This window comes from Mustela lutreola, chromosome 12 (genome assembly GCF_030435805.1).
Source record: "Mustela lutreola isolate mMusLut2 chromosome 12, mMusLut2.pri, whole genome shotgun sequence".
In the NCBI taxonomy this organism is placed as follows: domain Eukaryota; kingdom Metazoa; phylum Chordata; class Mammalia; order Carnivora; family Mustelidae; genus Mustela; species Mustela lutreola.
The window spans coordinates 32,068,751-32,140,265 of NC_081301.1; the positions used below are offsets into that span (position 1 = coordinate 32,068,751).

Consider the following 71,515-nt stretch of genomic DNA (forward strand, 5'->3'; position numbering starts at 1 on the left):
AAAATAAGAACTGACAGAAAGGATTTTTACATATTTCTAAAAAAAAGCCCCAGCGTGCCCATTATGTATTTGTCAATGCCGACCAACCCGGGAAGAAACTGGTGCTCTGGCGGGGGAAACGTCTTTGCATGAGGGCGCCGTGAGCAGTGAAGGACTGGGACAGGTTATGTGGTGTAACTTGGCATTTCGATTTAAAACTGCCCAAATACTAGGAGGAAGAAAAGGAAATTACGGCTGGACAGCTGCTTATATGGACAAGATCTGGGGGTCTGAGGTGAACCCCAGCTCAGTGTATCTGCTGTTATATGTCTGTCCCCAGAGCTACCTTCATTGAGGCTAAGGTCCAGAACGAATGGGTGAGTGGTCCTCCTTCCCTGAGCTGGCCGAACTGTACCTGGAATGCTGCGTTCTGGAGGCCAGGCCTTAACGGGAACACTGAGTAACGGAAAGATGTCTGGGGACTAGACGGGCTGGGAAAGGTCTGGACACCCTGTCCTGTGAAGAATGAATCGTAGCTGAATACCGTGGAGAAGGGCAAAATCTGGGGGAAGTAATTCCTTATTTTCTCACCTCTGTCACAGTGAGGACCAAGTGATCTCTTCTGGGTGGCCCTGAGGAGGACAGGGACCACTGGGAGAAAGTCACCGGGAGGCAAAGCACATGCAAAGAAAAGGAGGTAAAGAGAATGGAACAGTGACGCAGGTGTGGCTCTGGTGTGGCACGTGTGGCTGGTGTGGCTGGTGTGGCCACTAGTGAGGCCTCACTGTCAGAGGGCTCTCAACCAGGCATGGAGGATTCTTTTAAGGCAGAAGTTTCTACCTGGAAGCTCCAGAGGGCAGATGCAGTCAGATGTGTATATGTGCAGGGCACACATATGTGCTTGCCTATGGACAGGGGCCACAGCTTCCTTGAGATTCTCTAGTCTGTGACCCAAGCAAGATTCAGTGGGCTGGACCACAGGGCATCTCTAAGATGCCCCACCCCAGTGTAGGTGCAGTGAGGAGGGATAGAGAAGAATTCAGTGGCAGAAGGAAATAGGGGGTCTCCAGGACTGAAGATGGCACCATGAGTTCCCCTCTTCCCTGCCAGGAGATGCCGTGAAATCCAACTATACAAGTCTCTCCTTGGCAAACTTGGAGAAGACGTTCCTCCCCTTTCTGAGGCTGGAGTGTCCCAGGACCCCAACTGCAAGGGGTCCAGGGATCCTACCGTTGTCACACACAAGGTGCAGGGACTGACGCAGGATCAGCCACATCATTTGTGGGACTCAATGACAGAAGAAAATTGAAGCCCCGTCTTTCAAAAAGTATTGAGAATTTCATGATGGTAACGGTACAGCATTAAACCAAGGGGGTCCCTTTTATGTGTAGTACCTAGGAAACAGGTCAAATACCCTGACTCATCAGAGATGGTCCCACAGCGAGTTGAAAGGTCATTCAGTCTAAATCTCAGGCCTCCTGAGCCCGACCCCATCCCCAGCCCCCTTTCTCTATCACATCCCACCCCCTCACCCTTGCCCTCAGCCTGGCTGGTTTTGGAGATCTGGCTACAGCCTGGTGGTGGGGTTCCAGGGGCAGTGGGGAAGGCTGGGGAGGGCCTTGTGGTTCCTCACACCTCAAGGTCTCTGGTTCCATAGTGCTAGGCAAGAGAGGCCTGACCTGACCTTTCCCAGGCCTGAAAGTTCCTCTGGTTCTGTGGGCCTGGCCCAGCGGCAGTTCTGGACCATGCTCAGCTGATGGTGCAGGGTTGGGAGACAGCGCCAAGAAGGGGGAAGGAGGCCCTGAAGAAACACTCTGGCAACCTCACGATTTCACACCCACTCTGCCCAGAGCCATCGGCAGCGGTCAGAGCCAGGGCATTCTTTATGTGACCCAGCAGAGCCTGGGGCGTGGTTGAACACTGCCCCGGTCAGATCTGCTTTTAGAAAGGCCACACTGCCAAGTGGGGAGAAGGAGAAATTGAGATGGGAAGTCTGAAAGGGAGGCTGCTTGATGGGCGATGCTGTGGGTCAGGGAAGAGAGAATATGGGTTTGAGCTCAGACAACAGAAATGGGGAGGGCAGGGAGGAGACTGGCCTGGAAGATGGCCGGAAGGACTGAGGGCCTTTCAGTACTCCTGAGGCACGGGGAGTGAGTCTGGAGGTGACTCCAGTTCTGGCTTAAGTGGCTGAGTAAATGGTACTGCCATTCAGGGAGACACGTGTAGCAGAACACTTGGTTACCACTGGCTGACCTTGGTGACAAACTGACCTGTGTGAAAAGGAACAGGGGAGTGTGCTGGCTCATATGATGGAACGGTGTGAGGGTGAATTTCTCTCACCTTAGTCACACCTGGATCCAGGGCCCAATCCATATCATCAGTATATGTTCTCCCCTTCTCTTGTCTCAGATACTCTGTGCAGACTGTTCCTAGTGGCTCTTCTTGCATTACCACAGGATGACCACCAGCCTCATGGTCACAAGATGGCTGCCAATGCCTCTCTGAGCTATATCCTTCTAGGTTTAAATCAAAAAGAAATCAAACGCGTTGGTGGTATAGTGGTGAGCATAGCTGCCTTCCAAAAAGAAATCAAACATGGGCTGGTGTCTCAGCATCTCCGTGAAAGTGCTGAGATTCACTCTGGTTGGACCAGCTTATATCACATGCTCACCCCTGAACCAGTCACTGTGATTGTGCTCATGGGCTTGGACTTGATCCAAGAGCTCTGCTGGAGCCATGTGGACCACAAACTAAGAGGGAAAGGGGTAGATCCCAAAGAAACACTGTGGCCAGAGTGAAGGGAAACAGATGACAAGGAGACAAACCGCATCTTCCGGCTTTGCGGACAGCACAGACAGAAGAGCAGGCTGGGGAAGACAAGTCTCGAGTCCAGGCTTGGATGGGTTGTGTAAAAACAGGGGCACAACTAGAGGGAAATGTTCAGCCGGCAGCAGGGTGGGGGAAGCCCTGGGCAGAGAACTGCACATTGCCAGTGTGCAAGGGATGAAGGAAAAGCTTAAGAGGCAGATAATCCTGCGGACTCTGGAGTCATCCTGGACTCCCTGCCTAGGGAACAGCAAGTCCAGCTGTATGAGAGCCTCTTCCTTCCTTTGGATGCCAGGATTGGGCAGCCGAGCAGCCCCTGCCCTCCTGTGCTGGGCAACACCCCAGCGCCATCTTCCAACACTAGATTGCTTTGCACCTTCCTCTCCCTTAGTTGTTACTAGGACGTGAGTCTATCTAACAGCAACATGAGCCCCGAGGCCGCAAAGACGCGAGATCCCTGCCAGGCCTTGGTGCCAGGCCATGACGTGACAGAGCCCGTGACCCTCCAAGCTGACGAGTGCGTGCTGGGAATCCCAGGCCGACATCTCACTGAGAGTCAGAGCGACACATAACTCCAAAGGCGGACCATGGTGGTGATTTCTCTTGCCTCTCTCCAGCCAGCAGGCCTTTCGCTCTTGCCTTTTCTCCTCCTCCTTGAATGAAGATGAACAGAATGCTTATGGGGGCCGTGGGGACAGCCATCTCGTAATCAATGTGACGAGAGTGTATGGAAGGACAAATGAGCCTCCCTCCCTCCCTCCCTCGGGGCACCGTGAAGCTGTCATAGCAGTCCTAAAATGCCTAACTCTGGACATCTTCCTACATGAGATGAATAAGGCCTTGAATTTTATTAAGTCACTGTTTCTCAGCTTGCGGCTGAATAGAAGTCCTAACTCATAGACGCAAGGAACTGTGGCATTAAAGGCACGCCCATGTTTGAGGTCTCCCAGGGGGGAACAGGAAGGGTCGCAAGAGGGCCCCACAGGGTCCTGAGAAATGTGGCTCAAGAATGTGGAGAGGAAAGCCATAAGAAAGTCATAGAAGTGACCGGGATGAGTCTGGGGTGCGTGGCGAGCTAAGAAACACGGCGGGGTGGCCAGAACCACTGAGGAGAGAATTCCAACAGGGGACAGGGCTAGAGCAGGCCAAATGCAGTGCTGGGACACAGGGACATGCGGAAGTCACTTTTCAAAGGATTTTGTATATGAGAGGCCCTTGACCTTGGCAGAAGAGGTTCAGTGCCGGGTTGGGAAAGACGCCAAACCGCACAGTGTGATAGACTCCCAGCCCTCGGCAGCTCACTCGTGGGGGATGGTGCTTGGAGGATGATGCAATGTGGGGAAGTAGTTCCTCAGCCATCCTGTCCCCTCCTGTCCTGCTGCAAAGACCATTTCCCCTCCTTGCCTCCAGGATGGAGTCTTAAGTCTTCAGCTCAGCATCTGAGCCCACAGAGATAGGGACCCACCCAGGACTTGGCGCGCCCTCACAGCCTCCCTTCCCCACATTCCGGCAACACCACCAGCCGCCCTTCCTGGCCCTGCCACCTTCCCCTTGGACCACCTTCTCCTGCCAATCCATGGCCTACTCAGCCTTCCAAGATGGCACAGATGTCACCCTTCCATGATGACAACAAGATCAATCCCTTTTATTTTATTATTATTATTTTTTTAGGCTCTTCCCATCTCCCTCTGTCCACCTTGAATCATAATTGCTGGGGTCTGAATAGGCTTTGCTCCCTGGGGTGGGGATGGGGTCTGGTTGTCTGGCACCTGTGGGGGTCAGGAGCCTTGCTGAGTGGTCCTGGGCCAGTGACAGGTTGCCTTCCATGGAGTTCCCAGGTTCAAGGGGAATATGTAGGCATTCTCAGGTCCACATCTGTCCCTTCCACTCCAAAGTCAGCTTGACAACACCAAGCTGACTTTGGAGAGCTCAGGAAGGAAGCAGGAGCATTCAGCAGAGATACACACGGGCCTTCTTCCCTTCTCCTCTCTGGAGATTTCCCAGAGGGCAGCTGCATCCTCTCTCATTTTAGAACAAAAAGATGTGATTGTGACCAAATTTAGAAAATAACCAAAAATTAAAATAAAATACAACCCATATTTTAAAATCCATTCTGACAGCTCCACCCCACTCAAAGGAGTGTCTCTTCAGAGCCACGTGCATGAGGGACCAGCCTCAGAAACAGCAGGGAGGCGGGCTGGGATGTCACAGGCTTGGAGGCTGCCGGGGAGTGGAGGGTCTTCCCACCAAAGACACATAGGCCTGCCCCACCAGCACACGCCTGGGATGGAGAGACCTCCAGGGAAGGTGGGGCTGGGTATGGGGCAGAAGCACCCCTACTCAAGGAAGCATCTTCTTGGCTTCTTATTTCTGCCAGTCGCTGGGGAGGAAGGATGCTTCTGGAAGCCACCTCAGAGACCAACCACAGTGGGCCCCTCCTTAGCAAAATGCTACTTTTAGCACATTTTTCTGCTGTGTTTTATGGGGAACAGAGGGGGAAACCCAGGGAACCAAACAAATAGTATCACCCACCTCATATAATAATCATAGCAACCAGGCACTCGGTGAGTACTGTGTGCTAGGAGCTGAGCTAGGAGCTTGATTGGTGGTTTTTTGTTTTTAAACACTGTTGCCAGGAATTCTACATGTTATGTTGCCTCAGCATGACTGCTATAAGGAAAACAAGGTCTTTGTGAGACAGAATAAAGGAGATGGATTTGTCAGGGACGACCATAAAGGCTTGCTTTGCATGTACAGCATTCAATAAGCAGCTTTAGTAAGGTTGCCAGGAAAGGTACTGTGTCCTCTGGATATATTAATAAAGATAAAGAGGCCAGATGAAGGGAGGTGATAATCTTCTGAACTCAGTTCCCATCAGCCCAAATGAGATCCGTAATCTCTGAGCCACAGTTTCTTCCCCTATAAATTGGAGCTAGAAGATATCTCCTTAGAAAGGTGGTTGTAAATATTAAACGAAGGAATGTATGAAAAACAGCTAGTGCAATACCTTGCAAGCAGTGCACACTTAATAAATGGCGATCCTACTTGTAATGACAAACCCCGGCATTTAAAAGTGGAGTTTAGGTTTTCTCCCCGAGGTGGGAAGAATCTGTGGATACATATTGTCTTCACACATCTGAGTCCTGGTATGGGCCAAAGAAGGATACTAATTTTGCATTTCCCCGAAGGACAGGACCATGTTCACTTGGCAAAAGCTAACACACTGAGCCAGTTCCAAACTAGTAAAAGGGATGGTGGTAACAAAAAAAGAACTGGAAGGAAATCATTCCAAATGGTGCTGTCTCTGGGTAGTGAGAATTTAAGTGATTTCTTTAGATTCTTGCATAGTTTCTAAATATCCAGCTAAGCATGTATCTTTCTAATAATCTGGAAAAAAAGGGAAGTGCTGGGGGGAAGAGACAGTATGTGTCAGGTACAGGAGAGCAGAGAAGGGAGTCTTGAATTCATTTGAGATTCTACCAAATACGAATCTCATCCCCAGGCCCAAAACCCTGAAGTCCTTTCCCAGCAGAGGCCGTGCAGCAGGGGAGGGCCCTCCTTGCACTGGACACGCCCGCCCTTCCCTCAGAGACTGAGAGCAGAGAGCAGAGGAAGTACCACTGAGCCCAGCTCCGGCTCTGGGAGCTCAGGGACCAAAGGCTCTAAGAGAAGGTCTCAAAGGTCCGTGAGTTGGGGAGGGAGCTCTGCACCCCAGCCTTAGGGGTCTCCCTCTCAGTGTAAATCACCATCAGACAGGCAGGGTAGAGCCTTTCCTCCACTTGCAATTCAGAAAACAGCCTGAGTTGGAGCTAAAAGGCAGGTGAGCAAGTGCTGCCGATGGGACAGACATCAGAACTGACAGTAACAGATGTGAGTTTTGGCCCTAGTCTCATCTCCCCTCACTGTATGATGCAGGCTAAGCCCCTCCCCTCCCTGGACCTTGGGGCCCCTACCTACAGCTTCAAGAGGCTGGACACAACGGGTTCTAAGGTGCTTTCCAGCTCAGGATTGGCAGCTGGAAGCTACAAGCTCTTGGCCATACTTTCTCGAAGTCTCCACGGTCCACTGGACCTCAGAAAGTCTTTCAATCCCACTGTTCTATCCCTGCCTTTAATAAAGCCACATCTGGAATGTATCTCCTCTGATCCCTGTTTTGTACAGTTCTTCACAGCTGGATCCCCATAAATCAATTTGTTCTGCAGACCAGTTCCCAGAACTCTCCAGAACTTACCCAGAGAGGGCAGTTTTATTTCCCTTCAGCTTCTGGCTCCAAAAGGAGTTTGCGGAGCCCATTCCATGTCCCGGCAGGCTCCCCAGGTCTCCCCAGTCCCATGGCCGGCTGGGGTTTTGCAGAGTGGCCCAGGCTCATACTCCCATCCCCCTCCCTACCTGTGGGCACAGAGGATGAACTGACCTGGGAGCCCCCCTTCCCAGCCCCTCCTAGGTAGGAAGCGGTGTTCTCACTGGACGGCGAAAAGACTGGACTAAAATGACCACGCCCCACCTCCAAGTCCCCTGCGGTTCTTGAGTTCAAAGTTTTCCCACAGATGAATAATTACAAGAAGAGACAAGTTGAAAAGTTAACTTCTCTACAAATGGAGAGGGAAGGAAGCTGGTGGGGGGGGCGGGGCTCCAAGGACTTTTGCTCATTTGTTCAGCCACAAGGCAGAAAACAACACAGAAACTGACTTTTATGAAGAGCAACTGTTCCATGGGCAGAGGTCCCAGATACTCCTTGTTTCTGATGGCCGCCCTGGCACCCAGGAGATCTCTGGATGCAAGCAACTCCGAATATTTGGCCAGTAAGTGGTCCCTGAGTACCTGTTCTGCTGGGTGCCTAGGCTCCCAGCTTTGCCCACCTCATCTCACGGAATGTTCACGACCCCCTAAGAGTGATGTCCCAGCACTGCCTCTATCTTACAAATGAGGACTTGTGGTTCAGAGGCGTCGGGTCACTTGCCCAATGTCACACAGCTGGCGAATGACCCATCAGAATTTATATCCAGATCTGTCCTTTCGCAAATTCCAACATCTTTTAAATCTGGCCTGCTAAATAAAGCCAAATCTAGGTCCCTAATTATTTCCCTACGAACAAGAGCTTGGACTGAGACTCCAATTGGGAAATTTTTTAAAGATAATTTTTACCAAATGTACTCAGTTAGCTTGAGCACATGTACTTTGTTGAAAAAGCCTCATAGTCCTCCAGGTTTATAATAAAATCAGCCGTCCCTTGCTCCACCCGTCCCCACCCCATCTAGATCTGGATCCCAAGAGAGCCTCTATGCAACGTTTCAAGCTATTTTTTCTTTCAAGCTATTTGCCCCTGTATTTCAGATAATATATCAGCCCTGCTTTCCTCCTGAGTTTTCTGTTTTAGATCATTATTACTGACTTCCCGTTATGGAAAAGGAAGGTTCACTTACACCATCTCTCCCAGTCTTGCTGCCCCCCCCACACGCATACAGACACACACGGACCATACGTGCACGTACACACACACACTGTCCCTTCCTACCCACAGGCTCCCTCGTGTCCTTCTATTGCCCTCAGGACATCTGGGGCAGCCTAAGCTAGCTTAAGCTAGCCTACAGTAATGGAGAATGGACACTCGACTTTTGGTTAAATGTAGCGGATTTAAAGCAAACATCTCTCTGCTCTGCTCTCAGAACTCCAGTGAAAACCACATCCCAGAATGGTTTGAAGAAATGAGGCTGGCTGGCCTGGAGCAGAGAAGACTCAGACGCATCTTCTCTCTCCCCCAATCTCTGAGGGGCAAAGAGAGCAGACACGCTGGGTGGCCTCCTAGGGGATCCAGAGCAATATGGGAAACTTCAGGGAAACGGATTTCGGCTTCAAGAGCCATTCGAGAACAGAAAAGACCGCCTGGAAAGGGAGGAGCCTCCCTCCCAGCAGCAGTGGACAAGCTAGGGTCTCTGACCACAGACTGGGGACCAGGAGGGAGTCCTGCATCGTGAGTGAGTTGAACCTATGACTTCTAAAGTCCCTTCAAATCCCATAACCCAGTAGTTCACCTCCGTTTCTGACAGTTGCCAATGAGACTCCAGTGCTGTTGTGCAATCACTCTTGAGTTAATAACCAGAGCTGCCCAATAGACACACCCCTCTGGCAATTTCTTTTTGAGATACTAAAATAACCATCTTAATTCTAATGAGCAATCAGTTCCATTGACCCTTGCCTCATAAAAGAAGATTCAAGATGATTCACAGAGGAATAACGACACAGCAGATGGGACAAAACTCTCCATCCCACGGGTCTGAAACTCTCTGAGGGCAGATTGGTGCTGGACCGAGTCATCACAGTTGACCTGGCCATGGACTGCTCGGGTCTCCCTGCTCCGCAGTGAGAAGCTCAAGGGAGAAGCTTCAGAGATACCTCCCAAATCCTAGCTTCCCATTCCTGCCTCATCTGGAGAAGAGAGAGAGCAGGCTTTGGGTGTGGGCAAGAGGGGATGGTCCCTGGACAGCTGCCCATGAAAGAGCAGGCCGGAACCCTTGGCCACTCTCTACTTGGTTCTGCTCCCAGACGTGGTGCTTTCGAAAGAAATGAGTTTGCCCAGAGACAGGCATCCACTGTGACCTCCTGAGCTCTCCAAGCGGGACAGACTCAGTCATCCTCAGGCCATAAGTGGCAGTGTGGCGTAACCAGATCAAGAGTGAAGGGGCATGACGGGGGAGGGGGGGGGTAGTATGGGCTGCAGATTTGGGCTGGTCGTCCCCCACCCTCCAGGAGACACCCTCCAGGACAGAGCCTTTATCGCTGAGATCTGGCCTAAGACCATCTGCATTCAGATGCCAGAACCGCCATCCACTAGCTGTGTGACCTTAGACAAGTTCCCTCCTCTCTGTGAGGCTCAGTGTTCCCACCTGAGGTTGGGGGGGTGAGGGGTGGGGAGGGAAGGACTAACACCTTCCTCACTGGCTGTTTTGAGAATTAAATTAGATCATGTACAGGAATGCCTAGAGCACTGCCCAACTCATGGAATAATCATAATCATAATTATTATTATTAGCGGCAACAGCTGTAGCAACAGGAGATAGCCACACTCATCCGGTTGACTTCATAAGATCAAACAAAATAAAACCCTTGAAAACAAAACTCTGAAGTTGTGTAGAAGTGTGAGAGATGTAGTGTGTAGCGCACTAACGCTCATAGACATCAGGAGACTGAGGAGGCCAGTATTTCCAGCCCCACTTGTTAAATAAATATTGTGACGAGCCATGTGGCAAGGTCTTCAGAACTTTCTATGAAGATTAGTAACTCATCTTATTTTATAATTTAACAGAATATGGCAAGGCCAGTTTTTGAAGATATAATGTTTTTTTTTTTTAAAAAAGAGTCCCAGCTGAACACTTCAAGGAAAACACACCCAAAACAAATTTAGAATACGGGTGGCCAGATGGAATGACAGGGATTGACAAAGAAAATGCTGTCCCTAACTTGCAGTGTGACCTCAGCCAAACCCCTTTCCTCCCCGGCCTCAGTTCCCCCATCAGCGACGTTGGGCAGGGGGTGATCTCTGGGTGTCTTCCAGCTCTGCCTCCTAAGGACCCAGGATGTGGAGGATGGTTTAGACCAATAGACTGGGCCTCAGAGAAAGTCCTGTTACGTTTCCTGAGCTGACAACACCATCTGGTGTGTGTGTGAGGGTAAGACACTGGTAGCTAGCCAACCTGGAGCTTTCTTCTCTCCTTTTTCTCAGTTGGATATCCGGCTACTCAAAATATGGCCCACAGACCAGCAGCGCTGGCATCATCTGGGAACTCGGAGAAATGCAGACTCTCAAGGCCCATCCCAGGCCTAGTAAACATGCATCAGGCTCTTAGCTAGATGCCAAGTGACCCTGTGCACATTCGAGTGTGAGAAGCGTTGCTTTCATAGGAGGGAAAAAGGAAGCTAGTTGGTGCAAGCAATTTAAGTTTAACACATACTCAGCCTGTAAGGAAATTCAAAATTGATGCCTATAAATAAAACAAGCCCTTCCCAGCTGATATCTAAGAAGCTCTTCACGTGATGAAGGTTTAGTTTCTGGGGAATTTTTAGAAGTTTTCAAAAAGGAAACTTTCTTTATTTGAGATAGAGCAAGAGTACAAGCTGGGGGAGGGGCAGAGGGAGAGAAAGAAGCAGGTTCCCCGTTGAGCAGGGAGCCCAACGTAAGCCTGGATCCCAGGACCTTGGGATCACACCTCAGCTGAAGGCAGATGCTTAAACGACTGAGCCACGCAGGTTCCCCAGAAAGGAGCTTTCTTGAATGGTAAGTAGGCCTCTGATCACAAGAATGGCATCCCTGAAATTGATTTTTCAGATGTACGTGCATTATCTACATTGTCATTGGGATACTAATCCCACTGAGGAGCATGCTTCTAGAAATTTAACATGAACTCTGCCCCTCTGAGTTCCCAGAGTCTTAATCCTCAGCTCCTTGGTCTCAGTCCTAGCCGCCTGGCCCCATCACGACAGGGTGGCTGACTTCTTCAGAGGCTGCCGGAAAATCTCTCAGCAAACGACCTCTAGGGGCTGAGGATCTCAGTCCTGTGATCACAAAGACCCAAATTCTGCCCCTAAAGAGTGGGCTTAGAAGAAGACCCCAGGCCTCGGGAGAGACAGCAACCCCCCCCCCCCCCCGACAGCTTGATTTGAGCCCACGAGCTCAGAACAGAGAAGCCAGCCAAGTGACAACCAGGCTAATGACCCACAGGTAAATAAGGGCTATCATAAGCCACTAAGTCTCTGGCGATGTGTTACACAACAATAGGAAACTAACACGGATTTTGGTACCTGGAAGTGAGATGCCATTGTAACAAATACCTTGCATGGGGCCCAGCTTTGGCAACGAAAGAGCAGGAGAACGTTGGAGGGAATTTGCAGAAAGCGATAGGAAAGGCTCAATTTCCTTGAGCAGTCTGTAGAAATACGGATGTTCAGGACACTGTTGGTGAAGCATTAGGATTGATCAGAAGAGAGTGAGGACAACGGAAACAGGAGTGAGGGGACCCTTGTTATATGTGGCAGAAAGCTTAGCAAAACTACCCACAGGTATGCAGAATTGCTAAGGGATGAGCCTGTTACGTAGCGAAGATTTCCAGGCAGTTCTGAAGGTGCTGCCTGCTCTCTTCCTGCTGCTCAGAGTAGAATCCAAGAGAAAAAAGAGAAATAGAGTGACACAAGAATGAAGTAGGATTAAAATTCTCAGTCTCTTCAGATGGCAAAAGATGCTAAAACTCAGTAGGGCTGCAGAACATGTGGCCCAGAGAGAAGGCTGAGTGTGTGACTGTACCACCTTTTGCTAGAACCTCAAAGCGATTGAAAGGTCAGGACGTTCAGCCCCGCCAAAGGCCCTTTCAAGAGATTACGGGTTTGGGCACCTCAAAGGTCTTCTCAGTTGAGCCAGGGGTTCCTAGAAAGCTTGCAGAGAAAAACAGAGATCTGTGCATGTGGCTTCTGTCTAGCCGTGTGAAAAGCAATGAACTCATACAAGATGCCCAAAGTTCTGAGAAAATTATTTCAGCAGAAATCCTGCCAGCTTGGACTAAAAAGGGACAGTGAGAGTACAAAATGAGACTCTTGGACCCCCCAGAATTCCACAGGGGGGAGCACTTTGGTAAAACTCCTCCATTGCAACCATGTTACCTTTCATTAAAAAGGGAGGAAGGCAAGAGTTGGGGAGCTGTGTGCCCAGAAGAAAGAGGCAAGAGTTCCAGAGGATTCTCCCCAGGTCTTGAAACTGAATCCAGAGAAGCAAAACATTTACCTAGCTCAATTTTTAAAAATTATTTTTATTAGCATATAATGTATTATTTGCCCCAGGGGTACAGGTCTGTGAATTATCAGGCCTACACATTTCACAGCACTCACCATAGCACATACCCTCCCCAATGCCCATAACCCAACCACCCTCTTCCTACCCCCCACGCCCCTAGCAACCCTCCATTTGTTTGTGAGATTGAGTCGCTCATGGTTTGTCTCCCTCCTGATCCCATCTTGTTTCATTTTTTTTCCTTCCCTGGCCCCCAAACCCCCCACCCTGTCTCTCCAATTCCTCATATCAGAGAGATCATATGATAATTATCTTTCTCTGATCGACTTATTTTGCTCAGCATAGTACCCTCTAGTTCCATCCACGTCGTTGCAAATGGCAAGATTGCATTTCTTTTGATGGCTGCATAGTATTCCAGTGTGTGTATGTCTGCACACATGCCAGATCTTCTTTATCCATTCATCTGTTGATGGACATCTAGGTTCTTCTCATAGTTTGGCTATTGTGGACATTGCTGCTATGAACATTTGGGTGCACGTGCCCCTTCAGATCACTACATTGTTGGGTCGTGTGGTAGCTCTGTTTTCAAATTTTTGAAGAACCTCCATACTGTTTTCCAGAGTGCCTGCACCAGCTTGCATGCCCACCAACAGTGTAGGAGTGTTCCTCTTTCTCTGCATCCTCACCAACATCTGTCATTTCCTGACTTGTTCATTTTAGCTATTTTGACTGGTGTAAGGGGGGATCTCACTGTGGTTGTGATTTGTATTTCCCTGATGCCAAGTTATGTTGAACACTTTTTCATGTGTCTGTTGGCCATTTGGATGTCTTCTTTTCCTTTTTTTAAGATTTTATTTATTTTATTTATTTATATGACAGACAGAGATCACAAGTAGGCAAAGAGGCAGGCAGAGAGAGAGAGAGGAGGAAGCAGGCTTCCTGTGGAGCAGAGTCTGATGCGGGGCTTGATCCCAGGACCCTGAGATCATGACCTGAGCCAAAGGCAGAGGCTTTAACCCACCCAGGCACCCCTTCTGCCCATTTCTTGATTGGTATCTGTTCTTTGGGTGTTGAGTTTGATAAGTTTATAGATTTTGGACACTAGCCCTTTATCTGATAGGTCTTTTGTGAATATCTTCTCCCATTCTGTCAGTTGTCTTTAGAATTTGTTGACTGTTTGCTTTGCTATGCAAAAGATTTTGATCTTGATGAAGTCCCAAAGGTTTATTTTTGCCCTTGCTTCCCTTGCCTTAGGCGATGTTCCTAGGAAGAAGTTGTGGCTGAGGTTGAAGTGGTTGCTGCCTGTGTTCTCCTCAAGGATTTTGACGGATTCCTCTGACATATGGAGGTCTTTCATCCATTTTGAGTGTATTTTTGTGTCTGGTATAAGGAAATGGTCCAGTTTCATTTTTCTGCATATGGCTGTCCAATTTTCCCAACACTATTTGCTGAAGAGACTGTCTTTTTTCCGTTGGACATTCTTTCCTGCTTTGTTGAAGATTAGATGACCATAGAGTTGAGGGTCCATTTCTGGGCTCTCTATTCTGTTCCATTGATCTATGTGTCTGTTTTTGTGCCAGTACCATACTATCTTGATGATTAAAGCTTTGTAATAGAGCTTAATGTCTGGAATTGTGATGCCACCAACTTTGGCTTTCTTTCTCAACACTCCTCTGGCTATTCGGGGTCTTTTCTGGCTCCATATAAATTTTAGGATTATTTGTTCCATTTCTTCAAAAAAAAATTGATGGTATTTTTATAGGGATTGCACTAAATGTGTAGATTGCTTTAGGTAGCATAGACATTGTCACAGTATTTGTTCTTCCAATCCATGAGCATGGAACGTTTTTCCATTTCTTTGTGTCTTCCTCAATTTCTTTCATGAGTATTCTATAGTTTTCTGAGTAAAGATTCTTTGCCTCTTTGGTTAAATTTATTCCTAGGTATTTTATGGGTTTGGGAGCAATTTGTAAATGGGATTGACTCTAATTTCTCTTTCTTTTGTCTTATTGTTGGTGTATAGATATGCAACAGATTTCTGTGCATTGATTTTATATCCTGACACTTTATTGAATTCCTGTATGAGTTCTAGGAGTTTTGGGGTGGGGTCTTTTGGGTTTTCCACATAAAGTATCATATTATCTGCAAAAGAGTGAGAGTTTGACTTCTTCGCTGATTCGGATGCCTTTTATTTCTTTTTGTTGTCTGATTGCTGAGGCTAGGACTTCTAGTACTATGTTGAATAGCAGCGATGATAGTGGACATCCCTGCCATGTACCTGACCTTAGGGGGAAAACTCTCAGTTTTTCCCCATTGAGAATGATATTCGCTGTGGGTTTTTCATAGATGGCTTTGATGATATTGAGGTACGTACCCTTTATCCCTACACTGTGAAGAGTTTTGATCAAGAAAGGATGCTGTACTTTGTCATATGCTTTTTTAGCATCTATTGAGAGTTATCATAAGGCGCTTGTTCTTTCTTTTATTAATGTATTATATCACAGTGATTGATTTGTGGATGTTGAACCAACCTTGCAGCCCAGGAATAAAACCCACTTGGTCATGGTGAATAATCCTTTTAAGGTACTCTTGGATCCTACTGGCTAGTATTTGGGTGAGAATTTTCACATTACCTAGCTCAATTTTAAAAGTCTTATGGACCCATGGCTCCTTCTAACCTTCATTTCCCCCTGAGATATAATGTCTGTAACCATTATCCGCAGCTTCCCACTTCCGTGTGCTGGCCACGGCAGGGCTAAGAACCTGTCCCCTTGGCTTATCAGGCCCGCGGCTGGAGGGGAACTGTGTCATGGCTGCCGCACCTGTCGGGGGACACCCAGAAGCCTCATCTGGACCAGGACCTGACTTAGGTTTTGAACTTTCAGCTGATGAGTTTTAGATTCAGATGATGCAATTTGGGGCTCTGAACTCATACTGTAGTGAGATGAGACTCGGGAACCCGGGGAAGGAGTGAATGTATATTTCACATGGAAGGGGCAAAAACTACTTGGGGGCCAGAGGGCGGGCTACGGTAGACAGAATTTTAGATGAGCTCTGAGTTTCCTGCCTCCTGGTGAACATGCTCTGGACAGTCTTCTCCCCTCTCCTGGAGTGGGGGCAAGACTTGGGAATGTGATGGGATACTGCTGCCCTGAAGAATTTCATGTCGAGTCAGATGACTTTTGAGTAAGGAGATTATCCTGGGTCAACGGGACCTAATCAAGTGAGCCCTAAAAAGAGCCAAGAATCAGCAACAGACACTCTCCCACTGGCCCTCGAGAAGCAAACTATCACATTGTGGAGAGAGCCAGATGGCAGGGAGCAGACAGTGACCTTTTAGAGCTGAGATCCTCTGTTCTGTGGCCCCAGGGAATTGAATACCACCAACAGCCAGGGGGCTTGGAGGAGGACCCTGAGTCTCAGAAGAGATCACAGCCCAGGTGGACCCCTTGCTGCAGCCTTGGTAGCCCCTGACAGAGACGCTAGTGAAGCCATGCCCCAGATCGGACCTACAGAGACTGTAAGGTGATGTCTTTAATGTTTTAAACTGCTATGGTACAAAGGCTTCAAAGCAGTTATTACAAATATATTCAAAGAATTTTTAAAAACTATATTCAAACAACTAAATGAAAATGTGCTTGTAATGATGAATCTAATTTCAAACAGAGATGGGTACTACGAAAAAGAACCAAATAGTATTCAGCAGTGAGAAGTCTCATAACCGAAGTAAAGTGACTATAAATAAGCCCAGCAGCAGGTTTGAGATGATAGAAGAAGACAGATGAACTTAAAGAAGGCAAATAGTCGTTATCCAACTTGAAGGACCAAGGGGCAGGAAAAATAATGAAGAAATAACGGCTGTAGACCTTTCCAAACTTATTTTAAAAACATTAACATTTTCCAAAGCTCAACATACCCTAAGTATGATAAACACAGACCACATCTAGACATATGTTAAACTGCTGAAAGCCAGAGACAGATTGAAGAGAAAGAGAATTTAAGGTCTAAGAGAAAAATCTCAAAGGCAGCAAGAGAAAAACCGCTCACCACATATAGGTAACCCAATGGTTATCAGATAAGCTCTCACTCAAAACAAAGGTGACACTAAGGGGGTGTGATCTCAGATTCACAGAGATGAAGGTGGCAGGGGCGGGGGTGTGTGTGTCCCTATCAATTAGCATTTTCTATTCAACCAGGCTATCTTCCAAAAAACTGAAGGTAGAATAGAAACATTCCCAAATAAATAAAAACTGAGATTGTGTTGCTAACAGATCCATCCTAGATGAAATGCCAGAAACTCTTTACACTGAAAGAGGATGACACCAGAGGGGACTCCGAGTCACAGGATACACGGAACAGCGTGGAAATGATGCAGACGTGGGTAAATATAACAGACTGTGTGTTTGTCACACACACATATATATACACACCTATATATGCTTTTTCTCTGCTGTTACTCTTTAAATAATTAAAATGATTTAAAGTAATAATTTATACCATTCAATTGAGTTTATAACATACACGTACACCCACAATAGCCCAGAGGAGGGGGTAGGAAGGAGAGCTACACTAATACAAACTTCCCAGATTTTACTGGAATTCACTCGATACTCTGCTGAAAAACAGTGTGATAAATTCAGGAAGCATACTGTAATCCTTAGGGTAATGAAAAAATGCAGTTAAGAAATCAACAATCTGAAGGACATTCTTATCCCCGTGACGCAGATGAGGAAATGAGTCCTGGAAGGTGGGATGACATACCATGGCTTAGCTAAGGCCGGCCGACGGGCTCCTGGCTCCACGTCCTGGGGCTGGCGGCCAACTCACACCTTCCAGTGGGCCAGGGGGAGACACCCAGGCTCAGATTCCCCAACCCTCGGAGAAGGGGAGTGTTCATCAAAATGTAAATTGCCTCCCAGTCCATAAAAATATTTCCCTTGACACCCTAAAAAATGTCTTATTAGTTCTCTACCCTAAAAATGACCACGTGTCAGTTGATTGCAGGAGTAAGAGGATGACTCACAGGCCAAACAGATTAGTGGCAGTGGCCTGTGAACGCGCACAAACGCCTCCTCGCACTCCCTATGGACTTGGTCAGCATCCGTTTTACATCTGCCTGAACTGCCTCCCATGCCCCGGGGGGTAGGGGAAGGGGGCTGACACCCCTTCATCCAGCTCAGAGAGACACACAGAAAGGGGAAAAGATGGAGAACATAAAAGTTCTCGCTTGAACCATTTACAAGAGAACTGAGCTGTGCTGGAAGGAGTTCATACCATAGTCCCGCCTCCCGATGGGCTATTTAATCCCATAAAGATAAAATAACCAGATTACTTAGTATTTATTTTTGGATGAACACCCACTGATGAATTTATTGTGCTTCACATATTATAACATGTTATTTATGAAACTAGAAATTTAATGAGCCCGTACATGCCCGGGACTGAACTAACCCCATATCTGCTCTGTTACTTCATTCTTGTGACTCCCCTCCATGCTTGGTTTCATTATTCTCATTCTACAGAAGAAGAAACCGAAGTTCAGAGTGGCATCAAATTGATGGTTGCCAGGACAGCTGGAGTTGTTCTGGGTGATCATCAACACAACAATCCTAGTGTTCATCTGTCTACACTGAGAAAAACTAACCCAATGTCTGAGGTGTTGTCAGTTTACATAGAGCACGCTGCATGAGTCTGATTTCCACCCATGCAAACATCTTAATGGCTGGTAATCCCTGCAAACACCAAAAATAGAACCTTCACCTTTTTGCTAGGGATTGTCGTAGAAAGGCATGACAGTAGAACACACATCTTGATAGAAAAATACTTAAAGGTTTTAATTCTCTGAATATCAAGAGTTAACAATTTATGACTACCCTTTGGAAATAGGGTATATGGGAGCAATTTTGAGGTTTTCAAAATCAGTACAAAGCTTATTAAATCCAACATCACCTGCACAGGTTGTAAAGTGACTTCCTTATCAAAGGACAGCAGCTGGCTTGGGGGCGGATCTGTCACTGGATATAGCTCAGTCTCTGTCGGGCACAGTCCAGGGCCTTCCTGCTCCTTCCATGAGCTCCTCGTACAGTGACCATTTATCCCATGTGTTCCTTGAAGAGCCATTTCTGATGTTCTGAGTCGGTGCAGTCCCGCAAGAGGGGTACGAAACTGTCACTGAACGGCTTCCTCTCAGCCTGAACGCACTTATTGGACTGTGTGTGGAATAAAGAACCATCCTACAAGAGATGATAAACTACGGATATTTAAGAGAAACCCAAATAATTCCCCAGAAAGTATCTTTTTCCTTACAATGTATTCTTCAGAGCTCAGGGGACTTTTTATCATTTCAGAAGCAGTTACTGAGCATGGAGTGTCTACCCTGTGCTAAGGCAACGGGGGACTGTGTGCGCATAGGAAGGGCCAGGTGTGGACAGGTGTGGATCCCCTGTCCCCGGAAGCTTGGCACCAGGGTCCACAACTCCACCGTCAGGGCTGGTGGTGCCACCTGCTGGCCGCTCTAGGGATCTATCAGACTCTGCCTCCTTCCCTACCGCTCGCTATTCTTTTCTTTCAGGGAAATTAGGATCAAAGATCCCTTATTAACCTCTTTCACGTCTCTCAGGTCAACTAATTCCATCCCTGGCGACCTCTTTCTCTCAGGTTTTTAAAGGCAGACTCAGGAACCTTGGCTGTAATCCCAGCTCAGCCAAAGAACAGCAGGATGAGAGGGTAAGTCACCTGCGAAGACATCGGTTCTACGGGACCATGACCATTTCCCCAGCCCCCAAAATCACGGTCCTCTTTAATGCTTCCCCCCTTCTCTTCTTTTTCCCAACTGTTGCTGAGTTAGCTCAGCAACCCTCTCCTCTGGCCCCGGAGTTTGTTTTTTCCCTCCACCTCTCTCCGTCATAAGCTGTACAGCCCAAGGAACCATCATCGTGTCTGAGGACCAGAAGGGCAGAACAAGTGGTGCATCCGTTCTAGGGAAAGACCAACCTTGGAAACGGAATTATATGAAGAAGAATCGCAAAAAATATTCACCTTTAAAACCCTTAAGAGAGCTCCCAAGTTGCCCTCAGAGCACCAGGAAAGGAAATGATTAAATATAGCCACGCTCCTCCCACCCTTCTAAGGAAACTTATTTTTTCCTTAAATGGTCACTGAAATTTAAGATAAAACTGTCATGACATTTCAAACCAATTTTATGATTTCTCGCTTGCATGACTCTTCCTCGAGGGCTTATAAACAGGTTTCAGTGAGAAGAGAGAAGAGGGACCCCTGGGTGGCTCAGTTGGTTGGACGACTGCCTTCAGCTCAGGTCATGATCCCGGAGTCCCGGGATCAAGTCCCGCATTGGGCTCTCAGCAACATGGGGAGTCTGCTTCTTCCTCTGACTTTCTCCTTGCTCATGCTCTCTCTCACTGTCTCTCTCTCAAATAAATAAATAAAATCTTTTTAAAAAAAAAGAAGAGAGAAGAGAAGGAGGCAGGGGCAGGCGCTGTAGAGAACCACAGACCGGGGGTGTCTTCTGTCTTATTTTTTGTATCAGATGCATAGTGCCACAGCGCAGGGCTTGTCTAGGGAGCCTGCGGGTTTCACTGCTAATCACAACATTGTCATGGGAAAATGGATGCCACCTTCTAATCATACCTAGAATTAACCCATTTATAAGCTACAGAGACCAATCTTTCCATCCCTGGGGTCAGGCGGAGAAAGAAAGCCTCCCGTGGAGATAAAAGAGAACTGATTTTTTTCTTTTGAATTATTTGCTTTGGATTTATTCCCTCAAGTGCTTTTTCGAGACTCAAAGGATTTGACTGATTCACGGGTCCCGTTGTGGCTGTGCAGTGTGGCTGGAGCCTTTCAGTCCTGAAATAATACCCAGTTCCCAGCCCCCAGTAACTATTCCGAAGGAGCACCAACTCCCCCCGAGGAGTGTTTTCTTATCCTGTGTTTCTTGATGTTCATTCTTATCCTACAAGTAACAGCTGATCTCTGTAGAACTTCATGGTTTCCAAGGACTATTTCTGCCACACATCTGGTCCAGTGTTATGGTTCCCATTCTACAGCTGGGGAAAATGAGGCTTAAAGACATGGAGTAGCTTCGACCTGGGTCTAACCTAACCTCACACCCTTACACTTTGGCTATTTGCTCCACTCATTTAAACGCCCTTTCATCTTCAACTGTGTTTGCACAGCTCCTCTTTGCATGGCCATGGCCACAGGTTGGAGGAGGGCAGGACGACTGGAGGGGAGCCATAATGCTACCGATGCTGGGTGCTGACGCTGAATGCCAGACCCCCACCACACTGCCAGCAGTTTGAGGGAAGCCCCCAGTCTCCGGTATGTGGCTGCCACCCTGAGGCCCGCGAGGACTAGGCCCGAGAACTCTCCCTCTACTCCCCCCATTGGCAGCCCCCGGACCGATAGCAAGGAAGGCAGGAGACAACTCGCTTACCTCCTGCAAGATGAACTTCTGATTCTCCGGGACAGTGTCCTGGCAGAGATGCATGGTGAGAATGTCCGTTCCTGCCTCCACGGCGATGCAGGCCTCTGGCTGGTGGGTGTTATAGCGTATTTCCTTCTGGGACGTGTACTCGAAGAACTAAAAACGGAGGAGCCAACATGCACAAGTTATTGTCTGATGTGGAAGGAGGGAAATCGCTGGGCAAGAACCTGGGGGGACTCCAGGTTGGAAGAAATTCTAATCCCACCACTTCGTCTCCAGATGTCTGACACCTCGTCTCCTCCCTCCTCCACAGGACCCGCCCTGCTGGTGTATCTGCCTGCTTGGGCTGGGATCCTGGTCCAGGCCACACACCTTCCTGGTCTCCACCTGCCCACCCTGAAACTCAGACATCACCCAGACAGCCCTGCCCAGGCCCCTGGTAGTTACTCTAAACACTCCTTTGTGTGGCACTGTGCATCAAAACGTGTAATTCCATTTAAGCATTAATTCTAAGGAACTCATCCAAAATGCAGATCTGTTGGGTTTTTTTTTTTTTTTTCCTTTTTTTTTTTCTGACAAGAAGTTAGTGGCAGAAGCACTTACAACCACAAAGACAGGCAGGCAGGGACTCAGATATAACTAAATAGTAATCTACCTGTGTGAAGGGTTATCAAGAGGCCCTTGGGAATGATATTCTCAAAGGATGTCTAGTAACACAAGAAAAGTATGATAAAGTAAGTGGAAATAATGAGATAGAAAACACATAGACATGATGATAATAACTATTTCAAACAATAATCCAAAGGCCTTGCATTCAAAGAGATGGGAAATAAATATGTCTTCATTCTAATGGTGGTTGCTGGGTCCTGTCATTCACTTACTGCTTCTGGGTTGGGTTTTTTGTTTTTTGGCTTTTGGGTTTTTTTTTTTTTTTTTTAATTTTTTATTTTTTATAAACATATATTTTTTATATACATATATTTTTATCCCCAGGTCTGTGAATCACCGGGTTTACACACTTCACAGCACTCACCAAATCACATACCCTCCCCAATGTCCATAATCCCACCCCTTTCTCCCCAACCCCTTCCCCCCGGCAACCCTCAGTTTGTTTTGTGAGATTAAGAGTCACTTATGGTTTGTCTCCCTCCCAATCCCATCTTGTTTCATTTATTCTTCTACCCACTTAAGCCTCCATGTTGCATCACCACTTCCTCATATCAGGGAGATCATATGATAGTTGTCTTTCTCTGCTTGACTTATTTCGCTAAGCATGATACGCTCTAGTTCCATCCACGTTGTTGCAAATGGCAAGATTTCATTTCTTTTGATGGCTGCATAGTATTCCATTGTGTATATATACCACATCTTCTTGATCCATTCATCTGTTGATGGACATCTAGGTTCTTTCCATAGTTTGGCTATTGTGGACATTGCTGCTATAAACATTCGGGTGCATGTGTCCCTTTGGATCACTACATTTGTATCTTTAGGGTAAATACCCAATAGTGCAATTGCTGGGTCATAGGGCAGTTCTATTTTCAACATTTTGAGGAACCTCCATGCTGTTTTCCAGAGTGGCTGCACTAGCTTGCATTCCCACCAACAGTGTAGGAGGGTTCCCCTTTCTCCGCATCCTCGCCAGCATCTGTCATTTCCTGACTTGTTGATTTTAGCCATTCTGACTGGTGTGAGGTGATATCTCATTGTGGTTTTGATTTGTATTTCCCTGATGCCGAGTGATATGGAGCACTTTTTCATGTGTCTGTTCGCCATCTGGATGTCTTCTTTGCAGAAATGTCTGTTCATGTCTTCTGCCCATTTCTTGATTGGATTATTTGTTCTTTGGGTGTTGAGTTTGCTAAGTTCTTTATAGATTCTGGACACTAGTCCTTTATCTGATATGTCGTTTGCAAATATCTTCTCCCATTCTGTCAGTTGTCTTTTGATTTTGTTAACTGTTTCCTTTGCTGTGCAAAAGCTTTTGATCTTGATGAAATCCCAATAGTTCATTTTTTCCCTTGCTTCCCTTGCCTTTTGCGTTGTTCCTAGGAAGATGTTGCTGCGGCAGAGGTCGAAGAGGTTGCTGCCCGTGTTCTCCTCAAGGATTTTGATGGATTCCTTTCGTACATTGAGGTCCTTCATCCATTTTGAGTCTATTTTTGTGTGTGGTGTAAGGAAATGGTCCAATTTCATTTTTCTGCATGTGGCTGTCCAATTTTCCCAGCACCATTTATTGAAAAGGCTGTCTTTTTTCCATTGGACATTCTTTCCTGCTTTGTCGAAGATTAGTTGACCATAGAGTTGAGGGTCTATTTCTGGGCTCTCTATTCTGTTCCATTGATCTATGTGTCTGTTTTTGTGCCAGTACCATGCTGTCTTGATGATGACAGCTTTGTAATAGAGCTTGAAGTCCGGAATTGTGATGCCACCAACGTTGGCTTTCTTTTTCAATATCCCTTTGGCTATTCGAGGTCTTTTCTGGTTCCATATAAATTTTAGAATTATTTGTTCCATTTCTTTGAAAAAGATGGATGGTACTTTGATAGGAATTGCATTAAATGTGTAGATTGCTTTAGGTAGCATAGACATTTTCACAATATTTATTCTTCCAATCCAGGAGCATGGAACATTTTTCCATTTCTTTGTGTCTTCCTCAATTTCTTTCATGAGTACTTTATAGTTTTCCGAGTATAGATTCTGTGTCTCTTTGGTTAGGTTTATTCCTAGGTATCTTATGGTTTTGGATGCAATTGTAAATGGGATTGACTCCTTAATATCTCTTTCTTCTGTCTTGCTGTTGGTGTAGAGAAATGCAACTGATTTCTGTGCATTGATTTTATATCCTGACACTTTACTGAATTCCTGTATAAGTTCTAGCAGTTTTGGAGTGGAGTCTTTTGGGTTTTCCACATATAGTATCATATCATCTGCGAAGAGTGATAATTTGACTTCTTCTTTGCCGATTTGGATGCCTTTAATTTCCTTTTGTTGTCTGATTGCTGAGGCTAGGACCTCTAGTACGATGTTGAATAGCAGTGGTGATAATGGACATCCCTGCCGTGTTCCTGACCTTAGCGGAAAAGCTTTCAGTTTTTCTCCATTGAGAATGATATTTGTGGTGGGTTTTTCATAGATGGCTTTGATGATATTGAGGTATGTGCCCTCTATCCCTACACTTTGAAGAGTTTTGATCAGGAAGGGATGTTGTACTTTGTCAAATGCTTTTTCAGCATCTATTGAGAGTATCATATGGTTCTTGTTCTTACTTTTATTGATGTGTTGTATCACATTGACTGATTTGCGGATGTTGAACCAACCTTGCAGCCCTGGAATAAATCCCACTTGGTCGTGGTGAATAATCTTTTTAATGTACTGTTGAATCCGATTGGCTAGTATTTTGTTGAGTATTTTCGCATCTGTGTTCATCAAGGATATCGGTCTATAGCTCTCTTTTTTGGTGGGATCCTTGTCTGGTTTTGGGATCAAGGTGATGCTGGCCTCATAAAATGAGTTTGGAAGTTTTCCTTCCATTTCTATTTTTTGGAACAGTTTCAGGAGAATAGGAATTAGTTCTTCTTTAAATGTTTGGTAGAATTCCCCCGGGAAGCCATCTGGCCCTGGGCTTTTGTTTGTTTGGAGATTTTTAATGACTGTTTCAATCTCCTTACTGGTTATGGGTCTGTTCAGGCTTTCTATTTCTTCATGGTTCAGTTGTGGTAGTTTATATGTTTCTAGGAATGCATCCATTTCTTCCAGATTGTCAAATTTATTGCCGTAGAGTTGCTCATAGTATGTTCTTATAATAGTTTGTATTTCCTTGGTGTTAGTTGTGATCTCTCCTCTTTCATTCATGATTTTATTTATTTGGGTCCTTTCTCTTTTCTTTTTGATAAGTCGGGCCAGGGGTTTATCAATTTTATTAATTCTTTCAAAGAACCAGCTCCTAGTTTCGTTGATTTGTTCTATTGTTTTTTTGGTTTCTATTTCATTGATTTCTGCTCTGATCTTTATGATTTCTCTTCTCCTGCTGGGCTTAGGGTTTCTTTCTTGTTCTTTCTCCAGCTCCTTTAGGTGTAGGGTTAGGTTGTGTACCTGAGACCTTTCTTGTTTCTTGAGAAAGGCTTGTACCGCTATATATTTTCCTCTCAGGACTGCCTTTGTTGTGTCCCACAGATTTTGAACCGTTGTATTTTCATTATCATTTGTTTCCATGATTTTTTTCAATTCTTCTTTAATTTCCCGGTTGACCCATTCATTCTTTAGAAGGATACTGTTTAGTCTCCATGTATTTGGGTTCTTTCCAAACTTCCTTTTGTGGTTGAGTTCTAGCTTTAGAGCATTGTGGTCTGAAAATATGCAGGGAATGATCCCAATCTTTTGATACCGGTTGAGTCCTGATTTAGGACCGAGGATGTGATCTATTCTGGAGAATGTTCCATGTGCACTAGAGAAGAATGTGTATTCTGTTGCTTTGGGATGAAATATTCTGAATATATCTGTGATGTCCATCTGGTCCAATGTGTCATTTAAGGCCTTTATTTCCTTGCTGATCTTTTGCTTGGATGACCTGTCCATTTCAGTGAGGGAAGTGTTAAAGTCCCCTACTATTATTGTATTGTTGTTGATGTTGGGTTTTTTTTTTGTTTTTGTTTTGTTTTTTAAATTTTTCAAACGTTCTGCAATAAGCCTATATTACCTGGATCATGCAAAAAAATCAAATGTTTAATTTTTTAGTTTATTTTATTTTTTTTACTCTGATCTTTGTTATCAAACTTTTAATTTTTTTAAAACAGAGAGAGTCCCTTGAGCACAGCGCCTCCTGCTGTCTGCTGCCTGCTGGCCCTGGGATGTTCAGCTAGATAGAAGCAGCACCTACCTGGTTCTGACCCATTCCGTGACAGAGATATAGAAGGACCTGGTGTCCCATGATCTGGTTTTCGTTGGGAGGGTTATAGTCAAAGCAGTAGTCTTTCAGTCCTTTGTTCTGCAGCTAAACAAAACACAAAGGTGGCATTTTGGTCCAGATTTATATGCAACAACAGATCCCACCCAAAGTTCTGAGAGTAATGACCCCATTAGAAAGCAGTTTCTGCCTCGAGAACTGGATTTAATGGGAAGAGTCCCTGACATTTCGAGGTCTGAAAGTGCCTTCCCATTCTATGCCATAGGCAAGAAGCATAACCCCCGTTTTAAGATGCTAGATCTGAGTTGCAGACAGTTTAACTCTTTATGGCCTCAAAGCTCCTATCTCTCCAGTTCTTGTTAGTGCAGCCTTTTGGCTACACTAGTCCAAGCATAGCTGGGTTGTTGCCTCACACATGTACCAAGGACTCCTGCAAGAATGCATCTGCAAAAAGATACCCTGATTGAGAGACTCAACAGCCCCCAGATTAGAAGCACACGATTCTAGGCTACAAGAAACAGCATAATACAGAGCTGATGACTTGCCCAAAGTCACGCAAGTATAGACACCCAAGTCTGAATCCGGGACCTCAGCTCCCAAGTCCAGTGCTCTCTCCATCACTCGACGCAGTCTATCTAATGTCATCTCTGAGGTACCTCTTAGATCTAAAACCCTTCAAACATTCTAAGAGCAAAAAACCAAGCTCCCTCTTCCCTTTCAGGAGCCTCTAGGGAAAGACACACACCTTTCTAAACCCCTTTCTGGAGAGTTCAAAGACCCCTCAATGAACTCCTTGTGAACCCCACCCCTGCCCTGGCCCTTGTCCACCCTTGACTAGGCTGTTTCCGAAGACAAGACTCAGCCATATAGAAAGAAGTTTCCAGGGGCGCCTGGGTGGCTCAGTTGGTTGAGCAACTGCCTTCGGCTCAGGTCACGGTCCTGGGTCCTGGAGTCCCGGGATCGAGTCCTGCATCAGGCTCCCAGCTCCATGGGGAGTCTGCTTCTCCCTCTGACCTTCTCGCCTCTCATGTTCTCTCTCACTGTCTCTCTCTCAAATAAATAAATAAAAATCTAAAAAAAAAAAAGAAAGAAAGAAAGAAAGAAGTTTCCACAATCCACCAGCTTATAAATCACAGACTTCCATGTTGAGACTCTTTGCTTTGTGAAGGAATCTGGGAATAGGACCATGTTTAGAATAATCAGAGCATCTTAGGCTTGGAAGGGTTCAAATGTCATCTAGCTATGTCTTGACCACCAAAGGACATTGACCTCAAATGAATTCCCTATGTTCAGAAAGATTTGGAAGAAACTACAAAAACACTAAAGGAGGTTGGGAGCCTCTAATGATTAAAACTGAGATTAAATAAGCCAGCTGTATCCTGTTGATGAGACATAGAAAAAATGATATTAAGTGACTTTAGAACATACCATTTTTTTAGACTATCTCGTATTTGATTACATTTCCTTAGTGAACTATATTCTGCAAACAAATAGATCTGCAAAGAAATCTTAAACCTCATTCAGTATCACACTGTCAGTGTGTTATTATTTTGAAACTACTTTAAATAAAAGTTTAAGATAGGGGTGCCTGGGTGGCTCAGAGGGTTAAGCCTCAGGTCATGATCTGCGGGCCCTGGGATAGAGCCCCTGCATCAGGCTCTTTGCTCAGCAGGGAGCCTATTCCCCACCCTCTCTCTGCCTGCCTCTCTGCCTACTTGTGATCTCTGTCTGTCAAATAAAATCTTTAAAAATAAAAAATAAAAAAAGTTTAAGATAAAGCAAATAAGTTATATGTGGATATTTCTTAAAAATTAGATTTTCAGTGTAAGAAAAAAGAAATACAAGTATTGGGGTACCTGGTAGTTCAGTTGGTTAAGCATCTGCCTTCGATTCAGATCATGATCCCAGAGTCCTGGGATCGAGCCTCACATCAGGCTCCCTGCTCAGTGGGGAGCCTGCTTCTCCCTCTCTCTCTGCCCCTCTCCCTGCTTGTGCTTATGCTCTCTCTCTCTCTCTCTCTCTCTGTCAAATAAATAAATAAAATCTTTAAAAAGAAGAAGAAATACAAGTGTAATATCAAAGAAGAAAAAGATCCTGTAAGATTACATTTGAATTTGAGATATCAGTATGAGTTCACAATTTGTTTCTCAAAAATACACATTTCCTTTCTCTGCCTACTGAAAAGCTATAGTGCTGGGTTGTCCCACATGGTACCCACTGGCGGCATGTGGCCCAGGGCACCTGATGGGGCTAAGTCCACACTGAGACACGCTGTAAAGATAAAATACACCGCAGATTTCAAGACTCAGTGTGAAAACAAGTGTTAAAACTAATAATATTGGGGGTATACTGAATGAAAATACATTATAAGCTTTACTTGCTCCTTTTTTTAAAACATGGCTACTAAAAAATGTCCCATTATTTATGTGGCTAGCATTGGGTTTCGGTTGTGGTGTGTGCTCTTGAGACAAAGGCCTTCACTGGCATCCAGACTGTGGGCTCTGACCACTGCCCCCACAGAAAGTGTTGGGGCTTCTGGGAAGGACGGCAGCAGGGATGGAGAAGACAAGTGTGGCCAGAATCAAGGAGGCGATCAAACCAACAGAAGGGGTCAAGATTCTAGAAGCCAAAAGAAAGAGATTCTCACTAGCCAAAGACAGGCAACCTGAGCAGTTGAAAGAAAACACACACACACGCACACACACACACACACACATGCGCGCGCGCACACACCCACCAGACTAATTGACAGAAGCCCATTGGCCGTATAAAAGCCCGTTGGTTTACAATGTTGCTAAAGAAAAAAAGCCAAAATGCAAATGAGCCAACAAACAGACAAAAACAACCCATTCCATTCCGTCTGCCCCACTGGAGCAAACTGGAGCGCTAACTCTTACCCTGAAAACAGGCAAATAAAGAGAAAGACTGAAAAATGGTTTACGCCTTTTCTGAATGAACTCTAAATTTCGTAGACACCAAACTTTCCTGGTTAGCGAGGGAACATTCTTCTTTACAGAAGAATCTCAGCTCATGGTGCAGAAGGAACGAAAACACTAGAAAAAGCCCCGATTGGCAATGCCATTTGCAATACGGGTCTAGGGCTCACTTGCGCAGCACATATGCTAAAATTAGAATGATGTGGAGAAGATCACGGTGGGCCCTGCTTCAGGATGACAAGCAAATTTGTGAAACCTTCCATATTTAAGAATAAATATGAGCCTAGGCCATGACTGTCAACAGCCACCAGAAACATGAGACAGAAGGCTGAATGGCCCCTGAGAGCAGCTGGTCCGGGGGGGCCTCCCTTGTCACTAGAGGCAGGAGACCAGAGGTGAGGTGCTCCCACTGTTGACGCAGTTGGAACCCAGAGTGCATCCAGGAAGTGTCCTTGCCATAAAAGGTCGATTCCCACTCCAGTCAAGGCTTTAGACGTCATTTTTAGTTTAAGAAGGGTGGGTGAGAGAGGTACCATTTAAAAGATCCCCACAGGGAGATAATGAGGTAACCCCAAGGGTGAGACTTTCTACAGGAAAACAGATGCTGGGGTTTTTTTGGTTTTTGTTTTGTTTTGTTTTGTTTTTTAACAGTTAACAGCTAAAGGATTTTCATTTTCACAATGAAAATTGAATTTAATGCATTAATGGCCTGCTCTGTATTTATTTTTTGTGTGTGATTATTTATTTAATGTCCACCTCCCTCATAGACAATACACTTCTTGAAGGTGGGGTAGTGGTTGTCCTTCCACCATCAAACCCCGATGCCCAGAGCAGTGCCTAGCACAGGGTAAACTCCATGTAAATGTTAAAGTTGGGGTATTCTGAAAGTTACAGACACTCTTGAGAAATACAAATACATTGGGTGAATGAAAATTTCATCAAAAGAGCCAGAGATTTAGAAACAGTCAAGAGACCCCACCTATTAGGGAGATAGTTGTTCACGGTGTTTGCTTTTATGTTTTTTAGGTGACTGAAGATGTAATTGGTTCTGATTTAGCTCAGTTACTGAGAACTCACATTCCATGCAATGTGCTTGCAATTCTCTCTCTCTTTTTAGTTTCAGAGGTAGAATTTAGTGATTCATCAGTCTCTTATAAGACCCAGTGCTCATTATATCATGTGCCCTCCTTGATGTCCATCACCCAAAAGCCCCATCCCCCAACCCTCCTCCCCTCCAGCAACCCGCAGTTTGTTTTCTAGAGTTAAAAGTCTCTTACAGTTTGCCTCCCTTTCTGTTTTCATCTTACTTTATTTTTCCTTTTCTTCCCCATGTTCATCTTGTTTCTTAAATTCCACGTATGAGTGAAATTATATAATTGTCTTTCTCTGATTAACTTATTTCACTTAGCTTAATACCTTCTAGTTCATTGCAGAAGTCAAGATTTCACTATTTTTGATGGCCGAGTAATATTCCAATCAATATATATATGCACACACCACATATGCTTTATCCATTCAGCTATCAATGGACATCTGGGCTCTTTCCATAGTTTGGCTGTTGTGGACATTGTTGCTGCTTTGTGGACATGTGCCCCTTCGAATCACTATGTTTGTATCCTTCAGATAAATAGTAGTGCAATTGCTGGGTCATAGGGTAGCTCTGTTTTTAACTTTTTTAAAAAATATTTTATTTATTTAATAGACAGCAATCACAAGTAGGCAGAGAAAGAGGAGAAAGCAGGCTCCCTGCTGAGCAGAGAGCCCGATGGGGCTCGATCCCAGGACCCTGAGATCATGACCTGAGCCGAAGGCAGAGGCTTTAACCCACTGAGCCACCCAGGCGCCCATTTGTTTGTTTGTTTTTTAAGATTTTATTTATTTATTTGACAGACAGAGATCACAAGTAGGCAGAGAGGCAGGCAGAGAGAGAGAGAGGAAGCAGGCTCCCCGAGGAGCAGAGAGCCTGATGCGGGGCTTGATCCCAGGATCCTGGGATCATGAACTGAGCCAAAGGCAGAGGCTTTAACCCACTGAGCCACCCAGGCACCCCCAGGCGCCTCTGTTTTTAACTTTTTCCTGTTTTTAAACTTCTGCGGAACCTCCATACTGTTTTCCAAAGTGGCTGCACAAGCTTGCATTCCCACCAACAGTGTAGGAGGGTTCCCCTTTCTCCACATCCTTGCCAACACCTGTTGTTTCCTAGGATTTTGATGGATTCCTGTCTCACATTGAAGTCTTTCATCCATTTTAAGTTTATCTTTATGTATGGTATAGGAAAACGGTCCCGTTTCATTCTTCTGCATGTGGCTGTCCAATTTTCCCAACACCATTTGTTGAAGAGAATAGCTTTTTCTCTACTGGATATTCTTTCCTATTTTGTCTAAGATTAGTTGGTCATAGGGTGTCCTGCTTTGCATTTATCAAAGACTTCCAGAATCGAACACAGGCACTTCTGATCAACATGACACAGGAGACCTCCCTAAGTTGGTGTATTTCCTCCCAAAAGCCAAAGGCACTGGACATTTTAGTTGACTTCATCCCAGAAACATTTCTTTCAGGTTCTTTAAAATAACAGAAGTGACACATCTCCCTCCATTACTGCCTTTATGAATCCCTGAGTAGGACATTATTAACTGGTCCAGCCACTGAACACTGAAGCGAGGTGACTGCCACTGGACATGGAAGCACTAAGTGAGCCTCCGTCTCCTCATCTATAAAATGGGAAGTTTATACTCACCAGTTTGGAGGTGGCTTCTAGTACTGCCATTTTGGACCCGAGGCCCAGACATGGGGAGAAGGAAAGACAGTGCCTGAATGCAGGAGGGTAGGGAGGGAGAGGGAGGCAGCAGTCCCCGTAAAGGGGCCTTTCTTGGCCAAGATTTGTTGATCAAGAAACTCCCAGCCCGCCACACGCCCGCCTCACTCACCATCCCGAAGAAGCCAGGCCGGTCCTCAGGCACGTGCAGTTCTGGGTACACGTTCTCCAAGAACCACCTAAAGTCCTTACACTGGAGCTTTGCACGGAGCTGCTTCCTCTCTGTCACATCCCCAAAGGGTTCCTGAGAAAACAGCAAAGACAGTGAGTCCCTGCGGCCCCCTCTCCACGGACGCTCCCTTCCTTGGCAGCACTGAGCACCTCTGGAGCGCCAGGCCCCACACAGGCTCAGAGGCTCAGACCAGCCTCAGACACAGCTGCCGCTCCCCGGCAGCCGAGACGGTCCCACAAATGACTGCCTTCTCAGGGGTCCTCGCTTGAGGGAGGCGCAGCCAGCTACACAACACAAAGCACCTGGTGATGAAGTCAGGGAGCCTCCAGGTCCTGGGGCCACGCTGGGTTCTGGGCCTGCACGTCAGTGAGCAGGTGATCCCAGACCAGCGACCACCTGCAGAGCATGTACACCAGGACCTTCTGGACGACTGATACCTGAGCGTGCACTTTCAAACACAGGTCAAGCATCCTCCATGTCATCACGCTCAAAGACCTCATGTGCTCAACATACTGACGTTGAAACATATACTTGGAGTGGCGAGCGCAAAGCGTCGCGATGATAAATACTGGCGGGAGGTCAGTTTTCTGCACCAGACCAAGGATTGAGAACTTCCCTGTAACTGAATAAAAGTAAGCGTCTACTGAGCATGGCCAGAGGCACAAAGCCGAGGGCTGACATGTTACCGCCCCTGCCCCATGATGCTGGAGTATCAAAATGTGACAAGCTAGATAACAAGATGGTAATGATAGAAAACTGGCTGAGTAAAATTTCAGATTTTTACTTATTTCCCAGCGGTTCTTTCTTTGGTGAGTCACAGGGTCCTCCCCTTCAACCAGATGCCCATTTTAATGCTGGGTCCCAGGCATCCAGACCAAAGGGATATGCCGTGACCCTATGTTATTCTTTGGGAATCCTCAGGAAGAGGGAACTGGGGCTTCCAGCCTGGGTTAGAGGAAGGAGCTAATGTTTCTATCCTGTGGCCGTGGGTAGGACAGAGGAAGCCATGACCCTGGCGTCCAGAGGCGGAGAACGGCCAAGGAGCGGGGGCAGGATCGGGGCAGCTTCACAGGGCTCAGCAGAGCAGGGAGAGGATCCATGGGAAGGCACACACCCCAGGCCCAGATCTGTCTGCATCGCCCCCAAGGCCTTGGGCAAGTTCTCTGAGCTTCCCTTCTGTCATCTAAAAAATGAGAGTTTCACAACTATCCTGAAGGGCTCGCTAAGGATTCAGAAGAAGAGATTTTCCTCAAGTGGTCAGAATCGAGAGTGCTTACAACACATCTCATCTTGCCAAGCAGCCCCCTGAGTTACGCTGACACAGGTGGGCACCCTGTGCCGGGGCCTGTGGAGAGCTGGCCCGTGCAGAGGCAGTAGACCTATTCGCTGAAATGTCTTTGCAACCCTAATATCACTATTTGTGGTTCCACACCTTCTCTGTCACTCGCAGACATGAGCAGAGTGGCCAGAAATCACAATCACCGCACGGGACGTTCCTAGCCGAGGTCACGTCTCAGTTCCCGTACTGTCAACAAGTGTCCCGTTTGGGATCTGCCTAGTGCCACATCTTCCAGGTTTTGCCACTCTGGTTTGGTGACATCACTGTTCAAAAGCCCTGCCAAGCACCATGCTGGAGGGCTGGCTAGCATTCCTAGGTTCAAGAAGGCCACGCTGGGCCTGACAGAGAAATTACATGGGTGAGATGGGCTTCGCTCGGGCACATGTTACAGCTGTTTGGCCATGAGTCTGGTTGTAAAGAATCAACAATATGTAGGTCATAATGTCTTTCAACAGAAATACACATGAAACCCAGTTAGGCGTTGATCAGCGGGCAAAAACGTCAAGCCATGGGAGGCATGCAGGAACCTAGCCCCACAGTTCCCCGGGAGCAGTGTGGTTCAGTAGTCTGGAAATCAGGGTTGGTGATGACTGCACAGACCATCATTACTGTGACTAATGGGAGGAATAAGGGGTTCCCAGACCTGTATCATGGGTGTTTGAGTCAGTCTCTATTTCTGGAGCCAGTTCACTGGGGGTGGGGAAGCCAGAATCGGCTGCTTTGGTTTGGAGATGGCCAGCCGGGGTGGGGGGGCCACAGGCGGGCAGGGGAACTCACCAAGCGGGCGTGCGGGTTGCGATGGTAGTAGAGCTCTTTAAATTCATCCATCCACACTTCGGCGGCTCGGACGCAGTTGGCCAGAGCCTTGTTGCGGGAGTAGGGAGCTTGCTTGGGGAAAACGTGGCCAACGTGTGAGCAGGGGTGTGTTTCCAGGGTCCCACCGCACTGCCAGATCTGTGCACAGAGCAGGGAGGAGGCCGGCGAGTGAGTGGGGGGTGGGCTGTGGGTCCACAATGCCCGCAGCCAGGAGGCCAGGCACATAGATGTCACGATGAACACAGCCAGGGCCTCACCCTGGACAGGAGGCCACCTCCCCAGCTCATGCAGAACACAGTCAAAGAGCAAGAACATAGCCCTGAAGATGAATAGGCCATCAGAAGCGAGCCCTTGCAGTCCATGCACTAGAGCTCATGCACTTGACCCAAGGAGCCCCCATAGCTGACCTCACCAGGAACCCATTTACTCATCATGTAAAACACAGGCTCTTTACCTGGTCTCCTAGCCACAGAAGATAGGAAAGCAGCAAGTAAGAAGAGAGGTTTGGAAGGGAGAAAGGAAGAACTTCTAGAAGTAGGCAGAGCAGCCTGACACCTAGGGAAGAGGCAGAAAGACCATTAAAAGCACACCCAACACCTCACCAGGCTGCCTTGTCTGAGAGCATTTCATGCCAGGGACAGATGGTTGGGAATACCCCACTGTCCCCAGGATGTGTGACCAGGGATAGGATCTGGTACTTAAAATGTGGGATGTGAGTCTCTGGGGGCGGGCCAATTCTTATGAAACTCTTTCAAAGCAGGAGACATTATTGAAACTTAAAATTTTTCTATTAGGAGCACCTGGGATACTCAGTGCGTTAAGCCTCTGCCTTCGGCTCAGGTCATGATTTCAGGATTCTGGCATTGAGCCCTATATCAGGCTCTCTGCTCAGCAGGGAGCCTGCTTTCTGCCCCCCCCCACTTGTGATCTCTCTATCAAATAAATAAAATCTACAGAAAAATGACTTTTTTCTGTTAAAAAGTACAGACACTGACATAAACTTTTGATACTTTAAAATGCAGGATTTGGTGAACTGGAAATCACATTGAAATGTTAGTGGTCTCTCTAAGGGGCATCTAGGGGTCACATGCAGCAGAACTAGTAGGTGGGCTTGTTCCAAAAAGCAGATTCCTGGTCCCAACTGAAAATCCGTCAAAGCTGACTTTCTGGGGACTGTACATATAAATCTGCCTTTTTAGCAAGTCTCCCTGACAATTTTCATGTGTGGCCAAGCTGGAAAGTTACTGCACCAAACAGGGTACTTCATGAGTAATTAAGCAAATCAAGGTTCCCAAAGATGGGGTCAGGAGGCAGGGGCCTGTGTTTGCACTCACTGTTTGGGTGACCCTGACCCCATCACCTCCCCCATCTGGGCCCCAGTTCCTCCCTGTTGTAGTGGGAGAAAAGAACTAGGTGACTTCTCAAGGGAGAGGTTTCCTTGCCCCAAATCTATGAAAAGTTCATAAGGTTCAAACAAGAAGACAAGCATATTTATAGGATGTCTATGCCACTACTATCGTATTTCAGGACTGGTAGATAAAATTTGCCAACATGAAGGAAAAGTCCACCAGGGTCTCCTAGCAAATCCCAACATTCCCCAAGAGAGAGAGATTGAGAGAGAGAGAGAGAAAGAGAGAACAGGTTAAGAATGAGTCCAAAGAGAAAACTGGAATACTTACCCTAAAGGAGAATTCCAGGTTTTCTCCGCCCCAAACTTCCATTCCTGTATCATAAGACCCCAGATACTCAAAATATTTCTTACTCACAGCAAACAGCCCTCCAGCCATCGTTGGAGACCTAGAAGAGTGTGAGAACCATATTGCGATGTGAATGATGGCAGGAAGCCAGCACAGTTGAACTCCTGCCTGCCCCAAGCCCTCTGGCTGCCCATCCGTCTCTAAGCACACCCTGAGTTCATGCTCTGTGCCAGGCTCTAAGCTGAGCCTGGAGGCAGAGATGTACCTCACGGTCCCTGCTCTGGGGAAGCTCATGGACATCTCAACCAGCACTGTGTGAGAGCACCCTGGTCAAGCCAGAGTCCCGGGGGCACACAGAGGGAGGCCTGGGGCAGATGGATAGGGCCCAGCCTGAGGAACACAGGGGAGATGGCGGAGAAGAGGAATGGAATGGTTCTTCAAGAAGACACCAGCATGAGCCGAGGCCTGAGGGTGAGAGAAAACCTCATCCTTCTAGAAGTACAGACAAGGAGAGTCAAGGAGAGAGAAGTGCTCGCCAAGAAGTTGGCTAGTGGCCTTGCTTCAGTGGACTTGGCCGTACAGTCACAGGGAGGGCAATCACAGCTGCCCTTAGGGCTATCGAAGACCATGGAAGGCAACGCTGTCATCTTAAAGCTCCCTAGGGCCTGTTCCTCTTCTGCACGAGTGGCCTCTTCTCCAGGACCCAGATGGCCAGCACTGGCCTGCTTCTTCACCCGGGCCTGATGTTCCAGAAAGGGCCCAAGGCTTCCGTCCTACCACAGCAGAAAGCTGTAGGGTCAACACACCAGGAGACGCAGATACAAAAGGACACATTCGGAAATGGAGAACTAAACTTCATTAAGAGCCTGACTGTCTACAGATGTTAAGATCTTCCAGCCGCAATCCTGGCCCCTGACACAGTATTGGCTTTCCCTGTGCTCTCTGTGCTGGCCCAACAGGAAAAGGACAGCAAGATTCCTTGTAGAAGGGAAGGCTCTAGACTACACGGCTTTTCCAAGTGTGTTCATCCTAAAAGTCTGAGAAGGAGGCAGAGTGGACATGCTGGTATCTATTTCACAGGTGAGGAAACTGAGGCCCAGGGATATTATAGGAAGGGAAGGGGAGTTGGCCATGACATCCCTGAGTACCCGTGTGTGTGTAATGGGGTTGGGGAGGGGACCATGGGAGTTCAGGTCAGCGTCCCAAGCTGTTTAGGTGAACCTAGATAGGATCCTTCCTACTCTGAGCCTCAGTTTACAAATCTGTTCAGTGAAAGTTTGGGTAGGATGTCCCTCAGGACTCCCGAAGCTTGGGCATCACCTAATCTCTCCCTCCCCCATTCTCCTTCAGTCTCTTGCAAACTTCCACTGCAACATCCCCAGAGTCCTTCACTTCCTTCCATCTTCTCCTGCACCATCCCTTCTGACTGGAAGACTACGATGCCTCCTAATGATGTTGCTGCCCTCTGCCCCACCCCCTGCAGGCCCCTCACCGCGTGGCATCCAGCAACCTTTAAAGAATGCAACAGGCAATGGTCATTTCCAGTTCAAATCCTTCCAGCAGCTTCTACCCTCTCAGGGTAAAGTCCAAAGCCCTGTTCTTGGCCTTCCAGGCTGGAAATGACTTGGCCCCATTCATCTCTCTTCCCCCATCTCTCAACACCATTCCCACAGGTGTTTTCCTCTGCTCAGCAGTGAGTCATCTCAGGGTCAGAGCTCAGGTAGAAGATCCAGAAGCCCACTTACCAAACAAGGGTGCTGATAGGGTGCTGATCTAAGACACCATTTCCAGCTCCGTTCACCAGCAATAAAGCTGATGTTTGCCCTCCATCCTCCTCATTCCCATATCTGCCTCCCATTTGGTCCTGAACTAGGAAGGGGAGGAAGAAGCCATGCTATCACATCAAGACCTCAATGAAGGAGAGAGCAACTGAGCCCCCTTTAAGCCCACTCTACTCAGAGCCAGACTTACTCACTGGTCAAAGGTGGCCCATTCAGTCCCAGGTCCACCCAGTTGAAAAAGCGCCTGACACCATGTCCTCAAAATGTTAAGCCTGAAATTATCATATGACCCACCAATTGCACTCCTAGGTATACACCCCAAAAAACTGATAACGAGGACTCAAACAGATAACAGTATCCCAACATCCACAGCAGCCCTGTTTACAATAACCAAAAGGTAGAAACAACCCAAGGGTCGGTCAGCAGGTGGGTGGATAATCAAACATGGGTGTATATACAGTGGAATATTATTCAGCCATGAAGAAGAAATGGAGTTCTAGAAGAACCTTGAAAACGTGGTGTTAAGTAAAGGAAGCCGGACACAAAAGGACAAGTGTTGTGTGATCCCACTTATATGAGCAATCTAGACTAGAGAAATCCATAGGGACAAAAAGTAGAATAGTAGTTACCAGGGGTTAGAGAAGAGAAAGGGAAGCCATTGCTTGATGGATATAGAGTTTCTGGACAGGACAATGAAAATGTCCTGGAAGTATATAGAGGTGATGGTTGTACAATATCGTGAATGTGCTTGATGACACTAAACTGACACTTAAAAACAGTGAAAGTGGGAAATTTTATATTATACACATTCTACCACAGTTTTTTAAATAAGTAAATCAATCAATAAAGTATACCAATATAAAATTCATGTGTGGAGCAAAGCCTTTTTTTTTTTTTTAAGATTCTATTTATTTATTTATTTATTTATTTATTTGAGAGAGAGAGTGAGAGAGAGCATGAGAGGGGAGAGGGTCAGAGGGAGAAGCAGACTCCCCGTGGAGCTGGAAGCCTAACGAGGGACTCAATGCCAGGACTCCAGGACCATGACCTGAGCCAAAAGCAGTCGCTTAACCACCCAGGTGCCCTGCAGCAAAGCTTTTTAATAAAAGTAAACAACTGCTCTGGAGAAAACGAGGGAGCAAGAGCCAACCTGCCCTCCCAGAGGCCCTCCCTGACATGACAGCCAGACGCAACAAGGCCCGCTCCAAGAGTGAGCGCCCAGAAGTCCCCCCTCACCTGATGACATCGATGGGGGACCGCATCCGCACCCTCTCCCTCTCGGGGACCACATGCCACGTGAACACCAGCCTCCAGTCGAAGCCGCCAATCTGAGGCTCCCCAGGGTTGCCCAGGTACTCAAACGTGTTCCAGTCAATCACATCGATCACGGGGCACACCACCGCTGACTCTTCTTCACCAATCCTGTGAACACCAGGACGCGCCCCGTGTGCCTCTCCGTGCAGACAGGTGGCCAGGGAATGAGAAGGGAGCTTGGGGATGAGATCACTTCCCCCTTCCACGAGGAAGGAGGAACACCTGTGTGAGAAAGGCCTGCGGCACATCCCACCCTGAAAGGTGTTCATCAGAGGGATTGCTCGGGTGACAGGGGAAGCTGAGGAAGGAAGGATTCTGGTCTGAAGACGGAAGATCCCACAGCTTTCATGTTCTGATTCTGTCTATGGCTCTGCTGCATAAACTCAAGTCCCTCCATGAAAGTCGAGACATGTGAAAACCAAAGATCACTTTTAGAACAGAAAATAGACTTCCAGTGTCTAAAGACAGCAAGAAGTTTCTTCATGTAATCACAATGAAACATCTTCATGTTAAGAAATAATTATCCCACTTCAGAACAGAGATGCGTCCAGACCAGGGGATCAGCTTTGGAGTTAGAAAAAAAATGTGAATCCTGCCTCTTATTTGCTATGTGACCTTAGCCAAGTCACCTAACCTCTCTGAGCCTATTGCCCATAGGTAACACAGCCGCATCAATACCTACTCAGGGGGTTAATGGAAGGACTCCCTAAGGGAATGTTTGTAAAAGATGACTGACAGAGAGCCTGGATCTACTGCTATTCTTTTAATTCTTGTTACTGTGAAATGTTACATGGTATTAAAGCGAGAAACACTGACTTCCCACTGAGGGTATCAGCCCACATGTCTGCTTCAGCTGCTCTCCCCAGTCATGACTGCAGACCCAAGTGTCCTTCAGCACGCTGCCACATCGTGTGGGTACTCTGTATTTGATGACACATCCAGGTAAGAGGAGTTGAGACTGAGCTGTGTGTGAACACTGGATTTCTCTAGGTTCCATTTCGGGGGGTTTTCTCTGGTGTCTGAGACCTAAAAATCCTAAGTCCCACAGAATAATGGTGTGAAGAAACAGAGATAAAGTAGACTCGAGCTTTAAGAGTCCTTAGAATAATACCAGAAAGTTAGTGGTGTGAATACCACACTTTGGTAAGAATTATAGTATTAGGTGAAATTGCACTGTTCGCGATAGACAGTATGAATAAAATCTGTGAATTCTCTAAAGCGAGGAAGACGCAGACCAGGTACTACTAATACCCAATTCTTTCAATAAACTGAGGGTGCTCTTAAAAGGTTTGAAGGGACCAATGGCAGACCCACTGGGTAGGTTCAAAGAAGCTGCTTAGCCCCTGGCACAGACAAGAACTTGTGACTTGCAATCAAGCTGGTCGGAGCCAAGGGGAGCCAAATTTTTACAGGAAAAGGAAAACTGGGGAGAGCCAGCATTGGCAGAAAGGCCCCTGGAGCAGAGTCGCACAATGAGCAGGCCCAGTAGCAGTGTGCACCACGGTGGGGGAAGGGGGGGGAACAAGGGGGTGTGCTACTGGCATCTGGGGCTAAACCATTCTTTGTTGTGTAGGGCTGAGCTGCACACCGTGGGCTGTCCGGTATCCCTAGTCCACAGCTCAGAAATTACCAGGAGCTTGGGAACCAAAGATCTATTCCAAAAGCCCCAGAGGAACAGGGTTACTGTTCTTGTTGAACAGTCTAAGGGACTAGTATGTGCCAACTCTGGTGCCCGCCTAGGTCCCTGGGAGCTTCAGAAACACCCAGAAGCCCAAGCCTACCCTCAGAGATTCAGATCCAAAGAGTCTGCCATGAGAACAGGAGCGGGTATATTTTACAAATTCCCCAGGTGGGGTGCTTTTGTATAGAGATATGGAACAAGGACTTATCTATGGGGAGGGCTGCCTTGCTGCCTCCCGGGGATGGGCGGGAGCAGAATTCTGGGAAGCATTAGCACATTGCTGCCTTTAGACTGGCCTCAAGGTAGCCATCTGTGTGCACAGTGGGGAGGAGGTGAAGGCCAAACCCACCAATCCAGGTTCCAGAGGAAACTCTTAGCTGTTACCATGTTCTAAACACCCTCAGACTCCATCACAGGCCAGGGAAACCCTGGGTTCCTGCTGCTAGTGAAGCTCAGCAGAGCTGAGGAGGAGAAAGAGGCAGCTGTGGCACCCACAGAAGACAGGACCAAGGATGGCAGAAGTAGCAGAATAGTGGGGAGCCTGGTCTCACACAGGAAGAGAGCTCAGTGGGTCCCCAGTTCTTCCAGCAGACTCTGGCACCAAAGCACTTGAGCCCACAGGAAAACAGTCTGCCAACTGCGGAGACCCTGGTCCTCCCAACCCTTCACCTGCTCCACAGGGAGGGACCAGAGGCAGACCCCCCCCCACCTTGACCTTGACCCTTCCTCCTCAACCTGGCAGAGCTCCGAGTCAGCCAGTCCAGCTCCTGACTGCTATGATACAGAATCGGGAGCACGGGGAGAGAAAGAGGGATGAGAACAAAAGTGGAGGCCCGGTGACAGTAGTTTTGGAGGACAGGCAGATTGGGAGGGTCAGGGGAACATGCCATGGGACAACAGGAGACATGTCCTTGAAGATAGGGCTGTATTATGACTTTTCATAGCTCCATAAATATATATATATATATATATATATATATATATATATATATAATATATACTTATATATATATATATAAAAAACTCTATTTTATGACTATGCTGATATAAGGACAAACACCATCCAGGCTAAATTCATTAATGTGCAGTCATTATTGATACTCATTTTTTTTCCTTCTGAAAAAAATTACTGTAAAAACATTTTGGGTGTCTGTTAAAGGTTCATGGGTCCTAAGCATTGTAGGCATGGGGTATAATGGATAAGACAGCCTTGCTTGAAGGAAATATGCCAAAATATATATTCTTAAACCATGTGATTCTATGTGATTGATATTTTTTTTTCTTCCACAGTAAACATATAAAATAAGTAGGAATAAAAGAAACACTAATAAGGCCTCCTACATGCTAGCATGTTCAAAGGACTGTGTATATGTATTAATTCATTGAATGGCCTCTGCAGCCCTGTGGGGCAAGGGCTGTTATCACGCACAGTGACAGAGGACTGCCCAAGGGCCTTCTGAACCCAGGTGCCCGGCAGCCCCTTATGCCCAGGTAAGAAGTTTCTGCTTCTGCACCATGTGCAGCCCCCGCCCACACCGCTCACCTCTGCAGCAGCGGCTCGAGCCAACCCTCGTGGCACTCACAGTGGCAGTCCAGGAAGGTCAGCACTTCACCCTTCGCCGCAGAAGCGCCCAGAAGCCGGGCTCGCACCAGGCCCTCCCTCTTGTTGGCGCGGATCAGACGCACCTTGGGCAGGCTGGACAGCTCATTGGCCAAGCGCTCCTTCAGGTGCTCTGGGGAGGCAAGCCAGAGAAGCAGGGTCACCCCCACACAACCCATGCCCTTCCAGGGCCCTGCTATCCCAAAAAAGAAAACTGAACAGTTCAGACAGAAGCCTCCTTTGCCCTGCACCTGGGATGCCCTCAGCTCACCCAGAACAGAGGCTGGACGCACAGCAAGGCCAGGGGAGGCTGAGAGAGAACGAGGCAGAAGAAGTCCAGAACTCCCCCAATGCTCCCCTTCAGCACCATGCACACTGAGTTATGTGCTTGAAATGGGTGCATGTGGTATGTGGATGTGTCTCAGCAAAGTCGTTACCCCCTCAAGAACACATCACACCCTGACTTGTGAACATTTAAAAATAAAGAACAGGGGACGCCTGGGTGGCTCAGTTGGTTAAGCAGCTGCCTTCGGCTCAGGTCATGATCCCAGGGTCCTGGGATCGAGTCCCACATCGGGCTCCTTGCTCGGCAGGGAGCCTGCCTCTGCCTCTGCCTGCCTCTTTGTCTGCCTATGCTCGCTCTCTCTCCCTCTGTCTCTGGCAAATAAATAAATAAAATCTTTTAAAAAATAAATAAATAAAAAATAAAAAAAATAAAGAACAGAAAAACTGCCCAACCACAATTTTTCAGAAAAACTGGTTCAATATAAATTTGGTTTCCTTATGTTAATTATGTAATATGTTATAAAATTTTAATTTATATGGAATTGTGTTAACAAATCTTATTTATATTTCTGTTAACATAAATTTTCTCAGGAGCACATTTCCCTGGACACAGTAATAGGAGTAATAACAGCAGTTCACAGCAGAGGGCCTCCTGTGCTAATTACCATCTAGGGGATTTCTCTCCAAGTCACGCAAGTCTTCTAACTTTCCCATGAGGTAGGTACTACAATGATCCCCATTTATAGATGAGAACACTGAGGCCAGAGGGGCTAAGTAATGTGTCAAATTCCCAGAACATGTGAGCTAAGGAACCAGGATTTTAACCCGGTGGCCCTGGCTTGAATCCACAGGCTTAACGCTGCCTCCCAGAGCTTTCTTGTATACTCTCTCGTCCTTGTGAAACAAATCCAGAATTTGTTAGGAGGACATGTTCATTGCATTCTACAGAAGAGGAAAGAAGGCTTTAGAAGTTGAAAAGTCGTGGAGTGTCTGGGTGGCTCAGTTGGTTAAGCATCTGCCTTCACCTAAGGTCATGATCCCAGGGTCCTGGGATCGAGTCCTGCATTGGGCTCCCTGCTTCTCCCTCTCTCTCTGCCTATGGTTTCTACTGCTTGTGTTCTCTCTCTCTTTGTCAAATAAATAAAATGTTTTTAAAAAATTAAAGCTCAATAGGTTGTGCCCACAGCGAGGACTGGCCCCCGGACTTGTGACTCCACACACATCAGGGGCTGGAGGCCCTGGTTCACACCCCTCCATGGGTCACGTTGGAGGTAGGTGGGAACCCGTTGGGCAAACGAAAAATAAGAAAATCCCACATGAATGTGGACTTTGTTTGAAAGTCCTCAATCATCATCAAAAGGGAAAATTTTATGAACTGTTCTAGGTTGCTTCAGTTTGTAAAAATGTTTCTCTAAATATTCCTGACACGTAAAAATAAATAAATAAATAAAGCATTCAATGGTTGATTTTTTTAAAAAAAAAATCCTAAATACAACTGCAAATAAGCTGCCAGCACAAATAAGGGAGGTGACTTCTAAGCAAAGCTAATTGGAAACACATGAAAATCACAGGTGCAATAAAATCACACGAAAAACACGAAATCGCAGGTGCAATAAAAAGGGGAAGGAAGGAAGGAAGGAGAGAGAAAGAGAGAGAGAGAGAGAAAGGAAGAAAATGCATGTGTAGCCTCCCTGCACCTTTATGGATTACGACTGTCTGAAGTGTCTTCCCACGCCCTGGAGGGCAGACACCCCTTCCTCCTGCAGAGAGGGCAGCAGGAGGGAGAGGAGGGGCAGGGCAGGGCTCCTATCACATTACAGGCTGGGGGGCAAGCTGCCCACTCTACAAGTCACCAGGATGGGGAGGGAAGCCTCAGCCCCAGGGCACCCTTGCTGGAACCGCTCGGGGAGGGCTTCATCCCACACCCCGGCCCCCTGAGGAGCTGTTCCATCCCATGAGGATAAAATAAATAATCTGATTTTTGCTTCTGAACGAGTACCTTTCTGAAATGTTTTCGCCACCCTACAGCTTTTTAATATTTCATAAAATTACAAGGTACCATTTAACAAACACTAACAATACGCCAGGTGCTGACCTAGCCCGTGACCCGCCCTTATCTCAATCCTCGAAATGACCCCATGAGGAGGTCGGAACTGTTACCCCACTTGACTGGGGCTGAGGCCAAGGTTGACACTGGACTTGCTCAAGGCTGCGTAGCTGCAAGGTGTTGGAGCTGGGATGCCCGTGCAGTGCGACCCAGAACCAGAACCAATGCAGATTTAAAACAGCCCTGGGAGGAAAGGACCAGAAAACGGAGATGCGTACCTACTATGTGCCGGCTGACACGGGGTTCTGTTCTGTGCACAATCTCATTTATTCTTTGCCGCTCTCTGATATAAGCGTGGAAAAACCCATTAACAGATAAGAAACTGAGGCTCAGAAAAGACAAGTGGCCCATCTCAGGTGTCATGACAGGTTCTTGGTAAAGCTCACCTCAGTCCCAGGTACCCTGACTCCAGAGCTCAGTGCCCAGTGGGCATCACTCAGTATGAAACCCCAGCCTCGCCCCCATGCTGTCACGGAGAAGGCCAGCTGAGGCCTGACACACACTGTCCCCGTGGGTGCACACAGCCACGCATCACATAGGCTACTGTCCCCAGCCTCCCTTGCAGCTAGGTATGGCCAAGTGAGCCCGTTCTGCTCGGTGGGATATGAGGACAGCTTCCAGGCCTGGCTCCCCAGCCCCTGGAAACCCTTCTGCTAGTGAGAGAGAGCAGAAGGTGAAGAGCCAGCAGGGGGCATGCAGACAAGACCACACAACACCCTTGAGAAAGTGGAGCGACAGGACGGAAGCAGCTGGGGCCCTGACACTGTAAAGCCCACCAAGCCCACCACACCAGCCCTCGACCGTTATGCAGATGTGTGATATGAGAGACGTCAATTTTTATCCCATGAAAATTACTGTTATTTTGAGTCTCTATGCGAGCAGCCAAACACACCCACCAGTTAGGACACATACTCCAGGCTTTGAAGTCAGACAGCCCCGGCCCAGAGCCCAAGGCAGCCGATGCCCAGGAAGCAGGAGCAGGATGCCCTTCTGCCTGGCCCAGGGATGGTCATTTGGCTTGAAATGGGCTACGGCCTTGACATTTCCCCTCAGCTGAACTTAGGGGCCCTCATTCACCTCATCATGTGGCACGTGGCATGACCACAGCCTCTCCGCACCAACCATCCATCGGCGATGCCCCACAGGGCAGAACAGCCCAAGACCCAGTGACCTTCCTGTTCCCCCAACAGCCCTCGGACAGCTCCCATCAGCCTCATATTGAAGCCTGGTGACTTCAAGAGCCCAACTGGCCTGGTCTCGCCCACCCTTGCAACCGCATCTCCCATGTCGCCTCCCCACTGGCCAATGGTCGCCCCGAGGAATGCCTGCTCACCCCAGCTCCTGCCTGCACCTGCGGCTTCTGGGCTGCCTCCTCTACATCCTAGCTTTTGGCTTAAGACCACCTCCTCCAGGAGGCTTCTTGGCTTCCACCAGCTGGAGGAGGGCCTGTGCCCAAGCTCCACTTCCTCTCCTGCTCCCACTTTTGTTTCGCAGCACTCTCCACCTGGCTGCATTACATTTGCTATATTATTATGTCACGCTATGCTATTTTACATTGTGTTGTCTTACGTTATTCTTTACACATTCCCGGACCATCTCCACCCACCAGAATGTGAGTTTATGAGAGCAGGGACTTGTGTTTCCCACAGAATCCCTGGTGCCTCGAACAGTGCCTTGCACACAGGAGAAACTCAAAAAGTGTTCACTGATTAAATAAGGGCCAGCCCTGGATTGCATGTAAATTATGGACCCCAGGTCATTGGTAGGGATGCCGGCAGCCTCTCAGTTCTTCTCTTGTTTGGGCTGCACCCCCCCACACACCTTTTTAAGACTTATTTATTTATTTATTTGAGAGAAAGAGAGAGAGGCACGTGGGGGAGAGGGAGAGACAGAATCCCAAGCAGACTCCCTGCAGAGCACGGAGCCTCATGCCAGACTTCATCTCAGGACTCTGAGATCATGACTTGAACTGAAATCAAGAGTCAGACGCCCAACCGACTGAGCCACCTAAGCATCCCCAGGGCTGACCGTTTTTTTATCTCATCTCAAACTCAACACATACAAAGCCAAATGCCCCTCTTCCTCTCCCAGGCCTGTCTCTCCTGCCTTGGGTGGCTTTTCCAGCTCTGAGACAGCACCACCACTCACCCAGAGATCTGCAGACGTCATGTCTCAAATGTCCCTCCTGCCCCTCCCCTCTACTCCCACTTGACTCCCAGCCTCCCTCTCTCCCCTGGGCCAGCCCGATAGCCCCTGGCCTCCCTGCAGAGCTCCACTGCACACCATTCTCCACCCACAGGTATCTCGGGCCTAGAGGGATCCCTCAAAGGGCAAAACTGCTCTCCTGCTTAAAATCCCACCTTTGCTCTCCCTGCTCTCAGGACAAAGTCCCGATCTGACCTCAGGTCTAATGCCTGCATCCTTCCCCACATCTCACATTCCTCCTTTGCCTGTTCCCCATGAAGCAGCTGCTCCTCCAGCCTTCCTGAATGAGTGGCAGGTGCCATACAACCCAGGCGACGCCATGCCTCCGAGGCTTTCTACCTTCTGTGCCTCTACTCAGAACCTCCCTCCACCTTTGCTGCCCACAAACTGCTCACTCTTCAAGACGTAAGGTTGGCCCTCTTCCCAAGTGCCCTATCTCCTGCAGCACCATGTGGCAGAGCTGTCACCACCCCTCTAGCCCCAGCAGGCTCTGAGCCCCCTGAGAGCAAGAGCCAGGTCCAGGGGGACACAGGAAGCCTGTTCTGCCCAGACCTGTTCCACCCCCCTCTGAAGTCATGCTTTGGCCTCCCAGGCACCGCCACAGAACGCCAGGCCCCTCCAGGAGCCCGTGGCAGGAGCTTACCTCTATCACTGTAGTCATCTACAAGAATGACTTCTTCCAGCAGGATATCCGGGGATGTCTCGAGGACACTATAGACTGTCCGGAGGAGGGTTGACCAGGCTTCGTTATAAAACGCTATGATGACAGATGTCGTGGGAAGGTGATCATAATCATATTTCTTCTCTTTGCACCTGCAGATACAAGACAGCTTGTATCAAGAACAATCCAGAACAATCAAGAACACACTGCATACCAGGGGTGATGGGGAGGGAGGCGCCAAGGGGACACGGGTCACGGTCTCAAGGTCTCCTTCCGGGAATGGAAAATCATCTGCTACCATCTTCCAGAGCCCCCCGTGTTCCACTAGGAGCTTTAGCAGATTCTAAGAAAGGTTCAAAAATGATACCCTATAAGCTTGAACTGTGGGACTCTGTTTTTAAGCTTTAGAGCAATTTTCAGATTTGAGCGACACACAAGCTAAGCAGACCAGAAGAGAGGGAGACTGCCACTTCCCCCTCTTCAACCACTCTCTTGCCTGTCTGCTCCCTTCCAACCCCATGGCTAACTGCCAGGCCTGTGCTCAGACCGTGCCCTCTGCCTGGAACATCCTTCCCTCATTTCTCTACCTGGCAAATTCTCTGTCCTCCTTCTGTTCCCCAGACCCGTGGGTGCAGGCAGCTGCTGGCTGCAAGAGGGGCCTCAGCCAGGCATCCCTTTCAGCGGGTGTCACCGCACTCTGGCTGCTGGCTGGAGTCTCACTGCTCTCCCCAGCACCCTCCCACACCCCGGCCGCACCTCTGCTCCCATAGGCCCTGTGCGGAACGCAGAAACTGGAGCCGCCGCTAGAATGCTAGAACAGTCTGGAAGGGTTCCGGAGAGGACCCTGACTACTCCCCATCTAGTACCCATGTCACCCCTCAGTCCACTCTGTGGCGGCCTCGAAAGTACAAGTGAGGGGATATGCCCTGACTGGCAGTGATAGGAACCAATAAGCTTCCTTCCTCTTTCTTTAGTAGGGTTTCCTGTTACTTTACAGGGAAGTTACCCTACTTGACAGAGAATTCTCTCCTCGGAGTAGCTAATGATAAACTTCCAGGTCATCCCAGGGATTGGGCTGTGCCTGGAACTCATCAGCAAGAAGTGAGAGGGGAGGAACAGAAGCCCAAAAGGGGCACCCGCAGGACCCCGGGGCTGGAAGGGGGGATGGCGGGGCCGCTGGCAATGCAAGAAGGGCATGCAGGCTGAAGACCAGTCAGGCGGCCTGGGCAGAAAGGGAAGGCCTCAAAGACAGGCCGTGGGCACATCCAAGAGACGCAGAAGCTAGCAGGGTGAGGAGTGAAGCCAGCTGTGTGGGCTGTCCACCAGGGACCAGGCGATATACCAGTGGGGCCTTACCAGTGAGTCACCAAATATTTCCTGATTGCCTACTATGTGCTGGATTTAAAACAACAACAACAACTCCCCTGCTCCCACAGAGCTTACATGCAAGGGGACAATAATCAAGTAAGCAAACATATCAATAATTTCAGGAGGTGATGGTGATGGGAAGAAAAGCAGGATGTGAAACAGAGCAACTGTTGCGGGGAGTGGGAAGGGGGGAGGGGAGTAACCACCGAAGAGGTAATCAGGGAGGGCCTCTTAGAGGAGGTGACATTGAGGATGGGGCCTGAATAATGAGGGACCCAGTCCTGCAAAAAGCAGAGAAAAAGCCCTTTACATATACACTTTGTTTCTTTGTGGGTTTTCTCCTTTTATTTCATTATCAACATTTTCAAACATACCAACAGTAGAGAGAATATTGTAAGAAACTCCCGGGACCTTTTGCCTGACACCAACAATTCTCAATGCACAGTCCATCTTGCTTCATCTAAGCTCTGCCTCATTCCCTCCATCCCGACTAGTGCTAAGCAAAACCCAGCACAGCACAGCATCCATAAATATTTCAACAGACCTAAGGGATAGGGACTCTTTTTTTTAAATAATAAAACTGAAAACCCTTAAAAAACAAGTGATTCCTTATTGCTACCATAGATTATAGATCTCCAATCTACAATATTTCATAAAAATTAAGATGCCCATGGTTGGAAGACACAGCATTCTTTAAAGAATCTCTAAGGACACATGTTGCCTACCTGCAGGATGTCTTGGTTTTAAGATGTCTACAAATCTCAGAAATGTTTAAATATGAAAAAATGACTTATAATTAATGACATGTAATACCTGAACTCAAAAACACTTGCTACGTTGGCATTCATTGAGACTAGGCTCAGCGAGGTGAATAACTTGGGCAGTTCACAGAACGCCTGAGGGTCTGTACCTGGCTGAGGTCCTTGGGCCCAGGGCCCTTGTCCGAGGATTCTGGCTTGCTCCTGCCCCCCAGGACGCTCAGCTAAAGATCCCAACACCATCCCTCCCTGCCTAGCCCTCCTTCTGACATGCCATAGGCCATTTCTCCTGTGCTTCCTCTCTGGGTCCCACCGCAAGTTCTCTTCCTACACATCAGGGCAGTTTCTGCAGAGAGCGCGGCTGTCACTGGGATGGCTCTTGCATAGGCTTCTCCGGGAGACTCTGTGGGAGGCTGGCTCTTCTCAATCCCCTTCACATTCTTATTCCTGCTGTGTTTGCAGGCCCGGCTCTGGACACCTGAGGAAAAGTCAGCCGAGGCTGGAAGCATGGCAGCTCTCATGTGGTGAAGCAAGAGGGCATCCCCAGCAGCCCCAGCAGCAGAACCTGAGTCCTTGGACACCACAGACTTCCAGCCCAATGCACAGAAGCCGTCACTTAGCACAGCGCTAAGCACAGCTCCCTCTGAGGGGAGTCCAGTCCATACTCTAGGGGAGGAGAAGGAGGCTCCATCCTTTGAAGGAAAGGAGAGCAAAGACTTTGTGATATGTTTAAAGCCACTGTGCAGAATGCAGAAGTGAGAATATGAGTCTTCCAAGGTCAGGTCCTAAGGCACTGAGGTTTCCTCTTTGTTCCTGCCCATGGACCACCCTTTCTGGGGGAAGCCAGCTCCATGCAATGAAGCAAGAAGACTCAAGCATCCTATAGGGACATCTCTGCGGCAAGGGCCTCTGGCCAACAGCCAGTCCCAACTGTCCAACCTCCCTGGGATGAGTCCTCTTGAAAGCAGATCCTCCAGCCCCAGTTAAGCCTTGAGATGATGAAAGGCCCGGGCAGCATTTTTTCAACTGTGATCTCATGAGAGATCCGGAGCCAGAACCACCCAGCCAAGCCACTCCCAAATTCTTGACCCACAAAGATTATGTGAAATCACGTATGTTTATTGTTGCTTTAACTCACTAAGTTTATGGTACTGCATCTGCTGAAATAAATCACAAGGAATCTCCCAGCTAAGCCCAAACTGAGAGATGTTTTATAAACCAACAGGCCTTGTGCTCTTAAAAAATGCCAGTGTCCTAACAGACAGACAGAGGCATAAACAGACACAAGAACTAAACATCACCCTCGATTCTTGATTAGATACTCGGTCAGGAAGAAAAAGATGCTCCAAAAATGGGCACAGTTGAAAAAATGCAGTATTGTATAAACTTCCGCAATTTGATTATTACGTCATGATATCACGAGAGAATGAACCCATCCCTAGAAAATGCATGCAGAAGTAACAAAGGTTATAGGGTGTTTACTGCTGTAATTTACACTCAAATGTATATAATACTGTAGCACAGAGAGAGAGAGAAATTAAGTAAATGGAACAAGATAATGAATGGATCTCAGTGAAGGACGAACAGAGTTTCTTATGCTATTCTTAAATTTTCTCTGGCTTTGAATTTTTTCAAAATCAAACGTGTAATACAGTAAGAAGGAAAAAATGTTAATGTTGCCAATGGTGTGTCCAAACACCAAGCCAATTCTGATTCTCAAAATATGTATCTCAAGTTTAGTGGCCCTAAGTCCCTCTCCTACCTCACTCTTTCCCATTTCCTCCAAAATGACGGCCCTCCTCCAAATACATGTTACGAAAAATGGAAAACATATAGATGTATAAACATATTAATAAGTGTATCTGCATTTTAAAAGCCCCTGACTCGTAGCCAGGGTGCACGGAAAAGCTATGTAACGCTGAGCCAGAGCCCACTAGAAGCTTTGGAAAGAATTAATTGCTTATACTCCATGAAAAAAAAAAATGTGTTTCTGGGCAACCTAAAAATAAAGACTTTTTTATTTAAGAAAAAAAGCAAAAATTTAAATCCAAATGTACACAGGTCCAAGGAGAAATGAATGGAAATAAGGACAGTAAACCGAGGTTTTCAAAAATGAAGTTTTATTCAGTTTAAACAACTGTCTTTTCGTGTGAAACCACATCCTTACTGTTTGGTATTAAAATGTATTTCTTCCAGAATAAGGAGGAGGGTAGAAAAAGCTCTGCTTGACCAAATAACGCCAGGACCAGATGTCTGTCTCTCCTCAATGTTTTTGTTTATGTGTTTTCACTGCTCTGCAAAACCCCAAAGCTCAAGGCCACTGTTCTAGAATGTCTAGGTTCTTTCTCTATTTGTGTCCCTTTAAATCGCAAAAGTTCTGGGTACCAGCTAGCAAACCTATACAGAGCTTCAAAACGTTCCTCTTCTCTTTAATCTCTTCTCAATATATTGAAGAACTTCTCACCTAAGGGAACCATCAGAGATACCCCGAAGGGAGCCCACAGTAGCAATTTTTCTTTGTAACATTATTTAAAACAGCAAAAAGCTATAAACAATTCCAAGAGTCCAACAAGAAAATGTGACACGCGGGGCAGCTGGGTGAAGAAAGGCTCTGAGACCATCCAAAACCACATTTTCGGAGACCAAAAGTAAAGGAGAACAATTACTGTAATGGTAAATCAAAAAAGCAGGGTACAAATCTATAAGCAGCAGTGGGTGTGCGCGAGCGCGCTCCCACACAAACAATACACAGTAGAAAGAAATATGCCAAAAACGTTAACAATGGAGATCTCTGAGCAATGGGATTCTTCGTTCCCTTTGCAGTTTTCTGCATTCTAAGATTGTTCTACACTGAACATGCATTATTTTTATAATCACAAGGAAAGATTATTTTTAAAAGGCTGGAACCTATTTCTTTAGCTTCCCATAGCAAATGCCCTCATTGGACAATAATATCACACTTTGACCACTCCTTTTCTCTTGGCCTGATAGAGTTTCCTCTTCTTTCTTTAAACATATCTTAAAGGCATTCTCTTTCATGAAGTTCAATATATCCTTCTGGAATGTCTAAGTTTATTTTAAGGAAAAAACACTTTCTCCTTTTCCTTTTTTTTTTTTTTTTTTTTAAAGCAAGTTCCCAAAAGTTCAGATTGCAAAACAAATGCTCTCCTGAAAAAAAATATGCAATTTACTTTCATTGCATGACCAATACAAGTTGAAAGGTACAATGTACAAGTCTAACCTTCTAGAATTGTGAAATAACTGTCTTTTATTCAATTATCCAACTCTTCAGTCTGAATCAATTAACTGAAAAAATTAACAATGCTTATATGCTTATCCCTATCCTAGGCACTATGATGAAATATAAAATCATTATATGGCACTGCCCATTCTCACTCTCCTGACTGATAAAATGCGGTGCAGCCTCTAATTAGAAAAGAACAGCTACACATGCATCACTCAGGGTTCCACTTTTGCCTAGGGGACAAAAGGGAGCTCACAGCCAAATCCACTGCTAAATCATAGTGGGTTGTCCTCTCCTTAACTTTCTGGTATAATTCATGTGTTTTGTAAGGGCAGCGGCTGAATTCTGGTTTCTGCTGTACCTTCTACATGCTCTGTATTGTACCTGGTAATAATAACATGTATTGCGTGCTGCCCATATCATGGACAGTGAGTGTTGCTAAGCATCTCACCTACATTACTCCACTCTCCCTCCCAACCCTGTTGGGTAGGGACCATAATCTCCACCAGCACAATATGAATATAGGTATTATAAGGGTGTGGATGAATGGGATATTCTGCAGATGAATGCCTCCTAATCTTCTTTTATGTTTATATTCAAGTTATCATATAAATGTCCTTTAAAAAAAGGAAAACCCATATCCTTTGCAGAACGGGCCAGCAAGGTCAAAATGTACCTTGGTGTGTTTGCCCACCCAAAATCCTTTCTCCTTTCTCCACATTACTGCATTTTGGTTTCTCTTTCAGGAACCATGTCTCCTGGACTCTCAGTGCACATGGTCTGTGCAAGGCTACACACACACACACACACACACACACACGTACGCACACTCCTCTGAGAAGGTCACATGCTCCCCAGGTCTGATCAATGAACATTTTCCATCATGATGACATCAGGTGAGTCTCTGAATCTGGGGCCCAGAATAATCTGAACCTAATCCTCACCCTAGACTTTTCTGTGATAGAAGTTAATATATTTTCTTTTATATTCAAGTCAGTTTGTATTGGGTTTTCAGTCACTTTCAACCTACAATAGCAATACGACTAATAGAAAAATAGGTCTTTTTTTTTTTTTTTTTTTTTTTTTTTAAGTGAATATAGGACTTCCGCTTCTGGCAATATGGAGGCCTACAATGCCTGGGAAAACCCTGTTGGAAAAAATTCTTGATAAAATACTTTTTAGAAAAACCTTTTAAATGCATGCCTCAGCTTACTGAAAAGGAAAAAAAGCCCTCAGAGTCCAGGAACAACAAGAAAATAACTAGAGTTATGAGACACAGAGCATAAGTATGCTTAAGATGCTTAAATAAATAAAAGATGCCCTTGAATGAATAACAAAAAAACAAGAATGATAGGCAAATCTCATTCAAGACTGACATCTCACAGCCATAGTACATGTGAGGGGGCAACAGAATATTATCTTCAAATGCCAAACTACCAATCTGGAATTACATACCCAAATAAAATTATCTTTTAAGAACAAGAGCAAAATAAGAACATTTCAGATGGGTAAAACTGAATTCATGAAACTGAATTTCTCTACGGTAATGAATACATGACATGCTTCAAGAAGGAAAAGAACCCCAGGAAGTTCTCTGAGATCCAAAGACCACCCAGAGTTTAGGAATGAATGAAGGACAGAGAAAAAAACGGTAACTTTGCGGGTAAATGTAACAACAACAACAACAACAAAAACCCATATTTTTTTAAACGTTTTAATGTCTTGGTTTAAAAGAAAGAATTAAAACCCTGGTGTAAAATGGCACAGAAATCGGGAAGGAAACCGACCAATGTTAAAGCATCATCTGTAGGCCTACCGCGAGTGATTAACTTTAGATCCTGCGGACTTGAATATGTACTTTCAAACTGACCACTAAAGTTAGGAATGAACAACAGTACTGCCAAATTAGTACAGAAGAAAAAGTGGAATAAGAGAGGGAGAGAAAAACTTCTATAGACTCAAAAAGAAACATGAAAAAAATAAAAGGGAAAAGGCAAAAACAATTAGAAAGTATAAAATAAGATGGCATAATCAAAATAATCAAACCCCAAGTATCTTGTAAGCATGAGGAAAAAAATATATGTATATGGACCTACTAGTTAAAAATCAAAGATTGTCAGCCTGGATGTTTTCTTTAACGACCACACAAAATCAAGTGACATGCTACTTAAAGATACGCCCACAACATAAGAACACAGAATGAATGAGAGTAAAAGGATGGAGAATGGTATCAGGAAAACACTAACTAAACCTGATTATGTTTTGCAGGCTGAAAGCACTGATTCAAAGAAAAGATGCTACTCTGACACCCATAGATGGGTCTGGTAAAAATTAATAAAATAAGGACACCTGGGTGGCTCAGTGAGTTAAAGCCTCTGCCTTTGGCTCAGGTCACGATCCCAGGGTCCTGGCATTGAGCCCCGCATCCGGCTCTCTGCTCAGCAGGGAGCCTGCTACCCCACCCCCCGCCTGCCTCTCTGCCTACTTGTGATCTCTGTATGTCAAATAAATAAATAAAATCTTTATTAAAAAACTAATGAGTTGGCTTCATTAATGGAAATATGGGTCAGTCTAAAGGCACCATGTTTGAAGCCGCCAAACCACATCTGTATTTTTTCTTCATTCGGGCAACATTTTAAAATTGTGTCATTAATACACTGGGTATTTAGGGGGAGGTTGAGTTAGAATCTAGAAATGCGCTATTGAAAAATCTATTTGAAGGATTTGCTGTTATCAATATAAGTACCATTATACAGGATAATATCTTTCCTTAAATGTACTCTCACTTGAAAGGGAAGGAAGGAAATATATACTGAGTTTTTTTGTTTGTTTGTTTTTTCAGTAGGAAAACTATATCACACATGGGAAAGATACAGAGGGGTCAAATTTGGATAAGTATGTGGAGATTCCTTAAGGAATTAAAAATAGAGCTTCCTTATGATCCTGCAATTGCACTATTAGATATTCACTCCAAAGATAGAGATGTAGTGAAAAAAATAAGGGCCATCTGTACCCCAATGTTCATAACAGCAACGGCCACAGTTGCCAAACTGTGGAAAGAACCAAGATGTCCTTCAATGGACAAATGGATAAAAAAAGATATGGTCTATATATACTATGGAATATTATGCCTCCATCAGAAAAGATGAATACCCAACTTTTGTATCAACATGGATGGGACTGGAAGAGATTATACGGAGTGAAATAAGTCAAGCAGAGAGAGTCAATTATCATATGGTTTCACTTATTTGTTGAGCATAAGGAATAACATGGAGGACATGGGGAGATGGACAGAAGTAAGTTAGGGGAAATTGGAGAGGGCGATGAACCATGAAAGACTGTGGACTCTGAGAAACAAACTGAGGGTTTTGGAGGGGAAAGGGGTGGGAGGTTTGGTGAGCCTGGTGGTGGGTATTATGGAGGACATATATTGCATGGAGCACTGGGTGTGGTGCATAAACAACGAATTCTGGAACACTGAAAAGAAAAATAAAAATTTTAAAAAAATTAACCTGCAGTTTACAACCTTGCTGGGGAAGCCAAGAAATATCAGTCTCATTTCCACACGATGCGTGATGTTGTTCCAAAGATACTGTTGTTACGAGAACAGTCAAGTAGGCCACCTCTTTGCAAGAAGGGAAATCCTAACCAATCCCCACCCTCCTGCTAACCCCAGCAAGACATGCTTTCTTTTGCTAAATTACATACTTAGAGCTATTCGGAAATTCTTCACCATCCCAGCACCCAAGTCCTGATCCCCGAACTCGGATACACATTTGCAATATTAGCATTAGGGAGGCTAACACCTTGAGGCAAGGATTCAAGGAACACTTATATATTGTTGGCACACTTTCCTAAACAGCTGTTCAAAATCCCTCTGCTATGGCAGAGAATGTCTGATGGTCAGAGGTGCCATCTCCAACCACGTGGCTGTGGAAATGCACAGCCCCAAGGGCACACAGTCACTCCACAGCGTCTTTCTCACTGGCTACATAGGTCAGAATACAAACAAGAATGACATTATTGTGATTATCTCAAGGATTTTCATGGATCTATAAAAACAAACTCTGCAAATATTGGTACAACATTAGCCACCGTTTCCTCGTGACACACCTTAAACTGGCTGTGATGTCATTGCTAGTTTCAACAACAGGTGATCTGTTTTGAATACCTCCTTTGTCTAATTCTGGTATTCTCCCACTTGCATTAAAAGCACCGACCCTTCATCTTCCGAGTCATTTAAACCCCAGAGACCCCACGACAGTACATTTCAGCCATAGATGAACATCAGCCTCAGCCTGGGCCCTATGTACAGAAATTCTGGGGAAAGTCCTTGGCATCGGTATGTCTCAAAGCTCCCCTAGGCCACAAATCCGGCTTTCTGGCTCCTCACTTTGGCCTACTGCCATCTCAGAGTGAGAGTTCCATCTCCTCGTCCAGCTCAGAGGAGATGGTGTTTGTTATGCAACAGAAATAAACAGAAACAAATAACAGAAACAGAAATAACAGAAGTAAAGCTGTGCTCTAGTCCACTGGCATGTGAATTATCAGACTCACAGAAGAGCGGGGGTCTAACACCAAGTTTCAAGGAATTAGAGCCAACACTGAAGCATCTTTATGGGTCTGGCCGGTCCAAGAGAGTGGATGCAGTCTTGCAGACACCAAGAAGAAGAAGAAGCCAGAGTCCCTTGGTAATTCCCAGCTCCTTGCCTATGGTAACGGGTTCATCCACTGTAGTGTAAAGACCAGTTAAATACATGTATGAACCCATGTACATACTCATGTTTGAATATGTTCTCATTCACATACCCATAGGCATATTTTTCAAAATCTATTTCTATACCTGGAAAAGTCTAAAAGAATACACAGAAAAATGTTAACAGTGGTTCTCCTGGGGGAGTGAGTTTACAGATGATTTTTATTTATTAATTTTTTGCTTCTCTGCATATGCTAAAATTTCTAGAGTGAACATGTATTGCTTTTATAATTAAAGTAAACAGATTGGGGCGCCTGGATAGCTCAGTGGGTTAAAGCCTTTGCCTTCAGGTCAGGTCGTGATCCCAGGGTCCTGGGATGGAGTCCCGCATCAGGCTCTCTGCTCAGTGGGGAGCCTGCTTTCCCCTCTCTCTCTCTGCCTGCCTCTCTGTCTACTTGTGATCTCTGTCTGTCAAATAACAAATAAAATCTTTAAAAACAAATGAAAAAACAAAATAAAATAAATGGATAAATAATTGCCTGCATAACAAAAGGGAGGAGATAATCAAAGATCTGGGTTTTGGATCAGCTCTGCCTGGGATCTGCATGTTACTTTGGGGGCATGGCTTTTCCTCTCTGGTTAGACTGGATCTCCCTTAGGGCCTTTCCCTTTGTGACATTCAAGGATTTTAACCATCCCTCTGCTTATCGATTAAAGTCCCAAGAGACATCCACCCTCCCTCCCCACCCCCACCAACTCCTGGCATGCAGCGCCACTCCAATTATAAATTTATATTCTGCCATTCTGGTTTCCCAGACCTGATTAGGCGCTCACCTTTGTATGAACTGTGTTAAAGGCCCCAACCTTACGGGCCACGCTGAAGTCACGCCTCACGGCCTGGTCTGGCTGAGAGCGACCCAGATCAGGCTCACCTTTCTCTCCAGCGAGGCAACAATAATCCATTAGGCCCTGCTGCGGGAATTAAAGGCAGGAGGCATTCATACTTCTTATCACGCTGGGTCTGGATTAACTTCCCAGAGTCAATGCAACAGCAGGATCTATAAGCAAATCCTGATAGGACACAGGGCAGCTGTGTCACCATGGAAACCGGATGCCATAAGCCCCACAGGTTATCCACAGTGCTTGAAAGAGATTTCTCAACATGGGACAATAAAGGAAGCTGGAACCCGGAAAAGAAAAAGCTTACAACCAATCCCTTGGTGATTCTTAAAAGCGGCCTCCTGAGTACCCCGTTGGCAACAGGGAAGGGGGGAACACTAGTAAGAATTGAGTACACAGTGTGTTCGACGTTGTATTAATTCCTAGGCTGTGTTATTTCTACTCATTCCTTATTCTGCAGATAGGGAAAGTGGAGGGAACTGTGACCAGCACTAACAAAGTTCTACTAAAAAGATGAACAGAGAAAATGCCTCAGGCAAAAGCATGAGGCTAGACACGAACAGACGCTGGAAAACAGGGCAGATGGTGAATCCCAAGTCCTTCCCCGCTCTGCCGCTCTGCCGAAGTGAGGTGGGGATCACTCCCTGGAGCAGGTAGTCGTGCTTTCTCTACCCAAGGATTCAAGGATCCCCAAATTCTGAAATCAGCACAATGCCAAGGGGGCCAGGAGGGTCCCATCCCCCATAGCCAGTTCCACCTCTTTCCAGCTGTGGGCCCTAGGTGAGTCACCTGTCCTCCCTGAGACCTTTGCCACACCTCTAAAGCAGGCACGCCAGGGAACAGGAAGGAGCGGAAAGTGCACAGTGCACAGAGGAGGCCTCCCCACCGGTTACTCCCAGGAAACCCCTCTATGAGTCCTCTTCCTCAAAGTCTTTAAGAACGGGGCTCAAGTGGGGACCTGGAAGATCCCCACTAATGGAACGAAGGAGAGAGAAGGCCAGAAGTTCTGTCCTTTTACCAGCTTGCTCCCTTCTCACTTAGGCGGTGGGCACAGCCCACCCAGCCAGCAGCTCCCATAGAAATTAGGCCTCTACACCTGCTCAGGGCCTGCACCATCCACAAGAGTGAGCTGAGCTGAACCTCGGCCAGAAGGAGCCTTTCCCACCACCTCCTTCCAGCTTTCCTCTGCCTAATGCTGAGGAATCCAGCTCCCAGTGAGGGGGAAATCTCCGACTTGGCCTTCTGGCGACCTTTTCTCTCTCCTGCTGGAGCGCCCTCCCCTCCTGGTTCATTCAAGGGCCTGGCACACAGATAAGTGAAAGTGGACCCTATCTCAAACTCTAACAGTCCTTAGTTTCACCCAGGTAGGGCCATACCGGCAGAGCTGGACAGGGGGTGCTGTGAAACCAGGAAGAGCACCCAAAGGGGGTCTCATCTTATACCTGTCTGCTTAGCCCTGACCCTCCCGCCGCCACTTCTTCAGAGCCGAATGACAGACCTCCTCAAGAGGGGCAGAGACAAGAGACCACCCAGTAAAAGATTCATCAATTTCTGAATTTTTTTTTCTGTTGTCATTTTTTTTTAACTTTCATGCGTCTCCCCATTCCACATGACCCCCTGCCACTGCCCACTTCTGAGAAAGACTGCGTAAGACGCGCGATCCCCAGGTATTTCGAGACCCAGGTTCCACCCCGCCTCTTCATAGATGCAGAAACTGAGGACCGGGGACCCCGCGGGCAGTGTTCCCCCGGCCACCTGAGGACTCACAGCGGGTTCCAGCGCTCGGGCAGGCGGCGGTGCAGCGAGATGCGGTCGCTAAGGTAGATGTTGATCTGGTGCAGCCTCACACTCTCCTCCTGCAGCCGCAGCTCCTCGCCCTGCAGCTGCAACCGCACCGCCTCACCCCGCGCGCCCAGAGCGTCGTAGGGCACCGGCGGCCGCGGCAGGACCGGGTCGCGCCGCCCCGGGCGCGGGGTTCGCAGGGGTCCCGGCTCGGCCGCCTTGGCCCCGCGCCGCTCTCGCAGCACGGAGCCCAGCCCTGCCAGAGCCAGCAGCGCCAGCAGCGCCAGCAGCGCCTCCCGGCCGCGCCGCCGCCCCCGCGGGCAGCGCCTCCAGGCCGCGCGCCCCCACATGCGCCCGGCAGCTGGGGCCAGCGCTCCGCTCGCCCGGAGGCGGCGGCGCAGACCCGGACCCGGATCCCGGAACCGCCGCGCCGCGCCGCGCCGCCCCGCCCCCGGCCCGCCCCACCTGCGCCCCGCCCCCTTCCCGCCCACCCGCCCCGCAGGAGCGCGGCCCCCAAGCCGCGGAGGGTGGCTGATCTTCACTGGGCACACGCGCGGGCTTGCCGAGACTCGCACCTTCCTCGTTGGGCTGGGTGCATTAGGATCAAGGTGACAGCCGTAAAAGCCTCAGCTCAGCGCCTGGCACATCCTAAGCGCTCAGTAAATAGTGGCAGAGTGAGCCCTGCAGGAGTGCTGTGAATTTTACTCCCTTATCTCATCTGACCCTTAAGCAGTCCAATAACAGGGATAGGAGGATTATCAACCCATTTAACAGAGGAGGGGCCTGAGGCACAGTGAGGCTAATACACACCGGATTGTGTCACTGAGGCCTGCAGGCCTACCAGAGACGTAATACTGCTTAGATCCCCTCAAGAGCAAACCTTCCCCCCGCCTTCCTGTTTCTCAAACTCTGCGTTTCTTAGCCCTCACTTGGCAAAAGCCTTCAAGAAACTGATCAAAGGAATGAACCCCTTCAGAGACACACATGCATAGGCACCCCAACTATGATGGCATACACCCCAGGCCATGCGTTCCCCTGACCTTGGACAGAGGCTTCCTTTAAGGGGACTGAAGAAATGAAGGAGCCATGGGGGTGCTGGAAATATTTAACAGGGTCAAAACTAGAGTGAGGCATGAGGCTGTCTCCAAGACAGAAAATTATAGGGATGGGCAAAACAAAACAAAATCAGTAATCAAAAATAAACAATACTTTTAAAAAATCAAAATGAAAGCAAAAAATCCCTGAACAAAACACCAAAATCTTAAAGAAAAACAGAATCTGACCCTGTGCTTGCACGGCTCACCTCACTGGCCTCATTCCCCCTAACCCCAGCCTTGCTTCCATGTCTCCATCTTAGTGCGGATTACATGGAGATTGACATAAAAAAATCATCAATTTCTTCTTTTAAAAATATGCACTTGACTTGTGAAACTTATATCTCAATTCAAAACAAAAAATAAATAAAAAGAACTAAGAGAAATTACAAAGAGAGAGAGAGAGAGCAGCTCTTGTCTCTTGCACCAACGCTCAAGTCTTCAACTTGACAGGAAGGAGTCCTCAGAATGTGACTCCATACTCTGCAAGGCCTACCACCATGCCACTGGGGCAAAGGGGAGCAGGGTCTCCCATTCCAAACCTTTGCATATGCTGTTCTCCCTACTTGCAATGCCCTGCTCCGCCTGGCAAACACCCCTCTACCCTTTAAGGCCCTACCAAAAGCCACCTCTTCCACGAAGACTTGGGCAACTCCACAGCCTTTTAGGCAAATGCATTTCAAGATGGCGACCTCCTTTTGTGTATTAGTCAGGGTTCCACCAGAGAAACAGAACCAGGAGATATATTAAGAGATTTACGGAAAGGAATTGATCTACACAATTGCAGGGGCTGGTTAAGCAGGTCCAAAATCCTTAGGGCGGGCCATCAGGAAGGGAAGGCTGAAACTCTGGCTTGAGCTGAAGCTACAGTCCACAGGCAGAGTTTCTTCTTTTTTAAGGCAACCTCAGTTCTGCTCTTGAAGACTTTCAACAGATTGAACCAGACCCACCTTGATAATTTCCTTTAGCTACAGTCAATTTATTATAGACATTAGTTATGTCTACAAAATATCTTCCCGGTGACACCCAAGTTAATGTTTGGTTGAACACACTGGGGATTTTTAAAACCTTGCTAAGCTGACACATCAAACTGACCATCTCTATCAGTTTCCTGAGGCTGCCATAACAAAGGACTACACTCTGGGTGGCTGAAAACAACAGAAATGTATATTCCCTCTCAGTTCTGGAGGCTAGAAACCCAAAATCAATTAGTCCTATCACCAAGGTCCTGTTTTCTCAGAAGGCTCTGTGGGGGGAAACCATTTCATACTTTTCTCTTAGTTTCTGATGTTGCTTGAAATCCTTGTCAGTGCTTGGCTTACTCATGTGTCCCTCCAACCTCTGGCCCCATTGTCATTCTTCTGATGTGCATCTGTCTACGTCTCTTCTACTCTTCTTCTAAGGACACCAGGCAAATTGGATTTGGGCCCACTCTAATGACCTCATCTTAACTGGATTATGTCTGTGAAGACCTTATTTCCCAAATAAAGAAATTCACATTTATAGGTACCAAGGATTAGGACTTCAGCGTATCTTGTTGTGGGGGCTCAATTCACTCCATAACACCATCAAACTTTGTTAAAACGCTTGGTGCATTGGATCGTGTTTTATTTAACCCTAGCCTAGAACGACGATGACAACAACAACAAATGTAAGGGACAAATGAGTGGTGATCACTTCATGATCGCAGAGTTGAGTAGTGTCAGACACACAGGAACGCTCAGTTAATGTCTGGCTTTGTTTCTTATACTGCCTTCTGTTGGCATCTCTTTGAACTCCCTGGGGAGGTATCTGACAGAAGGCACAACCTGGTTAAGGGCAGGGGAGTTACTCCCAAAATGTAACAAACATGAATTCTTGAGGTCTTGTTGCTAGAAAGTCCTCAGTGGTAACTCAGTATGGGAGTTTTCAAAAATCTGCTCCCAGAGATCTGAGGGAACCACCCAAGAAAATAAAAAGAGGCTGGCTGGGTGGAACCCCCGTTCCCTTCCCTAAAATCAGAACATTGACGCTTATCTGCTTAATACTTTGAGCTTCCTTCTCAGATTATAGTACCCTCCTCCCTAATGACCAGAGGAACTGGTAATAACAACCAGAGAAAGTGTGTTGCGTAAGCCCACAGCAGGTCAGTGGCAGAACAGGAAATAAAACGATGTAAAAAGGAGGCTGACACCAGTGGATGTCTGCCAACATCCACCCTCCTCTCTTTACTTAAGAGTAGAACTCTTGATTTTTGCTTTTTTGATTCTCTGGCCCCATGCTGTAAAGACCAGGCATTCTACAGCCTAGCATCCCCAGCCTACTTCATGGGTAGGCATGGCCAGGTGACTGAGTGTTCAGCCAATGGGCTGTCAGTGCAGTTGTCAGACTGTGCTTCTAAGGAATGTCCTTAAAGGAAACTTCCTTACCCTTCCTTCTTCCTGCTGGCTGGACTGTGGATATAAAGACTAGAGCTCAAGCAACCACCTCAGGTTTTGAGGTCAAAGGCGTGCACTGAGGGTGGTGAAAACATAGGGCATTAGGAACCAGGTCCCGGTCGTTGTAGACATTGAACTAGTCCCAATGGGCTTCTTCCAGGCTTTGCTTGTGTGAGGGAGAAATAAGCTTCTGTCTTGTTTGCACCACTGTTCCTATGGGTCTTCTGTCCTATGCAGCCAAATCTAATCCTAAATGATATGCAGGATAAATTGCGCAGAATCCAAGGTGGTTCGCATTTTAGACTGTGAAGTTTTGCGATGGTCCATCACTCAGCAATAGATAGCTAGAACTAATGGATGATTTTAGTCAACAATATTTTTAATTCAGGAAATATTTGTTGCATCTACTATGTGCCAGGGTCTAGGGTCTAGGCATGCTATAATGACCAAATGTCAAAGAGAAACAAACCAGACACCAGTTGAAGTGGTAAGGACAGATCTTAATCAGTAATGGACGACTGCACTAGGGAAGAGGGTCCAGCATGAACAGAATCACTTTGATTTGACCACAATGACTGGGCATTTTAAATAGAGTCAGGGAAGTGAAAAATTACAAAAGCGTGATCAGCGTAAATGCTGATGATGCCTGCTGTATCTGTGGTTGGCAAGGATCAGAGTGAGGATTCTACCCTCCCAGAGGCTTGTAAGGCAGAGGCCCTATCCTTCCTGATGATATTGTAAAGGAATGGCTTTCAGTCCTTGGGAAAGACACTCTTGATTTGTAGGAGATACACATACCTCTTAAAGGGACAGAGAAAGGACTTATAATTATAAGCCCTTCTTAGCAAACTGTCTAAGAAAGCATGGTTAGGGGCCGACAGTTAGGTGTTAGCTATGATAAACAGTGAATTCTTTGGACAGCCATGAGCTTCCTCTAGCAGGTAAGGGGGCTAGGGATATCCTACCAGTGCAGCCTTGAGCTGTTAAAAACTGTCAGTGTTTACATCTTTAATGTGAAGGGAAGTATCTATGTTCAGACTCTGTCCTCATTACAGGCCAAGGTTGAGCCCTAGTTGAGAAGGAGGCTCAGAGGAGCCTGGGCTAGGGTTTGATCAAGGAGAGAGTCTTTGTTGCAAGAGGTATTTTTGACATCATGGTGCTTACAGGGCAATGGAACAGACAGATATTAAAAAGGTAACTTACCAGAGTTGTGGTTAGTGTGTTGAAGACAAATTACAGGGTGCTTTAGTTGAGGGGTTTAGAAAGGCTTCACTGAGGAAATAATGTTTACGTGGATATCTGAATGTTAAAGTGATACCAGAGGTTTGAAAACATCTTCTAGGTGAATATGGAACTCCCTCTGCTGGTTCCCAGCTCAGAGCAAGGAATAGTTTTGCATCGCCCATAGAAGGATAGAGTAAGTAAGCTGTATTTTTTTTTTTTTTAACTTTTTACATTCTGGGAAACTACTCGAAAGCTTTTTATCAATTTTTCTCTATTCTCAAGGGGACCATGGCCCAAAAAAGTTAAGAGACATATTTCTGGTCTGATTCTCTCACTTTATAGGTGGGAAGCCCTAGACACAGAGTAGGGAAAGGGCCTTTGAACAAGCTGGTGTCTCAGCGACATGTAAGCTCTCACCTGTCGCCCTTATAGATTCACAGTTGCCCTGGTCTGGACCCCTCCCCACTGGCTCGAGGAGGTGAAGGGCTTGGGGTGAACCTGCAAAGCAGCTCCCACACAGGACGACCGTCTACGGAGACCATCCTGGTGGGAGATGACTTCACTCACGGAACAGAGTCTGCCGGCTGGTACTAGAAGGCAGGTGTGAGAGGAAAGGCCTGGAGCTGTGCCGTCTGGCCTCTGTCCAGACGCTCAACACAATTAAGATCTGCGGTCAGATTAGAAAACAGACAAGGATTACAACTCATAATGTCTTGGATCAGCTTACCACACTGGAATGCTTCCTGATACAGGCTCAGTGGCAGAGAAGGGAGTGTCAGCCTGGCACAACACAGGGTTCAGTTCCCGGCTAATGGTAAGAGCTGTCGTTTACGGAGCATCCGTGTGTGCCGTAAACCGCCAGACTTCACTCTTCATGTCCCATTCTCATTTCACTCTCCTGACAACCTTGCAAGGCAGACAGAGGAGGAAAGTTTGGCTCAGAGAAGGGAGGGATTTATTTAGCCAGGGTCGAGGGACATGGCCATGGCAGAGCAATAGTCTGAGTCCAGGTCACTTGACTGAATTCAGGATTTTCCACACACACAGTTGGCTGGCAAACTGCTGTCAGGGCAAAAGTCAACTCAGCTTATGTAGGGGCATAGCCTCGGAGCCTGCTTGCTTGATGTCACAGACGGCTCTGTGGCCCTAGGCCATTTGCTTATCTGTAAAATGGTGGTGATCATAATGGTACCTCCGGAGTAGGGTTTTTGGGAGGACTGAGTGATGGAGTCCACAGAGCCAGCCTCTCCAGGCTCAAAGCAGGTTGGGAAGAGTTTCTACAAGGGCAAAGGGAAGGTGTCTTGCTACTCAGTGTGGTGTAAGGACCGGCAGCATTGGGACCACCTGGGAGCTATTGGAAATACAAGAGCTCATTAGCAGAGGAAAAGCACAAGGAATCATTATTAACAATGACAAGCTGGCACCCACAGAGGGCAAATTCAGCCAGGACCTTAATCTTTTTTGTACCTTATCCTCCCTTGGGTGTGTTGTTTGTTTGGGGAGCTTATTTGTTCTTTTACCACACCATCTCATGTCCTCAACTGTTCAACCAACAGACAGATCACTCTAGAAGGCACTTTTGATTTGTCATATTAGCTCTCTTCACAGGGATCATTTCATCCCTTATGGAGTTTAATGTGATATATGGTAGATGTGGTATCTCAAACATCAGTGGGGAAAAGATGGCTGATTCAATCAATGACTGGAGCAACCTGATAGCTGTTGACTATCCTCACCCTTACACCAAGATAAGTTCCAAATGATCTAAAGATGTAAAATTAAAATAATTTTAAAAATCCAACAATATAAGTATTGGATCAAGAAAACCTAGGCACCATTATAGAAAAGATTTATAAAGTTGACTTAATAAAAATTTTAGTATTTTATAAGGTCCAAAATAAGATGAAGACAAAAGACAAATCAGAAAGAGATATTTGCAGATGACATCTACCCAGTAGTTAAGTCAACAGGGACCTTAAAAGAACAAAAATAAAAATAGCTGAAAGATCTGGAGAGACCGCTCCCCAGTAAAGAAATATAAATGGTCTAGAAATGTATTAAGATGTGTTCAGTTTCTCTATGTAAAAGGCATGCAAATTAAACTTTTTCTGAAATATTTTCTCATCTTTCAGATTGGCAAAGACTTAAAAGGTTATTCATTCCAGTGCTGGCAAGGATATGAATAAATAGGCTGTTTATTCCTACCACTGTTGGTAGGAAGGCAAACTGGTATAACCTTTTGGAAAGCAATTAGGCAACATTTATTAGAAATGTTAATGTTAATGTTAATATCCTTTTGATTCTGCAATGTCACAACCACAGAAAAAGATTCACAAGTGCTCAGAGATGAGCTTACTGTAAAGTTTTTTCCGGCGAGATAAACACACCACCAGGCAAAGTGGGTGCAAGGCAAGATTTATTAAAAACACTCTCCAGCAAAGTTTCAGGGCTCAGGAGAAGGGGAGCCAGGAAAGTTGTGCCGGGAGGAGGTGGGCACCCTCCCGCGAGGTTCCCCGACTTTGGAAAGCAGAGTGGCGGAAGTCGCTCCCAAGGCAGGAGGAGGGGGCTTTTAAGGGGTCTTGGGGAAAGCTTAGGGATCTTTTGGCAAGTTTCCCTTATTCAGATATCTCGCCTACTTGTCGGGATCCCACTGGTCCACAGGAGCCTGGGGCGGGGGTCTCAGATTCCTGCTTGTCAGGGTCCCATTGGTCCATGGGATCCCGGGCAGGAGGGTTTTCAGATTCCTGCTTGGGTCTTTGTTCTCCTGTCTGAGCTCAGGTCTTGTGGCGGGAACTTTCGCCATCTTGGGTCTTTGTGTTCACCTGCCCAAGTTCAGGTCTGGTGGCGGGAACTTCCGCCATCTTAAGTAGCCCCTTCCGCCAGCCCAACACTTACAAGAAGCTTTTTGGAGCATTGTGTATAAAAGCAAAAAGTTGTTAACCCAAATGCCCATTAATAGGAGATTATAAGATAAAATATTGTGCATCATACACTAATATACCACAGTTTTGTTAACAAGAATGACACTAGTTCTAGGTGTTTACCATACAAATGTGCTTACGATGCATTATTAAGAAAAGCAAGCTGGTAGAACTGTATGGATGGTATGATCCTGTTTTGGTATGTTAATATATATACAAAGGAAAAATCTCTAAAGAAATATTCACCAAAGTATTAACTATTATATTTATTTCTGGTGCATGAGATTCTGTGGGTCTTTTCTTTTCATTCAATTTATTCATTTTTTTCAACAAATATTTATTGATTACCTACCACCTTTCGATCATTGATCTCAAGGCCCTCGCATTCTATATTTGCACAACATTGTATTTCTTTTCAACAAACATTATTATCATATTAGGGAAAAGAGGTTAGACCTTTAAAAGTAAGTAAATACTCTTTGGAGATGATTTTACTTCCAGGCCTTCCCTACCTCCTCCCTAAGCCACTGCGTGGGTCTCTGGAATCCAGTCCCCTTGTTCCCTCTTTCCAACCTGTTTCCTTGCTTTTCCTACCCAGATCTTCCCCAGTTTTTCTGCTCAACCTGTGGCCAAGCTCTCCCATGAAGCTGTCAGTGATATCCCCAAACTGTGATGCCTTCCTCTAAATTGACAGTGAAAATTCATTGACAACCCTCTCCACAATCATGTGGGGATTCCGTGGGAGCCAGGGGCCATCCCTTTCATCCATAATATGCCATCACATACACCATGCCTGGCACATAGAAGGTATCCAATAGATGTTGGTTGGATGAGGGCTGTGTTGGTGATGGAAGCACACTGCTCAGACCACCCTTCAAGAGAACCCACTGCGGGGAGCACGGCTGGCTGAGAGCCTCCAGCTTCTATGCTTTCCAATCTTCTATGAAGTTCTTGCTGAGGTTGTTTTGCCTGGTTTCTCCCAGTCAATGACTAAGGATGGGGGATATAAGAACCCAGCTACTTCTCTCTGATGCAGGACACCCTAGTAGGCCACCTTTGCCTGGGGACTCCCCATTGGCTTGGCTGAGACATTTCCAGAACTGCAGAGCACTCTGGAGACTTCCTACCCCAGCCTCCTCCCTCCCACTCTCTTTTCCCAGCGGTAGCATCTGCATTAGGTTCCGAAGGCCCTCCCTCCCTTTTCCTCCTCCTTCCTCCTTCATCCAAGCATCTCTCCTGGTGGGGGTCAGGTGGGGGGGAGACACCTTGGCATTTGGTTCTCAGAGGACCCAAAACAACACAGGGAATAAAAAAATATTGGAAGAGAGTTCATATAATAAGACTACAGATACACTTGTATAAGAGATTTGTGTACAAAGATGTCCCAGATTCATGCTTTGAAAACTATGTGCACGTGAACCACCGGGGGGTCATGCTGAAATGTCAATTCTGGTCCAGTAGGTCTGGAAGACGCTGTGTTTCTAAGAAGCTCTGGGGTAGTACCAAGGCTGCCGGTCCAAGGACCCCATTTTGAGTAGCAAGGCGCTGGAATGTTTATATGCACCACTGAGTCTCTCCTCCCTGCCCTGAACTGTGAGAGGATGACTGGGGGGACCTTAGCAGCAGGGTCAAACCTCTGGCTAACAGTTGGGTTTGGCCAAGAAGGAACACTAGAGGGCAGGAGGAGGAGGAGGTCAGAGGGTTTTATTGCTCTGGGGATTATTCCCTACTAGGTTGCTATAGGTTGGCTGTGTCCCTCTACCAAAGGTCCTAACTCCTATCAGCGAGATCTCTCCGTTTTTCTCTCTTGCAGAATTCCAGTAACTGCTCTCTCTCTTCCCCCTTCAGGCCTGGGGTGGCAATGGCTCCCTACTGTTAGCAGCGTTGGGATACTGCACCAGCTCTTGGCGTTCGTAGTAAACTCTGCCCACAGTTCTGTAATTAGTCCTTTAGTAAATGCTCCTCATTTCTTCAGCCAAGTGTACCATCTGTCTCCTGCTGGGACCCTGACCTATAAGTGCCGTCAGAACAAGATTTGTTTTTCTATAATAGCAGAACAGTGGAAACAAGCTAATTGTGCATCATTTAAAAATGATTAAATAAATTAGGGTACATCTGCTTAATGGTGTTCCATGCTACTACTAGAAAGGATATAGCAGACCTATATTCACCTGCATGGAAAGATGCCATTTGTTAAATTTTTTAAAAAGCAAGATTCCGAAGAGCCTGCAGGGTATGAATGCATTCATTCACAAAGTAAAATATGCATTTGTGAAGGCTGGGATTGAAGGGGATGACAACCCTGCTCCAAACAAATTTACCAAAAAGAACGGGGTGGGGGGGTGGAGTAGGGGGAGGAGCTTCGAGGATTTTCTGACTCCCTCTCTCTCCATCACTTGTCCCCCTTTCCTGAGTGGTAGCTTCTCTCCCAGGCAGTCTCTTCAAGTGGTGGCAGAGCAAGCACAGTGTGGCTTACAGAATCTGGACAGCCTGACAGTTGACAGCCTTAGCACAGAGGCCCTGGTTCCTAATTGCTTTAGCAAAATCTCCCAGGCTGAAGCAATCAGGATGGGCTGGGACATAGCCTAACCACTGAACCATACAGACTGAGAGCAGTGAGAGAGGCTCCCTAAAAGAAAGGAGGCATTTCTTCCCCGGAGTAGGAAAAGTAGAGCAGGTATAAGCAGCAGATACTCACTCTTAAGGGAATATTTGTAGTAGACACTTATCCTTTTTGGCTGCCCAGTATCTGAACCCACTCCCTAATCTGGAGTGTTTCTTCCCTTCTAGGGAACTCTTCTAGGGAACCTATCCGGGAGCCTACCTCCTGCTATACATGCTGAAAATGCCAGAAGTGCACTTTCTCAATCTCCCTTTCTGCCAGTCAGACCACATGACCCAGGCTGAGCCATTTACTCTCTCTCATCTCAGGCTCTCACTCTGGAGCTGGGAATTCCAGAAAGGGCCCATGCGGACTCCATCCTGGTATAGGGTGCAGCCATGCCATAATATGGTGCGCCCTTCTTGGTTGTGGGCCTTCCAACATTGGTTCTCTGGTCCCTGTGGGATCTGTGAGCTACAAAAAGATCCTTGTATTAAATCCCCTTTCTACTAAAATTATCCAGAGAGTTTGTTTCTATAGCGTGCAATCAAGAAAGTTGATCAATGCCTATATGTACATATGCATGTCTGTATACGTGTGAAACGTCCTTGGAAAGATGAAACAAATGTGAATATTGGTTACAGTACAGGGAGTAGGACCAGGAAGTGGGAGAAGAGGGAAAGGGGCTTTCACTTTGGCTTTATGTCCTTCTATCCGTTTTTTTTTTTTTTTTTTTTTACCATACATGTAACTTTTATAATGAAACAGCTAGTTAGTAAAAAGCTGACTAAATAGAATTTTATTTTTATTTATTTTTTTTAAAGATTTCATTTATTTATTTATTTGACAGACAGAGATCACAAGTAGGCAGAGAGAGAGGAGGAAGCAGGCTCCATGCTGAGCAGAAAGCCCGATGTGGGGCTCGATGCCAGGACCCTGGGATCATGACCTGAGCTGAAGGCAAAGGCTTTAACCCACTGAGCTACCCAGGCATCCCTGAATAAATAGAATTCTAAAAGGATGAAATTATTCATGATTTTCACAGAAACAAATGTCTTCATTAGACCTTCAAAAGGAAGTCATCCTCACCTCTGTTGTAAATGGGGCCAAATCAGGAATGGAGTGAGAGTGTACCACCTCACACACTGGACCGATGTGATTAGCTCTA

The 71,515-nt window shown here is 46.7% G+C and overlaps 1 protein-coding gene and 1 non-coding gene across 3 annotated transcripts; one reads left to right on the forward strand and one right to left on the reverse strand.

Annotated features, from left to right (window-relative positions):
• Nucleotides 1-18,389: 18,389 nt before the first annotated feature.
• Nucleotides 18,390-60,500, reverse strand: GALNT12 (polypeptide N-acetylgalactosaminyltransferase 12). Of its 2 annotated transcripts, XM_059142120.1 has the most exons (10): nucleotides 60,075-60,498; nucleotides 47,324-47,493; nucleotides 42,027-42,216; nucleotides 38,725-38,910; nucleotides 35,690-35,807; nucleotides 33,972-34,148; nucleotides 31,796-31,927; nucleotides 25,906-26,019; nucleotides 21,036-21,182; nucleotides 18,390-18,813 (listed from the first exon to the last, which is right to left on the reverse strand). In XM_059142120.1, exons 1-10 carry the CDS (start codon nucleotides 60,437-60,439, stop codon nucleotides 18,673-18,675), a joined length of 1,740 nt encoding a protein of 579 aa, XP_058998103.1. In that variant the 5' UTR covers nucleotides 60,440-60,498; the 3' UTR covers nucleotides 18,390-18,672. The 2 variants fall into 2 exon arrangements, with proteins under 2 accessions (XP_058998103.1, XP_058998104.1); XM_059142121.1 differs by lacking the exon at nucleotides 38,725-38,910 and having other exon boundaries at nucleotides 60,075-60,500.
• Nucleotides 29,031-29,137, forward strand: LOC131813377 (U6 spliceosomal RNA). Its single transcript, XR_009346783.1, has one exon. It is a non-coding gene; the product is annotated as a U6 spliceosomal RNA (small nuclear RNA).
• Nucleotides 60,501-71,515: the final 11,015 nt, after the last annotated feature.

What these genes read in the sequence shown, in the direction of transcription:
- GALNT12 (XM_059142120.1), bottom strand. Translation starts at nt 60,439, where the DNA reads ATGTGGGGGCGCGCGGCCTGGAGGCGCTGCCCGCGGGGGCGGCGGCGC. An exon ending in CCCGAGCGCTGGAACCCGCT is followed by an intron (nt 47,494 to 60,074) that starts GTGAGTCCTCAG and finishes TTGTATCTGCAG; the next exon opens with GTGCAAAGAGAAGAAATATG. An exon ending in AGAAGTTCATCTTGCAGGAG is followed by an intron (nt 18,814 to 21,035) that starts GTAAGCGAGTTG and finishes CATCTCTTGTAG; the next exon opens with GATGGTTCTTTATTCCACAC.